The sequence below is a fragment of the Ambystoma mexicanum genome, chromosome 1p (genome assembly GCF_040938575.1).
Source record: "Ambystoma mexicanum isolate Mex_15411 chromosome 1p, UKY_AmexF1_1, whole genome shotgun sequence".
In the NCBI taxonomy this organism is placed as follows: Eukaryota; Metazoa; Chordata; class Amphibia; order Caudata; family Ambystomatidae; genus Ambystoma; species Ambystoma mexicanum.
In genome coordinates this window covers 995,685,364-995,757,452 of record NC_090921.1, presented here as the reverse complement: position 1 = coordinate 995,757,452, position 72,089 = coordinate 995,685,364, and the positions used below count along the sequence as shown (strand labels likewise).

At 45.3% G+C, this 72,089-nt stretch overlaps 1 long non-coding RNA gene across 1 annotated transcript; it reads left to right on the top strand.

Moving 5' to 3' along the window:
* Positions 1-34,668: 34,668 nt before the first annotated feature.
* LOC138582945 (uncharacterized) lies at positions 34,669-42,761 on the top strand. The gene is made up of 2 exons (XR_011305112.1): positions 34,669-34,840; positions 42,326-42,761. It is a non-coding gene; the product is annotated as an uncharacterized lncRNA (long non-coding RNA).
* Positions 42,762-72,089: the final 29,328 nt, after the last annotated feature.

The window sequence follows — 72,089 nt, the reverse complement described above, 5'->3', positions numbered from 1 at the left end:
AGGAAGCCTGGTGCACATTGAGTTCAGAGGGTAACCAGGCGACCAGCTAGCTTGTCAGACAGGTGGTCAGCAAGGGAGAGCAAGAGAGAAAGCAGAAGCGAAAACAAAGTTTTTGAGTTGCATCAGGAACCTGAGGTGGTCCTGCTCGAGTTTGAGAGGAGTAGGGAGACCATTCCAGAGGGAGGCCCCTGCAGAGGAGAGAGATCTACATCCAACTCTCTGCTTGGCGAAGCAACTGACTGTCAGAGAGTTAGAGGTAGCTGAGCGAAGGGCTAGAGAAGGAAGATTTTTAGGAAGAGAGAGATGGATTTAATGCGGGCCCCGGCCCCAGACAGCCTTGTGGACAATGCAGAGGGCGTGAACTTGATCCTTGTAGCCACTGGGAGCCAGTGAGAGATACGATCCCTGGGCTTGAGGCCAAGTACAAGTCTTGTTGTCCTGTTCTGGATTAGTTGCCGTGGGCGGAGAGTAGAGGAAGGCAGGTTGAGATAGAGGCTGTTGCAGTAGTCCAGCCTAGAGAGAACCAAGGCTCTGGAGATGTTGAGCTTCTGGGGGAAAATTAGAAAAGGAAGAATTTCTCTGAGGAGGTGCAGCTGATAGTGGGACTTCTTCGAGAGGTCTGTGATGTGAGCGGAGAAGGAGAGTGGAGCCGAAGATGACCCTAAGGTTTTTTGTCTCACAGGAAGGTGCGGGGGAGGGCCTAAGGAGGGGGGAAAATGGGTGCAGCAGTCCCAATGCGGACTATTTCTGTCTTGCTGGCATTGATGCAGAGATCGTTGCATGCGCATCATTCCTGAATTGTGGATACACAGTCAGGAATGAGCGAGAGAGGAGAGGAGGCAGAGGGGTGTCTAAAGGTCAGCTGAGTGTCATCCGCATAACACTGAAAGTTAGAGGAGGAGGTAGAGATGAGGTGGGGCAAAGGGGCCACGTAGAGGTTGAGAAGCCAGGGAGAGAGGTTGAAGCCCTGGGGAACACCACATGTGGAGAGAGAGGTGATGGAGAGAAAGTACCCCAGTTGTTCCTGAGAGGAACGGTCCAGGAGGAAGGAAGTCAACCAGTGGAGGGCCTGATCCGTGATTCCCAGGTTCTCACGGAGACGATTGAGCAGGATGGCATGGTTGGCCGTGTCGAAAGTGGAGGAAAGATCAAGGAGGATGAGGACAGAAGGAAGGCTAGATTCAAGATTGGTGAGCAGGTCTTCACCGGTGTTCAGGAGAGCAGTTTCCGTGCCTCTCGCTGCTCTGAATCCAGACTGATGGTCATGGAGACAGCCAACAGATTCAGTGTGGAGAGTGATCTGGGGGATGGCAAGCTTTTCCAAGAGTCTGCCCAAGAAAGGAGTGATAGAAATAGGGTGGTAGTTTGTCAGACAGGAAAGATCCGCGGACGGTTTCTTCAGGAGGGGATGCACAAGGGAGTGCTTAAGGGGAGAGGGGAAAACTCCAGTGGCAAAAGAATGATTGCAGGAATTGGCCAAGGCTGGTTTGAGGGTGTCAATGTGGTCCTTGATGGTTCTGGACGAGCAGGGGAGCACCTGCCTGGATGACACTTTTATAGATCAGACTTGTCATCAGGAGTGATCACAGAGAAAGAGGAAAAGAGAGAAGGGAGGAGGAGAGGGAGAGATAGCCAGAATAGGGCCAGGAGAGGTAGAGGGAGAGGAAGAGGAAAGAGAAGAGGGGAGAGGGGACTGGATGTCCTGGGTTTTAGTGGCGAAGTGAGAGGCCAGAGCCATGCAGAGCACCTGGGAGGAAACAAGCGAGGTGTAGACTGAAGCAGGATTGGCCAGCTCCTTGCAGATTTTGAACAGTTTGGCCGTGTTGTTAGAGGCCGTAGGGATGCAGGCTTGGATGTAGGCTCTCTTCTTGGAGAGTAAAGAGAGCCTGTATTGCCTTTGGAGCAAGTGATAGGCCAGTTTGTCAGAGGATGTGCCAGATACCCTCCACTTCCACTCGGCCACCCTACACCTGGGTTTAAGGGTGACCAGGTCAGAGTCATATCAAGATTTGCACTTGGAGGTAGGCTTCAGGCAGATTCTCATGACGGGCAAGGACATCGAGCGTGTTAGTGATAGAAAGATGGAGGCTAGTGGGGGGTTGTGTCAGAGTGTGAGTCAGCCACATGACTAGGAGGAGGAGAGAAAGTAGCAGCAAAGGCCTCCAATGACACATGCTTCATGGGCCGGATGACTGAGAAGGTTGGTGGCAATGCTGGGGTATGCTTCAATTGTGAGACAGAGAGTGTCAGGTGGGAGGAGAGCAGAAAGTGGTCAGTCCAAGATAGAGGAATGGCGAAAGCATAAGAGAGGGGAATGTCAGAGGAGATGAGAACATCCAAGGTGTGCCCCGCAGAGTTTGTCAGACTAGAAGGTAGAATAGAGAGAGAGAGTGTCACAGAGATTGCAGAAGAGCCCCGAGGAGGGATTGGAAGCATCCAGATGGATGTTGAGGTTTCCATGTAGGAGAAGTTGAGAGGTTAGAGGCAAGGAGAGAAGATGCAAGGTCAGCCCATTCAGAGAGGAAGGGGGCAACCTGGCCAGGTGGCCTGTAGATGGTGGCCCCAGTTAGAGTGAGGCCAGGAGAGATAGAGGTCCTGCAGATCAGGCATGCAAAGGAACAGGAGGCCTGCCTAGGGATGACGTAGGCAGGGATCCACTCTGGAAAGATCCGGGCTACCCCGCCTCCAGGACGGCTGGCTTTGGGTTTGTAGAGGATCTTGTAACCCTCAGGGTGTCAAAACTCCTGACAGAACTGGCTGTGAACCATGTCTTGGTGAGAACAAGGACATCGAGGTCGAGTTCTTCAAGGAGGTGACAGATGTCAGGAGTGTTTGACAGCAGAATGAGAGTCAAGAGTAGCGACGTTGAGCAGGTTTCCACATTTGAAAGACTTCTGTGGAGGGGTACAGGCTTGAAGTACACCCTGCAGAGGTGGCAGAGGGGCACAAGGGTGGGCAGGGGAGGAATCAGAGGGTTCCAGATAGGTGGTAGAAGGAGTAGCAAGAGAAGGGAGGAAGTTGATAAGACAGGGGAAACGCCCATCAAAAATGAGGAGATTGGGCTGAGGGCCCTCAACAAGGAAAGGCCGATCGACATTAACGATGGTCTTGGAGGGGTGGAAGGAGGCCAAGAGGACCCCCCACCATGTGCCACCATTAACGGGAGAGGGGGCAAATGGATGTTTTGTATAACAGGATTGCTACATCCTCCCAAAGACTTTTCCACATTTCTGCTACTTCAGACCTTCCCCCTCTTACTCAAATGCACAGTGAAAAGAATGTCAGCCTTAACATGTGCACCCTAATAAGCCAAGGCGAAAACAAACTACTTCTTCTTTTATTTTATTGTTCGTTTTTAATACCTTTTTTAAATAAAACATGAATCTGTTCCTCAAATTTGGCATGTATTTTTGGACGTGGCCAAAATATTTTTGCCACCTTAAGTGTGCCTGCATTGGCGAAGTCAAAACGACATAGGAAAATGTGCAAACCTTCTAATCTTAACTATACTGTTCTCCTGTAACTCAAATACATACGGGAGTCTGCAATAGTGACTCTATATTTGTGGTTAAATTGGAGTCCCATGGGCGGCTTGTTACTTCGTATCTGCAGAAATCTTTCCCAAAAAAAATGGCACACCCTGAATTTCTTGGGAACGTTTTGTGCAGTTTCAGAAAGGGGTGGGGGAGATTTTATAGTAATAGGGAGTGATGGGGGGGGTGTAAGTGTTCCCCTTCATTCTTCATAGACAAGTTTTTAATCACTCTCATTTGGAACCCCTTGATGGATTTCTGTCAAACCTTAACTACAAACTCGTGTCTGGATAGACTCAAGATATCCAACCAGCAGATTCATTTAAAAGTCTGTTATATCTAGGTTCCTCAGGTTACAGTCCATTAAGCCACATGTAGTGAATTGGCTGCTCAATGGCTACTTAAGGTTCATGCCTGTGGATACTCTTCCCTGGAATCCAAACATGGGCTCACAGACCTGTTAAGGGGCAACCAGATTAGCAGTCAGCCAGAGAGCCAATACGACTGGTGCTATAGAGGAAACGCTTTTGAGGGGCCTGTCATTTTTGGCAGGGTCCTGTGGATATCGTACAGCAAAACCTTTTAAGAGGTGCGTATTGCTGCTATCAATCAAAGGCAACATCTGGGAAAGTCACAGTATGAATGGGATAGCAGCCGGTTTAGTAGTATTGTGGAACTGAGCCCAAAAGGTAGATCTCCTATGCCTCCTTAAGTAGACAGTGTGAGCTAGCACAGAAGCAGTCCAACTAATAATAGTACTTTGGTACGAAATTAAAAGAATATCCAGCCAAGGATGAATTAAAACAGGATACTTGAAACTACAATTACAAACACACTAACCAAAAACACTGCAACCCACCACTTTGAGATGAGAGGGCAATTTGGGTTTTGAAGACTGGGGTAGACCTTAAATCGTTTTAGCCGCAATGTCAAGTTTACTAAAAAAGGGCTTTGAAAAATGTAGGGAGTGCGGTCTCTATAGCACTTAAATGCAGGCCAGGAGCACAACCACTTCAGACACATTTTAATGTTTGTTCCGAGGCTCAACAGCATTGACCAAGGTTTCGCAGTGCTTTCAATGTGTAGAGTCTTTTGAGAAATTTCGAGTCAGTTGATCCCAATGGATTGTAGGCATTTAATGTCCAGTCTGCTCGAGACTGTCCAGTGATATGAATCCCAGATCCGCGTTTAGAAACCAAACTCAGAAAAGGTATTAGGCGTGTTATAAAAAAACAATTACATAAATAAATAAACAATGGGTCTAGTCTGGAGTCTTGATTTGGTCGAGTATGCTCAAAAAGATCCTGTGATGCGGTTCTTCAGTGGTGATTGGCACGAACAAAAGGAGAACAGACAGATAATAGATTGACTCAGTGGATCAAAATGCGGTGAGTGTGAAAGGTAGCTCCAGATAGTTGCAGCGGCTCAAAGCAATTCGAGATAGTGGAGCAGGCTCAAATGGATCGAAGCTGAATAACAGGGTCCAGAGCAGTTTCTTGACTTCTGGTGGCTTGTGCGCGAAACTCAGTTCCAGACCGTGCCTACAGAGGAGCCGTTGACCAGGAAGGTTGCAATAATCAAGCTGATCATAAAATTATGTCAATAGGTTTTTGGCCAGTATCATTGTGGATTCACCAAGACCACCATGTCAAAACCAGACATGATACTGAGCAATTAACCAGAAGATGATGGAGAATGTGTGGCACAAAACCCAGCTCAGGATGTGACATAACACACAGTACTGCATAGGGACTGCCTATTTACAATGATTTGGTGCAGGCTAGTCCAGGGGAGTGATGTGAGAGTAAACAGGGGTTATCCTGTTAAGAAGAGAAGGAGTTTTAGTGCAGATTTAAATGAGTCATTGGTGGTCAGAGATTTTGACATGGGGAGTCCAAGGATGGAGAAGGAGCTGAAGTATGAAGAAGCCACAGGGTGGTAAGGTAATGTGGAAATTATAGTGTGAACCAGAGGAGAGTAGTGGGAGGTATGTGTCAGCTAGACAGGGTTGCAAGCTCATGCATGGATTTGAATCCAGGTACTAACGATCAGAAGGATTGTTTTTTCATGGATGGCCATCTCTGGATGAATCAGTGTTGGGAGGTGGTGAGACGAGCATGGATGTTTATAGAGGGTTACTCTTTCAGATAGGGTGAAGAGGGGCGGCCTAGATAATGAGCCAGTTTATCCTTACTGTTGGAGAGGTAGAAGTAATAAAGTAGTGGATGTTGAGATCGCTATCAAAAAGCACCCCACATAGTTACGTGCTTTAGGAGAGGGGGATAGCTAGTCTGGTGAAAATGTGAGGATTGAAAGGAAAAGGGGGTTATTGAATGCAGGAAGGTAGATCACTTTGCTCTTGGAGGAGTCAAATGTTAAACAAAGTGCCATTCAGCGAGACATTGCTGAGGGGTAGGCACCAATACGTTCAGAGAGGTCAGCAGTATAAGCAGAGAATGAGAAGATTTGTGCGTCTTCCACAAAGAGGTGACAGCAGGACCAAGAAAGGTGTTGGGGGTGAATAGAAAGGGCCCAAGCACAGACCTGTTGTCAGAGGCAGCAATGTTCTATTAGATGGCGAAGGACATATGAGAAAGGTAGGAGTCAAACTAGTACACAGCAATGTCCTGTATTCTTAGTTTGGCTATGGTTCGGAGAAGTGAGGGTGGTCAACTTTATCAAAGATGGTTGATAGTTCCAGGAAGATTAGGATAAGAGGGTGGGTTTACGATGGTGATCAGAGGTTAGAAAGTTGGAGACATGGGTGTATTATGGCTGTGGATGCTGTTAAATACTAATTTCTCAAGGATCGTGGCATAAAGAGGGAGGAGAGAAAGGGTGTGGCTAGAGCTCATGTAGAGAGGACGTGATCTGTCTGAGCTCTCACCCTGATCCTGCGAATGATCCTGCATGTGGGGGTGCTGAGGGGCTGCAGGGTGCTGGCCCATCAGCGTTCGCTATAGATATCTGCTGCTCTTTGCCTGGTCCAGCTCTAACTTGGCCAGGAGAGCTCAGAAAATCCTTTGGTGAAGAACAGGTGGTTGCTGCGTAAGATGGCAGCCGCGCTGGCGGTGAGGGAACTCCTGTGCCCGTTCGCTGCCTCGGACTGATGCTGCGGCCCTGGACTGAGCCTGCAAATTGCTGGGCTATGGTGGTGGGGGCTAGCCACACGGACCCTGTTTGCTTTGTGGGCCGGGATCCCTGGTAGGAGCCGGGGATCAGTGTGAGGGACGCTGGAGCTGGCACGGACGGGGTGGAAGAACACCAACACCTTGCTAATAAAGATTGCACTCTTGCGGCACAGTGTGCAACTTTGTGCACTTCTCCCCCTGGCCTGGCAAGGCTACCTGGGTGTCTGGAGAGCACCTCAGTCTGCCTACCCCTGTGATTGTTGCCTGGCAGCTCTGGTGCAGAGCTTGTTCCCCATGATGAGCCACGCAGGAGATGCAGGAGGGAGGGATACTGTGAATTAAAGGCTGGGCGCAGGGGCATATAGGTGGGCTCCAGGAGAGACGCACAGGACTTGCTGGAGACAATTCTGAAGATACGCTCATAGCTGTGTGCAACTCAGCTGGACAACCATTGGCTGGGGCATGAACTAAGTTAATGCATTAGCTTTGGCGGAATGGGAGAATCGAATTACTGTGACCTGTGAGTTACATGTTGGCCCACATGGACAGGCACCAAGAGGTCTATGTATACTGGAAGTTTTGCCACTGATTGACAGGGACTTTGGCATCACCTGCAGTGGTGCGAGGGAGTGGCCTGAAGGGCTTGCTGGCGGAATTGGAGCTGGGTTCATAACAAGAAACCCACTGTTTTGGGTACACTGATAAAATCAGTATTGGGCAATTGTCAACATGCCTACTCATTCTCGAGCCAGGGAAGTGTCTACACCAAGTTGAATAGATGGACACCGGGTGCAAACCTGGTAGGTGATATTCTGGAAGTGAACAACACTGGAGACTGCTGAAGCGCCACATTTACAACACATGTATGCTGCCATTCATAATTGCTGGGAAGTTACCTATTTAAGTGACTGGGGCAGAAATTGCTTTCGCCTCCTACCCTTGTGTGACCCTGGGGAACTGGAGTTTGTGTCGGTATATCATGCACCTTCTTGGCAGATTGCACTGGACTTTTTGCGGTTCCTGTGACATTACCACTTTATACGCTACTGTTTGGGAAGGAGCAGACATTTCTTTGTGACAGTCTTCATTAGAAATACACTTGCCCCATCTTCTACGACATTGATCTAGGAGTTGTGACCTATACCCCAGACACACTCGGCCATGCCGTCCACCAAACAGAAAAGCAAGGGCACGGTCATGGACTCCTTTACAAATCAGGGGAGGCTACGAGTCTCTACGCCAACTGTGTCCTCAGAGGGTGCAGTGGGCCCGGAGTTGCATCCAGATACTCAGGAGGGTAAAATCCTGACCGCCTTTGCTGCTTTACGGACCTCGCTGGAAAATAGTGTTTATGAAGTGAAGGTGGACGTACAACTCCTGCAGCAGGACGTACGCTCATTGGCGGAGAGTCCCGATCGTAGAGACACTGCTGAAGGAGACTGCTACAGCTACCGTGGATTTGGAAGTAAGGCTGAAGACTCTAGAGGCGATAAATGTCGCACTGGAACTGCGTGCTGAGGATGCAGAGGGCAGGTCATGCAGGAACAACATTTGCATACTTGGCCTGCCGGAAGGTATTGAGGGCGCGGACCCAACCATTTATATTGATGCCCTGATACTTTAGGAAGTGGGCCCTGGGAAACTATCTGAGGGTTCACGATTGAGAGAGCTCATTGATCCCTTCAGAGCAGACCCCCCCCTCCAGGGTCACATCCCCGTCCTGTTATTGCCAAGGTTTTGAACTTCAAGGACAGGGAGGTGGTACTAGAGTTCTCCAGGGATGGGGGGACAATGCCGACAGGTAGCTCAGAAATTACTGTGTATCCTGATCATACACCTATGGTCTAAAAGAAGAGGAATACTTCTGTCCCCACTAAGTCAAGGTTGCTTCAAATGGGTCTTAAATATATGCTCATGTACCCAGCTAGACTTAAAGTAATGCACAATGGTAAGACACACTTTTTGATAGCCCCGAGGCAGTGAACATGTGGATGGACCACAACGGAATGCTGGTTGAAGGAGCTAATATGCATCACACTGATAAAGATGCAACTTCTTAGTAGCTTAGGACGATGTAGGAATCATTCACCATTTTGAAGGAACAGCTCTTGCTTACAAATGGAACGATGATGACCTGCGATGCCCACTGCGGTTTGAATTGGCACTTTGATGTGATCCAGCTGTGTTTGTGGGCTGAGCTGACACATGGGGGAGATTGCTCTGCCCGGGAGATAAGAGTTTTTATTTTTGTCACACATTAACAGTTGCAGTTAAGGACACCACATATGGTATGGTTGCTTTGCTACCCGTAGACTATTGAAAGCAAGGAGGTGGGAGCTGGGCGTCGCTAACTGCTGGGTGGGACTCTGCGACCCCGATAAGATTGGAGTATTGGCACTGACCTGTTGCTGGTGCCCTGCTCCAGTGTTCAATGGCCCTGAAGGGTTTTGGAGGCACTGGTAGACCCGAATGGTGTACTACTGTTGGGTCTAGTTTTGGCCCCTGGTTTGAGGGCTGTTTGTTACGGTGTGGTTATATTTGTTCTATATGGCTTGAAATGTACTGTTGCTTGAAAACTGGGGGTGGCTTAGTGAGGGGAATGAAAGTACGACACAGGTTCATGCTAGGGGCGAATGTCTATGGGAGTGGGTGCGGATGGGGGGTGAGAGAACGGGGGGGTGGCGGCAAAGTGGGGAGCGTGCTGCAGAGGCTGGCAGGGATCACTGGAGGGGGTACTTTATCCCACTTACGGCACCACTTAGAATTCTGACTTGGAATGTAAGTGGCTTGGGTTCATACATGCGCAGAAATCGAATGCACTCTTACCTACGTCGAAAGAATGTGGCCATCGCTTTATTGCAGGAAACCCACTTGTTGCCTGCAGACCAGGAGATGGTAGCAGGTAGATTGTGGGGAGCAGCTCTACATATTCTAGGTTTGCTAGTGGAGTACTCATATGGATAAAGGGGTCACATTCCAATTATTAGAGTTAAAGGCGGACACAGAGGGAAGGTGCGTGATGGTGCACTGTTATGTGGGTCATCATGAGCTGTGTATTGTGAATTCTTACTTTCCTAATCATTCGACCCTGGTTCATGTGCGCTCCCTGTGTGGCCTGATGGCTTCAAGACGGGATGCATTATTCCTGGGCGGGGGAGAGTTTAATTGTGTTAGGGATCCAATACTAGATAGATCTGCCCGCCTCTCACCCTGCGAGGTTGGGCCTCGCCTGCTAATGGGGCACTAAATGTGGCACTGTCTGAACTAACTTTAGCAGACATTTGGAGGGAACTGCACCCCAACACCATGGGTTATTCCTTTTATTCGACTCCCCATGGGTTTCACACCAGAATAGATTATTTGTTTGTTGGGTTGAGCACCTTACAGAATGTATTGATGCAGAGTATACGGGCGATCATTATCTGACCATTCTCCTCTATTGGTTACATGAGGGACAGAGGGCTTATGTCACCTATACCGACGTCGCGCATGCATGCCGATGCACTGACTGATGTTTCCTTTAACAGATGCAGGAATCCTTGAATCAGTTTCTTCAACTTAATGTGGGAAACGTTGATGGCTGGGGGACAATCTGGGAAGCCCTGAACGTGGTTGTCAGAGGGGAAATGATAGCAGGTGTAGGGGGTATTAGGAAATAACTGCGAAATGAGTTGGGATCTATGGAGGACGAAATTTGCATAGTGGAATATATGCTCTCTGAGGGGCCTGGGACAGATGTGGACTTTATTGGGATGCGATTACAATGCATCCAAGCCTGGGGAAGACTGTGTAAATTTGACCACACAGCACTGGTGGCGAGGACACATGCTGAGGGCGATAAGTCAGGTTGTTGGCTTGGTTATGCAAGGAGGAGACACCTAGAACTACTATTGCACTAATGCACGATGAGTGTGGTGCCCCGTAGAGATCCCAGACGACAATACATTATATGTCTACTGCCTTCTACACCCAGCTGTACAGACATGACACGTTGGTTGACCCAGAGGAGATCTGTTCTGTGTTCTACTTGATCCGGCTCCCGAAGCTCGGACCAGATCTGGCCCTTTCTCTGGAGCAGCCCTTTACGGTAGAGAAGATGCGAGAAGCTGTTGTCTCCCTCACCTCTGGTAAAACACTGGGTAGTTATGGACTCCCGGCAGAGTTTTATAAAGAAAACGTTTCTACGTTTGCCCCATGTGTTTTTGAAGGTATTTGAAGTATCTTATGAGAAGGGCTTGCTCCCACCCAGGACGAGGGAAACAATGGTGATTCCCATTCCTCACTACATTGCTGGCTGGACGACTACATAAAGTAATAAACACTCTGATCCATGCTTACCAGACAGGTTTTGTGCCTGGTCGCAGCACTTCACTAAATTTACGTCGACTACAGTATATTATTGATAAAACTAACTCGAGGGATGTCCTACATGTTGTGGCTTCCCTTGACGCTATCAAGGCTTTCGACTGTGTCTTCTGGGAGTGTATGTGTGCAGCATTTCAGGGCTTCGGGTTTGGAGAGGGCTTTATCCGCTGATGCTGTACATATTAGCTTTGGAGCCCCTGGCAGTGTATTTATGACAGGAATACCTTGGGGCTGGCATAGAGGCTGTAGGGGTTATACACCTGGTGTCCCTCTATGCAGATGATGGGATTTTGTATATATGTGAGCCAGAGCACAATCCTCCCATTATCCTTGTCATGTTAGATGACTTGGCAAAACGTTCAGGGATTTCATTTAGCAAGCAAAAAACATGTCTTTTTCCTCTAGCAGGATATCGGGAATATGAGGCTGCAGATCTTCCTGATCCGGGAATGAAGTGGGAAATCCACTCCTTTAGATATTTGTCATGCATATAGTACACAGCCCCAGGGAAAGGCATGCTGGTAACACACTCAAGGTATTGGATGGTGTTAAGAGATCTATGAAGTTCTGGGCCAAGCTGTCACTCTGCCTGATGGGTCGGGTAGCCATAGTTAAGATGATCATCCTCCCAAGGCTGCTGCTAATGTGTATTACTATATAGAAGCCACATTTTTCCACGCCTTAGATGCTGTGATCAGAGACTTTCTATGGCACTTGACAACTTATGTTTACCCTATAGAGATGGGGGCATGCAGTTACCAAAAATGTAGCTTTATTATTTGGCTGCTCAGATGGACCACTTGGCATTGTGGCTATCTGATGACCTCACTCCGGGTGGTAGACTTCTCCAGTTGCTGGTGCACCCTGCATGGCTAAAAGAGGTACTGTGGATTTCGGAAAGTTGCATAGGTACCCAGGCCCTACTGGTAAAATTGGGTAGACAGGTCTGGACTAGAGTGCTGAAGTTACTATGTCTACAGAATCCTTACTCGCCACATGTTCCCATAGTACCGGATGTCTGTGAAAGCACGGCTGAATTGAGTGCTGCTAGGAGGTGGAGACTTGTCATGGGGAGATTTGTATGAAAATTGGGCTTTTACGAACTTGGAGACTCTGACACGGAGGGAAGGACTCCCTATGGGCCATTTCTCAGGTATCTGAGAATAACGAAGGTGGCTAAGAGAAAGTGGAAAGGGTGGCCTGCTAAGCCTGAGGCTTTGGCGCTTCTTTCTTTACTGTATGAGCTGGAAGACGGCTGGCACCCTGTGTGCAGGTTGTATGGATATTTGCAAGGTTTGACAAGCAACTGAAATGCACAATTGAAAGCGAGGTGGGAGATGGATGTTGGCCAGAACATCACTGATCAACAATGGGACTATGCACTTCTTTTTTATTAAAAATGTATCCAGAAATACATGCTTTTGATTAATCTAGCTAAACGTGCTCCACCGCACCTGCATGACCCTGCATAGAGTGGCCATATTCGATGTAAAGGCATCGTCAAATTGTCCCTTGGGCCACATGGACCTTGCGTGTGTTTTGGCAAGAAGGTGCATAAACATATCTTGGAAACTCAGGAGGGGCCCCCAATATACGGTACGGCGGAAGGAATTTGAGAAATGGTCCCTAGCTGAAACTACGACCAGGGTTTGATCTTTGAGCAATGACACCAGTGTGACTTCCGATAACTTTGAGGCCTGAAACGCCCTTGTTCTTTCAATGTTCCATCCATCGAATGATATGCCACCCTGAGCACTACAACCCACTGCTGTTTAAGCTGTAGTTTTACATTTGTAAAAGTATCTCGTCCTGACCTGAAGTTTCCGGCCAAATCCGGACACAAAAGGTTTATTTGATACCTGTTTATCACATTTCTGAATCACCTCCTAGCTATGGACCTGCCCTCAGAATATATGCAGTGTCCAGACATTGTTTTCTCCCTTTTGGAGTTATTAATGTTTTGTTTTCTCTATAATTTGTTGCTGATCTTGTGAAACTGATTCGACATCTGTGAAAATGGCAAATGTACTCAATTTGCTTGTACTGAACGGCTGATAAGATTTGCCTTATCTGGCATTATACTGTTCGTTACTGTGTCGATAAGGTCCTTAAAATCAATAAAAACATTTTAAAATAAATATGAGGGAGGAGAGAAACAGGCTGATAGTTTACTGGATCAGTCGAGGGCTACGTTAAAGCAACAGAAGACAAGTGGTGGTTTGTAAATGTTTTAATTGTAGGAGCATAAGGAGCGCAAATATTTCCCACAAATATGTAGGCGTGACCAAATGTAGCAAGGGATCCTGAACCAGCAATGGGGTTAAAATGGTGCATTTCTCTGTGAAAAATTGGGTAAAAAGCCACACAGTTTGCAATCTGTTCTGTGGGGTAACTCTTATGAGTAAATCCAGTAAATGCAAGTCACAAACAGTGCGTATAAGCATTTTCCAATGCATTTTCATGATGTCTTTTTATGCCAGTGGCATTATATACATGTATGCCACTGTAAAAACCATTTTCACACTGGCTGTGCCCAAACCTTTCCATGTCGGCTATACTGATATTTGTATTCCCATATAAGAGCAAACTCCTGTTTGTGCATAATGCCAGTAGTTATTTTATAAGGAAATATATCCATGCTGGCTCTGCCAATATATGCCAGTATTCCCATGTAAGAACATACCCTATTCCCTCGCCTTGGCTCTTTAACATCTACCATACTCATCTGGCACTCCTCATCCCCTCCTTCTCCCCAAACTTCCAGTGTTGTGCTGATGACACACAACTCTTCTTCAAACTTCCTGCTGACCCTCTTGCACCTTCCATCATCTCTGATTGCCTTTCTGCCATCCAGGCCTGGTGCACTGCTAATGATCTCTGCCTCAATGCCAGCAACATGGATATCCTTCCAATTGGGGCCCCTGCACCCGACTTCTTCCCTTCACTCTCGCTTTCTTCCATGGGCTCTCCCCCTGCTCCCTCTTCTGAAGCCAGAAACTTCAGAGTCATCTTCGACTCCTCTCTCCTTCCTCCCTCACACTCAGCACATTGCCAAGAAGTCCCACTATCAGCTCTTCCTTCTCAAAGGAATTCTACCTTTTCTCACCTTCCGCCAGAATTTCAATGTTACCCTGCCCTGGTTCTTTCTAGGCTTGACTATTTCAATAGCCTCCTCCTGAATCTACTGTCTTCCACTCTGCAACCCCTCTAGCTAATCCAGAAAAGGGCAGCACAACTTATCCTTGGCCTCAAGCCCTGGGGCCGCATCTCTCCTGCCCTAAAATGTCTTCACTGGCTCCCTGTTGCTTCTCTGATTAAATTCAAATCCCTCTGTGTCATCCACAAGGCTGTCTGGGGCCGGGGACCTCACTATCCACAACTCTCTTACTAAATAGTCCCCCTTTAGACATCTGTGCTCCTCTGGCACCAACTCCTTGTGTGTAAAGCGTTTCACTAAACAGAGGGCAGGAGGTTGATCGTTTTCCTCAGCTGGCTCCATTCTTTGGAACAGGCTCCCCCTCCCTCTTTGTCTTGAGCAGGACCTTCTTAAATTCCCGGGAGATCCTCAAGACCTTCCTCTTTACCACCTCCTTCCCTCCTTTTCTCCTCTGCTAATCTCACAGTTGCTTTTTTGGTGTTCAGGGCACGTATGCATCCTCGAGGCCCTAACCTCCCACACCAAATCACCCCAGCTTCTGTCTATCCTCAGCACTTCCCTTGGCTCACGCTCCACCCTTGGTGGCTCACACTTAACTTACATTGCACTTTACCTGTTGCTCACCCATGAGCACTCAGCACCTATCCCATTCCCTCTCCCTTCTGCACTTGCACGTTCTGAACACTCCCAAGGCATAGTAGATTAATTCCCCCTCCCACTGTATTTAATATTATTTATGTATTTTAATTGTTTCTCATTCCTTGTCCCCTCCCTGTTGCCCTGTGGGCACTTTGAAACAGTATTTACTTCCTGTATAAGTGCCTAACAAGCCAACAATAAATAAATAAACTCTTGTTGGCTTTGCTAGGAAAAATGCCATGATATGATATGGCATTTATAACGCACCTATAAACAAGTGTTTCAAGGCACAAACAGTAAGAGGCCATGCCACAGTAAGAATACATGGCCAGACTGGCTGCACCAAAGTAGGCCCATCTAGCTACATATTGAGCGCCTGGAGACTGCCCTTGGATGGTAGCGGTGCGTGGTATAAATCAACATAACATAATAACAATCATCATGTTTGCTTTACCTTGAAAATGGCTTCCCACTGTAAGAATATATGGCCAGACTGGCTGCATTATTGTAGGCCAGTCTAGCCCTATAAGAACACTTCTGTTTGAGTTATCATTAATGACGAGTAGAAAATAACATGCCACAGTAATAATTCAGGACCAAACTAACTACACAACAGTAGAGCAGTCTAGCCATATAATAACACTTACCATGTTTGCTTTATCATTTTCGCCCAACAGAAAATACCATGACCCACAGTGATAATGAATGGCCAGACTGGTTGTATGAAAGTAGGCTTACCTAAAAGTATAATGACATGTATGCTTTGACCTTCACTCACCTCAAATCTGCAATCTCTGGGCAGTACTAATTCAGGCACACCCAAATTCAGGCACAGCACTCACCAACCATACACTTGCTCATTCACACCTACATGCATACATATACACACATATTATTTCATGCTCGTGCAGCAAGAACAGGAATCCAGAAGCACTTCCTGGTTCCTGCACATACGTGGAGGAGCCGGACCACTCTGAGCACAATGCCCCAAACTGTCTGGATGTACAGGTAGTTGCGGTAGTATCCCCTACTCACAGTCAGACATGTAGGTCTCCAGCGTGCATTCCCAATGGGCAACACAAACAGGGGGTGGGGAGGTAGCAAAACGCCCCTGGCCTTGCATAGCTTATTAGGCATGTTTACTCAGAAACCAAAACTTTCAAAGGGAACCCATGTTTGGCTGTGTTAGTCCTTGGATGGATGTAAAGTGTTTATTGTACATAGAGGAAATGGCTAAAAAACAAAAGGGAACTACTGTGGAAAATATGTTGCGGATGGGCCAACATAAAGTGAGGGGGTCGAGGAGTTCCCCACCTGGAGGATGTAGTTTAATTTAAAAAGAATCCAAACCTTCTTTCAATCAGTCCTTGCCCCCCAAAGGATGTCCTAAACTATCCCAAACAAAAATCCCTATGGGATGTCCAATCAAAATGTTCCAAAACCTCATCTTAAGTAGTCCCGTTGGCTCCCAGGCTAACCAACACAAACTTCAATGTTCAGGACAACAGAAAGATCCACAATACTATAATGCCCAGCCCTATACTAAAAATAATCCAAAATTGCACAAGATTTCAGCCTCCCTTCTTGGGAGTACTCGCAACAATGAGAGGTATGCACAGGTTTCTGGTTCCGCCTCACCCAATGTCTCCCAGGTTTCTCTTGGTGTTCTCTCCACCAGTTCTTGCTGTTACAAGTTACAGATTTTCCAAACAGGTTTCCTCCAGTGTTATCTCAAGGCCAAGCTGGTGAATTTCACTCACACTGAACTCAGACTCCCAAAACAAATCTTCATTAGGGGTTTCCCTTCCTTTTTGTAGTTGCCAGAATCCTTGTCTCAAAATGTCCAACAATGATTCCACCTTCTCTGTGGTGGGTTCTTCCTCCTAGCTCAGGTTTGTAGTACAAAGACCTTCCAGCTGGTCCTGGCAATTACTTCTCCAGGGCTTCCTTGATACAGACAGGGAACAGTGGTAGATACGACTACATCGTCTGGGTCCAAGAAGCCAAATGGTGTCCTGCAGCCTCTTTTATACCCTTTCGGTTGTGGGCTTTCCTGCAAGCTGGCTCCTACTTCGCTCTTTTCCCAGCCTGGCTCTTTCCCCAGGCACCTGCGTTTGCTTGTTGTGATTGGTCTGGTTATACTGAGTTTTCAATGGCATCTCTTGTGGAATTAATAATTATTCTCTGAAATTGATTAATTGGGGAAGGGCCACTGGAGCCTGCATGTATTCTCTTATTACCTCTGTGTGAGGCTTTAAAAGTGTTTGTGTCCTCAGGTACATTATCTTTGGATACTGTTCGGTGGCTCTATGCTCTAGAAAACATGGATGGACTTTGCTTTTGTCACCACTCGTGAGGTAAGCGAGCCGCTGGCGCTCGTCTTTTCTACCAGGGCCTCTTGTCCGATTTCATGTTCATGTGCCGGCTTGCTCAAGCAGAACTGGCTCCATGATTCGGTATGCAGTGATAAAATCGCAGCAAAAATATCGCCTGTTGCAAAAAATCACAGCAAAAATGCTGTGGTTTGACCTGGTAAAGGTGTCCCCCGCTGCCCATAAATGGTAAAATGGGTCCAGGGGTTGCAGGGTGTCCCCCACCTCCTTTACATGGTCTGCGATGTCAAAACCACAGCCTTTTTGACGCTATATTTTGTGTCCACCGCCATTTTTGCTGTGATTTTAACACATGGAACCCATGATTCACAATCCTGCAAGTCCCCTGTAGCAGCTGGGGCTTGTACCTCTCCTTATGCCTTGAGTTTGATTGATAGGTGGTTACTGTGTCTCAGGGTTGGGGAAGAGTAGGGCCCAGGGACTCCTGCTCCTTCCACCCTCTGGGGCTCCTAACAAACAGTGGCTGGACCACCCCAGTCCCCTGTGACTCTGTTACCTCTAAATAAAGGATTGCGAGCTCCTCTGACTTGCCACACAAACTTATGCGATGTTCATGACATTGTGATGCTTATGTCAGGTGACGCTAGCTACTTTACTCTTTGACAAGTGTTTAACTTCCCACCTTGACACCCATATTACTACAAAAGCCCTCACCATCTTCTGCCTGGCTCCAACCATTGAAAATAACACATTCCAACCCACATCAGCACCCTCGTCTTCTCATTTTACATGCACACTAACCAACATTCCAAAGTGTCTTCTGGCACTGTCCAAGTCTTAACAATCCTGAGGTATAACCCTGCAATACACATATTACCATATGTTCCTTAGCACATACTCTTCTCAGCATCACAACAGTTTCTTTTGATTGGTCTCACATCCCCTCTTCAGTAATAAACATCACTGCACGTAGACTAACGTGTAGCCACTTACCCACTGCAGAAGACCATTTTTCCTATCTGCCTCGCATCACTGCTTTTGCTTGAGCGACCTTGCTTTCGTCTCTCTGTCTCACTAATCGGTATTCTATGACAAGGCAGGAGGCGAACATTATGCTTCAACTTCTTTTATTACTACTCCTCAGCAGTTCAACAAACTTACATGTAACAACTCTGAAAAGTGCTCACCAGTAACTTTTCCATCTTAAAACTACAATCCCCATAGTCTCTGTAGTCCATCTCCTTCCAGCCTAGCTATGACACACTTCCTGTCTCTGGGCTCCTCCTCTTCTTTTACTGCTCTTCAAGCAGATACGTACTATTTCTATTCCTCTCTCTGTGTCAGATGTTTGGGTTAATATAAAGCTGACTGAGGAGAGAGAGCGTTTGTGTGTGAAGTGTACAAGATACATGGATGAAAGATACGGCTTATCAAAGTACAAATGTATATTTTTAACATAGTAATATGGTACGTGTGTAAGCTTTAGGCAGCAATTGGCGCCAGGGATGCAGCACCGCCGGGAGATGTGGACAGCAGGTAAGCAACGTTTATATCCTTCGCGAGGCGAGCGGCCCGTGCCGTAATCTCGTCACTCCAGGGGCTCAGCTCGTCCTCGCATATTCGCACATTAAGTGCTACCGGGCCCCTCAGATGGGGAGAAAGAGCGTAATCGCTCGCAGCACTCGCAGCGCTCACATCACGCCAGCCCCCACTCTCGCGGGGGCGGGGCCAGAGCACTCGCGTATTAACGCGAAGGCGCATGCGCCACTATACAAGGCGACGAGAAGTAAAAAGAACACCGGGCCCGGCAGTGAATGCCTATAGGCTCTACATAGTTCCACAGATATACAGTTAAATTAAGCGATCTCAAGAATCGTGGGAGCAGCAGAGGACACGCGAGTAGCGGTACACCTCAGGAGCATCAGCTGAGCCACGAGCCAGCTACCAACACGGGAGATCTCTCCCCTCACGGCAACAGAGCTCCACGTGCTGCAGACAGCGAAAAACGCAGGAGAAAGCGAGTTTTCTCATAAACGGTCTCATTAAGCAAGAAAAGACCAGATTGACAGCCTGGTACAGCCACAAAAAGTAAAAAATAAAATGACAATTTTTTTTAAACAAATTAAAAAATATTTTTTAATACTGAGCATCACACTAGGAGCAGTGGGCGTGCTAAGACACCTGATCCAGGTAATCAGGCACACAGCACTGTTTAGGAAATTTCTGAATTTGAGTGGAGCGAGGAGGAACAGCCTCTGGACCTCGCGGCCAGCTTCAAAGAAGTGCTGGGGAGCTCCCTAGTCGATGCTGTGGCTCAAGGGGTGAGACCCCTACAAGAAAGACTGGAGACGCTAGAAGCTATGCTCACACAGCCCAGTGAATGCACCAGGGAGAAGGAGCGCACGCCAAAAGAACCCTCAAGAACAGAGTCGAAGGGGAGTATTCAGCACAACGCAGTGCCAGACCTTATGACCCCCACTCCAGGGAAAGAGAATGCATGAGATGACCCAGGCTCGGAAGAGGATCCAGCAGGAGACCTTTCCTCACAAGAGGGAGAGGAGGTTACAGAGGAAGATTGGGCGAAGCCCAGCAGAGGAAAAAGAGCCTGTAAGGAGAAGCATCTCCAGGAGGTGCAGGAGGACATGTTTGATCCAGATAGTATCCGGAACCCAAGGTCCACAGAGTGGCAACCATCCCCCAGGGTGGCCCAATACACGACGGTGAAACTACACAAGACCCTCGATAAAGAGGTGAGGCAACGCCTGCGAGCGGAATGCCCTCGCCCAGATCTCCCGGGGAAGGTGGCAGAGACCCCCGAGCTGAACCCCAAGATGCTGACATTCGTGTCAAAGACCAGCAAGGACCCCCGCAAGGGTATTGACAGGTCATGGAGGAGCTGCCAGGAGAAGGTACTGGACTTGGCAGGGCCCCTCGCGAAGATCATGGGTCTAGCGGAGAGGGCAAAAGACACAGGGGAAGAAGTAGACCCCGACGCACTGGCAACTGGGCACAAAGAGCGGTGTGCCTTCTAGGAAAAACAAACTGCGCGATCGCTTCAGAGTGAAGGAGAGGTCTGCTTATAAAGATTGACCCGAAACTGAGTGATCTGTCATCCTATGAGGCCAGAGAAGCAGCTCAAGGACTCCTTTTCGGAGAGACCTTTGGGAAAGAAATGGGCCAATTCGTCGGTACCTATACCTCCTTAGAAAAGGCTGAAGCATCCATTCGAAAAAAAAATTGGCGGGACTGGCCGCTTCAGGGGTCGTGCAGCCGGTTGAGGTCAGGGAGGAAGAAGACCCTCTAACCCCAGAGCACAATACTGGGAAAATAAACAGCAGGACACATTCTTCCCATCCAGAGGGCGTTTCCCCAGAGGTCGCAGGCCCACAGGATCAGGACGAGGTCAAGGATTCACCCCAGGTGAGAGCAATAGTATATCCTCCGGTAGGAGGGGGACGCGCATGTTTTGGGAGAATTAGCATGCTCTTTCCAACGACACTTGGATATTGCAAACTGTCCGAGGTTTGCAGCTGGATTTCTTAGAGACACCAGTCCAGCCGTACTGGCATGCCAGCAAAGCTTAGCACAAGCAGAACAGAAATGTTTAGACAGCGAGCTAGCACAGTTAGAATGAAAAGGAGCGATAGAGAGATGCTCAACGACCCCACTAGATTTCCTGGGATTTGTGCTAGACACAAGAAAGCTACATTAGAACTTCCTACTCGGAGGATAAAAGATATCAAAAGAGAGATAGAGCATGCTTAAGCAAACAGCGAGTCTCGCTCAGGGTACTGGCGAGAATAGTGGGATTATTGGCAGCATCCATTCAGGCCATATTCCCAGGCCCCTTACACTATCGAGCACGGCAGAGGCTGAAGATAAGCCATCTGCAACAAGGCTTGAGATATCATCAGCAAGTACCATTGGATCAAGAATCCATTACAGAGCTGGAAAGGTGGTTGAAGAATATGGTCACCTGGAATGGGCGCGCCGTCTTCGGAGACCGGCCAGACCTAATAATCGAATCAGACGCCAGCCAGGTGTGGGAATCTGGAGACCGGGGGAAAGTGGAGCGAAGAGGAGCTTCGCCTACATATAAATTGTCTGGAGCTCCTAGCAGGCTCTTTCGCGATCAAGGCATTTACAAAAGGAAAGGTGAAGTCATGCGTACTGCTAAAAATGGACAACATATCAGCAGTCCGATACATAAATCATCTAGGAGGGACGAAGTCCAAGTTGCTAGCAGAACTACCGAAGGACCTATGGCACTTCTGCCTACAGTCAGAGACATTGGTAACTGCAGAATACCTGCCAGGAACCTTGAACGTGGTGGCAGACTGGAACTCACGATACCTAACGGACTCCAGCGACTGGAAGCTAGAGCCAGCAGTGTTTCAGACTCTGAACACGAGATGGGGTCCAGTACACATGGACCTCTATACGTCGCGGCTCAATGCGCAGACAAGGGAATATTTCAGTTGGAGGCTAGACCCGGGTGCGCAGGGGACCAATGCTTTCCTACAGGATTGGACAGGCGGTCCTCACTATGCATTCCCCCCCTTTGTGATGTTGAGCAGAGTTCTAGCGAAATGTCGGAGGGAGAGAGCAGACTTAATTTTAGTAGCACCATTGTGGAAATCACAGGTGTGGTTCCCGACGTTGATGAAGCTGACGACAGACTTCCCCAGGGTCCTCCCCGTAGGAGACCAACTGCTCACAGACCCAGCTGGGTTGTGTCATCCTCTGAGAGTGAGAGGGACGCTCCCGCTCCTCACGTGCAGGATATCGGAAGACGATGGGCGCTGCTGGAATTTCGGCGCAAGCTGCAGAGTTTATTGCTGAATCCTGGGCTCCATCCACTAGGAGGAGCTACGACGCGGCGTGGGCCAAGTGGACAAGCTGGTGCAAAGGGAGAAGTTTTCATCCCGTTTCAGCTCCTGTAGTAGCGATATTACATTTCCTAGCGCAATTATTACAGAATGGGAAAGCGTTTCATTCAATAGGAGTATACATTTCAGCCATTTCGGCTGGACACCTGCCAATTGAGGGAGTCCCAGCGGGAGAGCACCCAGCAGTAGTCAGGCTCATCAAAGGGGCAAAGTACAAAGTACTCCCAGAACCTAAGTATAATACTGTGTGGGATGTGAAAGCAGTTCTCCGCTTGTTAGAGGATTGGCCAACAGATAGGTATCTGTCTCTGAAACAGCTGTCAGGCAAACTGGCAATGCTTTTATGCCTGATATCTTGTAAGAGAGTGCCGGACGTTAGAGCACTGGAGATTAACAGGCGATCATTTGGACCAGAAGCAGTAACCTTCTCAATTGCAAAGAGAAGACAGGGATGATGAAAGTCCATTGCCCCTACTTCCCGAGTAAGGCTAAATGGTGCGTAGTAAAATGTATTAAGAAGTATGAGACGAGAACAGCAGCAAGCAGGCCAGCTGGTACAACACTTGTTAATAGCGCGTAGAAGGCCTTTTCACACAGTTACGACAGCCACTATTACAAGGTGTCAAAGAAGTAATGCTTGCAGCAGGTGTGGATGTAGGAATGTATGGAGCGCATTCAGTGAGAGGAGCGATGACCTCCAGAGCCTTTATGGCGGGAGTATCACTAAGGGAGATCATGCTAGCAGCAGATTGGTCAAGTGATCGTACATTTAAAGAACTTTACTTTAAACCAACCGAAAGTTTGGCAGTAATGGTGTTGGGGAAGCTTTGAACAAGCATAATGCTTGCCTCCAGTCTCGTCATAGAATAGAGATTACCCCAGCTAACTGCGCAGGGAGTATTAAGTCTATTAAAGACTAGGAGGCAAGCATTAAATTCCCACCCGATTATGTATTGTCTAATAAGTGATATTAAAGTATGGATTATGACACTACATGGACACGACCCTGAATTTCTCTATTGTATATTCCATAGGGGAAGAGCGGAAGAATAGCTGAGTTCAAAGGTGAGGAGCACGTTAGCTCGAGAAACCGAGAGGTCAACGGCTGTTAAGTTGACAAGTTTCAGAGTCTTCGCATAGTTGGCGGGACAGTGTTATGGATTTAAAGTGACAGTTCAGAGCACGTAAAAGCAGAGGAGGAGCCCAGAGACCGGAAGTGTGTCATAGCTGGGCTGGAAGGAGATGGTCTACAGAGACTATGGGGATTTTAGTTTTAAGATGGAAAAGTTACTGTTGAGCACTTTTCAGAGTTGTTATATATATAAGTTTGTTGAACTTCTGAGGAGTAATAATAAAAGAAGTTGAAGCATAATGCTCGCCTCCTAGTCTTTAATAGAATTAATACTCCCTGCGCAGTTAACAAGGGTAATCTCTACTCTCCTCCCTCTTACAGGGCAAAAGGTGACAAACAGATGTGCACTTGCCAGAACTCGCGTGATTTAAGACCCCTTCACCTGCCCAAATAACATCCAGAATGAAGGTGAAAAAGTTGTTGCAAAAAGTATTTTCAAAATTCCTTGCTTTAAATCTGCCCATGATTGAGTGCCCTGCTCTGATTGTTTGAGGATGAACACGCCTTTAGCACTGCAACCTTCACTCATGGTAGCTAAGGGGCTCCAGACCCTGAGAATGTTCTTGTCAATGGGTTTCACGGGGCCAATTTGGTTTCAATTGACATTTTTTGGTGCAGAACTTACTCTCCCTGATTGGTGGGGAGGGCTGGGGGCTTAACCGCTGTGGTTTCCCACTTGCTCTGGCCTTTCTCGCAATATATCCACATTTAAAGCTCTTCTTTAACTGGTTCATCCGCTGGTGATGATTCAAGTATCCAGTGTGAGTGAGTGAAATAATTGTAAATCGTGCTCCATTCACTGTCGAATCTCATGATGCTGATTAGCCAATAACTGATGAGGGTGGCCTTTACTCCTCAAAAAGCCTTGCAAAACCAAATGTAGGTGGGTTTTGTCTTTCTCTGAGTTTACAGAGGACATTTCAAAGCTCGAATCCCCTTATGTGGGAAAACCTACCACCCAAGTTTGTGTCTGATCAGACTGGGATGTGTGAATGTTACCAGAGAGGGACCAAAGCATGATAGGGCAGTAGTGCAGGAATGTGTGTGCTCACGCAGCCGTGAGTTTCGATAACGATAATTATGTAAAAGGAACAGGACTTTGAACTGAACTCTCAGGTCCTGGCACTGGCAGCCACTGAGGGAATTGTCCAGAAGTGGAGTCATGGTCTCTGTATTCGCCCGTGGCACACAGTGGCCCTGAGCTCCTTCGACTGGAGATACTATTTTCCTGCTCTGTAGCAATGGCGTGTCCAGGGAGTGGCCTGGGGTGGCACGTGCTTCCCCTGGAATCTGATTGGCCGCCCCAGGTGCCAACCCATTATCCTAAACTATAATCATTATCTGGCAGGACTTTAATTTGAACTGTATGACCAACCAACCTTTTGTTGATATGGGTACTGGAGACAAATAGTAAATTAATGCTATTCATACGCGTGTGTGTCTGTGTGATCATATTTTATGCCACCCTGCATAAGGCAGTGCCCCACTTGGACCACGCCAGTCAAAAGAGTCTGGACACGCCACTGCTTTTAGAGAAAAGCGTGACCTTTTTGGCCATGCTTTCTACATGTTCTAACATTAGCCACTGCATTGGCTTTGTTCTGGAAAACTACCCAGTGTCTACTCCTTACAGGCTGTGCGGTACAGTGGTGTTGTGCCCCAAATTCCTGGAGCCCCCTCTCCTTCTTCCACCAATATTTGCAATTTGCAATATGGGTTACTATGATGTGCCATTACCCCCTGCCTTGGCGCCCTGTTTCAACAGCACAGCTTCCAAACCAACATCACCTGGGGGTGTTGTGTAAGTGGCGAGGATCACAAACTTTGGCTCAAATAATTGGATTTCAAGGTCTACACTAATAATGTCCTATAGACATAATACAGCCACAGGACAGCATGTAAATTCTTATAGCAGCATGTTAAGCCAAAAGAATATCACTGTGGCTTTATCCTCCACCTCCTGAATAGCAAACTATAATGCCAAGAATGCAAGATAATGCCATCCTGAGAAATCTTCTTAACCTCACAGTACCTTCGGCGATTTAAGACATGTAATAAAAGACGTTATAGATATGCAGATTATTTCTCACAAAACGCCAGCACAGTGCTATTCATGATGTTGAAAACATTTGATTAGTGACTTAAAACAACGTCACTGTTTTGCATATCAAGATAGTAGACACACCATGGATATAAACACATCTTTAAATGGGTGCTTTGTGTTGCTCACTTCCACTAGCACAGCTTTGCAAGGTAAGTGGTACTTTGCGAGCTCTTTCAGTCTTTCTTATGAACATGAAAGGCTCGGCCACTGACAAAAGATGTGTTCGCAACCTAAGCACTTTAAGGACCTGCAGAGCCAAGGACGCTGTGTGTGAGTCTGCCTCGCTGAGACTGGGGAAGCTGGCAGCGCTTGAATGTCCGGCCTGATTCGGCTCAGGAGAAAGACAAAGGGCCTCATTACACGGACGGCGGTAAGGGTTAACGGTCACCGTTAATGGTAATGGTGACCGTTAACCATTACCACCTTACTACGAGGTCCCTTTGCGGGTTGGAGACTTTAACGCCTGCTTTTTGCAGGCGTTAAAAACCAACCCGCAAAGGGACCAGGGAGCTAATTACGGTACCTCAATTTTCGGTGCCGTAATTAGCACCTTCCCCATTCCCATATGCCCTATGGGGCAAAAATGGGAATGGCGAAGGGCAATGGGGAATTACTGCCCCACCAACCCTGGAATAGGGCGGTAATTCCCCTTTCCTCCAAGGTGGTGCCGGTATTTTACCGGCATGGACCAAGGTGCTAATAGCACCTTGGTCCACCGCCATCCGTGTCAAGGACGAGTTTCTTGTGCCTTTGAACTAAATGTACGCTCTGTAAAAGTGAACAGAACTAGTGGTACAGCTACCAAAGATTTATATTGCACTTCCATCTCTGGGTACAGTCCAAAATGCATGCCCCAGCTTAAATTGGCAGAGACCGCTGATGGCACCCAGCCAGCCGCTGCTCCATGTGTAGCCAACATATCTGATTAAGGCGTTTACTTTGGCATGAAGCACACACCGAGTGTGGCAACAGCGCCTTTGGTACACTTAGACTACCTTCATCCCACTTCAAACCAAGACCCTGGTTTTTAGTCGAATGTCACAATAGAACAACATCTGGCTCTCTTGCATTGAAGGGGCATGGGCAGAGTGGCAATGTTTGTGGAACAGCAGAGGCGCACTTAGCGTTGGCAAGGCTTGATCGCCACGCCAAAAAATAAAATATGCTTGAAGATGATCTGATAAGCATTTGACAGGCCAGCACTTTGCCTGGTGCCCAGAATAGTAGCATCCATATTTCATGCAGATTGCAGTCGCTGGGAATGGCTCTATTTAATTTTGCATGACGGTGGATCTGGGAAGGTGCTGGTACATGGAACAGAATCTTTCAGCAGGCAGAAGGCAGGGTTAACGGGGGCCTAGACAATGTCACTTTGCATCCTTCCCAACCACGTACACATCCGATGGCTTTGTGGAGGTAGACAGACATTGTGGTTGACATCAAATGTTTATGGTGCTTCTTTGTATAAAGTGCAGGTGCTTGAAAGTTCGGTTTCTGCTGGTCACTGAGCAGCATGCAGTGCCACTCTAACTGCTCCTGCACCAATAGCCTGGAACTTTCTGCAATACCTGCATGCATCACCTCCAGGTGAGGAGGTGATTTACAACCAGATAGTCCCCAAATGTTTGTAAGTCTGCAGACGTAATGGCTGTAACCCTGTAAGAGTATTAGGGCAAGTCACTAGCTATTTTACTGAAAATGTACCTTGGTAACCAAGCAGCATTGCTTTCAATGGAGCACATGTGAAAAGCCTGCCCCGTCGAGCCGTAGGGAATACAGGTGGATGGAAAACCTTAAGTTAAGTTTGGCGTCCCTGGAGCCAGGCCAGAGGCACATGGTAATTACGTGTGATGCTAGTAAAATGTGTAGCAACATGTTTGAGAGCATGGGAAACTACTCATCCTAGGGGCTATAGTAGTAGGGTAGAATAATAAGCAGGGAAGTCAGAAGTTAGGGTCAATAACCCAGATGGTTCAGGAGCGGTATCTGGAGAAATATTGCAGGTCTCCAAGTGGAGGAGGCTGCCAGCTCCCTCGCTTCCGTATGGTCTCTTACCTGCTTTCATAGAGAGGCAGATGAAGGGACAATTCCTTTTGAGCGTGCCGTTCCACTGATCATTTGACTTATCACCTTGCCCGTATCGCAAGGTTGCGTGTGCCCCTTCCCGCAGAAGATTGTGACAGGGCCAGCAATCTGCCCCTGGTAGGTAGAGACCCCCTCAGCCTGTGGCAGGAGGCCTACCTGGGTTCACGCCAGAGCCATTTCTTCCACAGAGGTGGGGCGTGGGAGTTAATGGGCCCAGTTCCTTCTTATTTCCTTTGTGCTTGGTTGAAGGTCAGAGGTACCATTTTCTATCACCACATGACTACACAGCCCTGTTCTCACCAGTGTCTCTTTGCCTCCTAGGTCCAACTAACACAACACCCATGACAACAGAACCACCACCACAACCAGACCGCTTGGCACTAGAGGACAAGGTCGGACTGGCCCATAAAATTGTCTCGGGCACCAATGAGGAAGTGGCTATTCATTCCTTTTGTGACACTATTTGAATAGTACCCAAGGGGGAGTTGTTTGATAAAATGTGATGCACATTCTGCATTTTAAAGAATATTTATTCAGCAACACTGGTCACAACTATTAGCCACATAGTGAAGTAACTCATCAAACTGGCCCACATTGACCAAAGAAGTGGCCCACTTTGACCCAAAAAACTTGCCAACACCAACATTTTGGGTTTTTGGTTCGGCCATGGTCCTATTGCCCTTTAGGCCAGTCTGAGCCTGCTAGAGGAATCTGAGAACCCGCTCGGGAGCTGCCAGCTGCTACGCAATCAGATGTGGAGCAAGGTAGTGATGTCAGACAGCACACGGAGAACGCATTCACCATGCACCATGCTGGTGTCAGACCGGGTGCAGAGCGCCCAGCAGGTTCTGCCTGCTTCTCGATTTTTAACTCACCAATACAACCGTCATGGTGTGGCATCCTTGGCAAACAGGTATCTCCCTGCTGCGAGATCCTTACAGAAATTGAGACATTAAATATTGTGGGCCACCATGGTGGGAGACTGGCGGACCCGTGTACGATAATGGGCCAGGGCTTTAGCCCCCTTTTGAAGACTTTGATTTGGTAACACTCTCATGGGTGAAGAACAGCCAGCGGTTGGCCCAGGAACCACCAGAGGCAGCTAGCCAGTGGAGAGGATAAAAGGTAGGACAAGAAACAGGAAGTTGCGGGTTATTCGGGTGAGGTCAAGGGAGGAGCAGGAGGACCAAGACACCTGGTGAAGAAAGGGTGGAGCAAAGGAGTGTGGAGAAGACTTGCTGAAGGATTGAACAAGACGAGGTATTGGTTGGTGGGAGAGAGTGGCTTTGGAGATTAAGGGTGTGAAAGAGGTGAGTGAGAGATAATACTAGTAGGGGAGTAGATCGTGAAAGGTGAGTGACAGCGTAAATGGAAGGAGGGTGACAGGGAGATGGTGTGGGCAGTGAGTGAGAGTAGTAGTCCTGGAAGGGAGTGGTTGTGGTGTGGAGTACTGAGTGTAGTGGAGACAGAAAATACTAGTGAGTAATAGCAAAGAGTGCAGGCAGTTCCTAGAGAGAGGAACATTGGAGGGAAAAGGGGGGGAAGTGTGTGGGAGAGAGTACAGAGAGTGGACAAAGTAGGAGGGAGGAGGTAAGGAACGGTGATATCTAGATATAAGAAGAGGAATATATGGGCTAAAAGGATAAAACAGAGTGGGGCAGGAGTGTCTGAGAGCATTGATCACCTAGATTGTTCCCTGAGGAAGATTTAGACAGAGAAGGTGTTTGTCTTCAGGTGATCACCTTTATTTAGGCATGCTCTAGGAAGTAGGGGCTAGGGATACCTAGTGACCTACCTGGGGTTGAGGGATGCCTGGATTATGTTGAGGCTGCCGCTTCCTAGATTAAACAGAGAAGAATGCACTTCAGGGGCACCCCTTGACTACTTAACAAATAACCCTTTTACTGTCTTCGAGAGATAGTGTGTTCTTGAGGGCCTATGTAACAAGGTGAAATAAATTAGTGGCCTAACACCAGTACATTATCAGTGAACCTGGGTAGAGGAGCCCCATCCTGTGTTATATTCATGCGGTGGCCTAAGGCCAATATGTTATCAGTGAACCTGGGTACAGGAGCCCCATCTTCTTAGGGAAAAATCCCATAGCATTGCCACTCCTCTTACACCCCTCTAAGCATTGAAACTATCACGGTTCTATCCTACGACCAGGCTATTGCTTTTGGCAGTACTCACTAACCCAACAGACTGATGACTCGCAGATCACGCTGCCAGTTACTGCGGGCCACAGAGCACAGAGCCACTAGGAACTCAAGCTGAGGCCCAATAACCTTCAGGTCGCTGATGTTTTGTTCCTTGTTCCTAAGGGCATGTTAAATGTTATCCAAAGTTGAATGGGGAAGAAAACTGTCATGAAGAGGGAAAGGGAAGCCTCTCGTAATACAAGAAAGAAGATCAAGAAAAGTGTATTTTAGAACAAAAAGAAATGAATTAAGGTAATGGAAATTGACAAAACCAAAATGCTCTCTCTGGTAATGGTACATCAGAGTAACACAATATAGTCTCTCCTAGCCCCAATATCAGCAGGCCAGGCCCCTGCTCTTTCTTGAACCTCGTTCCTCTCACCTGGATCTCCCTGCCTCCTTTAATACCAGCGTGGCAAGGGAGATTGGAGCAATTAGGGAACTGAACGCAACTTGCGTTTCTGTTGCATCCCTTCTTCTCTGCCATGTAAATCCAGCAGCATTTGCACCAGTATGGATTTTCATGCTGGTGCAAATGCTGTGGATCCCCATGGGGTCCGCAGGCTTTATGCGCCAGCAGAAATCAGACGGACCCCATAGAAGTCCATTTTAAACGCTGCCTGCTACACGCACATGGTAGGCAGCTTTTACTCAAATGACACAGCGGAAGTGCAGGAGAAAAGGTGGCATAGATGCTTGTATGTCACCTTTTGCACTCTGCATGCAAATGACCAAAATGTGGTGGCATGGAGCCATTTAAGTTGCAGTGCTAACATAACAGCTCCCCGCCGCAAAATTACACGCTGGATATAATTTGAGCTCCAAACCAGAATGATCAGCCAAGTACAGAGGAATTCAACAAGGATCCCAGTTACTAAAGATAAAATTATCCACTTCAGGATGGGGCATCTTATAAACAGAGTAGCAGGCAGTAAACCCGGGATGGGTTCCTATGATTGGGCTGCACACAACGAGTGACAGACGGGGGTTACTTTCTATATCAGGCATGGCCTTCTGGAGAGGGGCTGGTGCTGAGTGTTGCATTGTGCCGTGGTCATCTGGCACTCCATGAGCCCCCAGCCAATAGAGCACACGGCACATGATGCTCTCTGTCTGGGCTCCACGGGCGCACTGGCGCTCACGTGGTCCGCCCCCTTTATTAACCCACACACGGAGGAGATGCATGCGTGTGTCTGATTTAAAGGTACAGACACCACACTCCTCCTTTTTCATAACAACAAACACAACATAAGGTACAAACAGGTATAGAACATGTAACCATAATAACATTTCACTGTAAACATCCCCCCCCCATTGCTTTATTCCAACAGGCACCCGTTGTCCCCCACTCGGTCCGATGGACAAGTTGCACAAGTTCAGGTGTTCAATATATAGTCATGGAGGTGTGCAGGCTTCCCCCTTCCCACTCTCTGGGATATCTCCTACCCCCGTTCCCAGCTCAGACTCTCCTCACCTGCGTCTCCTCGACCCAGGGAACTTGGCAGGTGGCCAGAGCCACCGCCCCCATCGGGCACCTTGTCACAGTCTCTCCTCAGTGTCACCACGGCCTGGCATTTACAGTCACCTCTGCTTGGCTGGTCTCCCCCACCATCTTGAAGAAGCTGGGGTTCCAGGTTACAGAAGCAGTTCCATCGGATGCCGTCACCATTGAGCGTTGACTGCAACAACGTCCAGGGGTTTGGGTTCATAAATCAGGGACAGCTTGCCTTGAGGGCAGCGGTTTCTCACCAGTAGCTCTTCTCCGGGACTTAGCTGATGCTGTCGGTAGCCCCTCCTTATGTTCTCGCCGTCTGTCCTTGTTCTTCTTTCCTGTTCGACATGAGTATCATCGATCACTGCTGGCTCCCGCACACCTGCATCAGGTATCAGCCCCCTCGAGCATCGCTGAAACATTGCCTCTGCCAGTGCCACTCTGGTCGACGCATTAGGGTTAGCTCTGTACTCCCTCAGGAATTGGTATAGTGCCAGCTGAAGGCATTGGCCCTGTCCATGGGCAATTCTGAAGACTTTGTTAAGGGTGCTCATAAATCGTTCCACCTCGCCGTTAGCACACGCCCAGAAGGGTGTGATCTTCTGGTGACAGATCCCATATTCATCCATGAGCTGTGCAAAACTGTCCCTTTAGAACAGTGGTCCGTTGTCCGAGCACAGAGTCTGCGGCAGCCCATGAGTGGCCAAGATCTTCTCGAGAGCCACCGTGACACTATCAAATGACACCAACTCAAGAAAATCAAATTCGGGGTACTGCGACCACTCGTCCATCACCACGAGGAAGTGAACGTCTCTGCCAGTGGACCCAAAGTCTGCATATACGATTTCCCAGGGCTGTGTTCCTCGGGGCATGGCTTCAATTATGGGCTCCGGCTGTACTGGGGAGGCTGCTTGGCACCACACAAAGGCAGAGACAAAGTCTTCCACTCGCTTCTCGAGATCTGGGAACCACACCTTCTGCCGCAGTCTTTCTTTTGTCTTGGACATGCCCTGGTGTCCCCGGTGTGCTAGCTTGCTGACTAGCTGAATTTTACTTGCCGGCACCACAATGCGGTCTCTGCGGAGAAGAAGCCCCAACTCCACAAACATTAGTTCATCCCTCACTCTCCATAGATGTATCAGTGTCATCTGTGCCTCTTGGGTTCTTCTCCCAAGGGTTTCCACCACGATCTCCATTTGCCCTTTTGAAGTGCTCCCTTGAGAACCTGGTAGCATTCCTCTGCCTCCGCAGCCCCCTCCAACTCTTGGCGGGGCAGGGAGTTCGGGGCGCCAATTCAACGAGCAACTGCACATGTTCCCCAGCCTCGTCCACACTGATGTTCTCCCCTTCTTCAGCCTCGCTCGGCAGATGTCTGGACTGGTAGTCGGCTGCATTATTGGTCCGAGGGCGATCACCAATGGCACACCGTATTCAAGGAGTGCCAGCATTCACCTTTCAATACATGCTGGGGGTTTCGAGGAGGATCCAGCCATGATCGGCAGCAGCAGCTTGTGGTCTGTCACAATAGTCACCGGCTGGCCCAACACATAGAGCCGGAAATGCTGACATCCCCATAGCACTGCTGGGGATACCTGTTCTATCTGGGAATAACGATGCTCTGTCTCCGACTGGGCTCTACTCGCATAGGCAATTGGCCTGACCTCCCCTGGACATCCGTTTGGGTAAGGACCACGCCTAGGCCTAATGGGATGGGTCCACTACCACCCCTGATGGGAGAGAGGGGTCAGAAAAAAGGTGTCCTCTGCCATGAGTGCCCCCTTCATGTCCTCAAATGTAGCCTGCTCCAGCGGGCCCCACTGCCACGTGACATCCTTTCTGCTGAGGCTCCGCAGGGGCTCCAACCTAGAAGCCAAATTACTGATGAACCGACCACAGTAGGTCACCATCCCTAAGAAGCTGCAGACCTCAGTCACATTTTCCAGTGGTCTCGCCTCCATATTATCTTTGACTGGGGACACCCCTCCTTCCTTAAATACGAACCCATAGAATTTGATGCTAGTCTTCAAGTATTTGCATTTGTCCTTGTGCAATGTGAGCCCCAGGTCCTGGAGTCGCTCAAGGGTCTTCACCAGGCATGCCATGTGTTCAATCTCCGTTCTGGCGAATACCAGGATGTCATTGCTGATATTCTGAACGCTGTCTAGATATGCCAGGGTTCCTCGGATGATGTTCTGAAAAACCTCTGTCGCTGAAGGCACACCAAAACTCAGCCGCTTGTACCGATACAACCCTCGGTGTGTAGTTAAGGTTGTAATGTACCTCGATTCAGTGTGCAACACGACCTGGTGGTACCCTGCCCTCAAGTCCAGTTTCGCAAAGAACTTGGCACCTTGCAACTTCTCAATGAGCACACGGAGCACAATGCTCTTTGTCCGGGCTCACAGGCGCAATGGCACTTGCGTGATCCACCCCCTATATTTACCCACACTCAGCGGAGTTGCGTCACTCTGCCGCGACTGTCTGATTTACAGGTGCAAACACCACACTGAGGGGTCTTCTCTGAACTGAACACCTGCTGTCCCCTGAATCGTCCAAGGGAGCATGAGTGGAGGAGCTCTAGGGCGATTTCCCATTTTCCACCTCCAGGGGTCAGATCATGGAGGCTCCTCCCCAAGTGACCCTGCCACAATACACAGGCATCACCGCTAATTCGTGTACGATGTTTTTTTCTGAGATGAATGATTACACATTTTCAGAGCAATGAGCATCACTCTCTTTTACTAAATGTATGTTAATGGGAATCAGCACCCTCAGCGGGGGATCCAGCCAATCAGGAGGCACGGAACACAGACTGAAACTGCGAGTGTAAACCCTCGTTCCAAGCCTCCTGATGGCCGGTTCCCCTGCCGGCCATCTTCCCCCCGCCGACCATGCATTTTATTCCCCCCCCGAATTCCCACTTACCTGATTGCTGCGGCGGCGGGTGATTTTTAGATCTCTTACTTGACATCCTGGACCATTACCGTTAACAGACACTTTCTCATTTCATTTTGTGAAGAAATTGCTTCCAGAATAAGGTAAATGACCAACTCATTTTCCCATATTGATATTTACAAGAATTCGTTTTATTTACCAAACTTATGGTCTTCAATTGTTATTATTCTGCAGATATATCTTACATATGTTCCTTAAGAAGGGATGAGTGTCCTGAAAAGCATTGAGCTGTATTCAAATTCTCTTTGGGAGAGGAAATTATGGACTGAGACTTTTTTTTAATAACATTTGTTTTTACATTTGTATCTGATAAATGCCATTTATGGAAATTTTGGCTTGAATTATCTCAACTGTTTGGCTTTTTGCCTTAATAGAGTGCAGGGGATGGAGGTATTGCTAACATTGGGATCCTAGTGTCTTGTATGAATTCACAAACTATGTGCCAGGATTGTTTTATTTCTCACCTGCACCTTAAGATGTTTCACTTTGACTGAACACACTCTTTGTTTAGTATCCTTAGTTAATATCAAAACAAGGAGTGCTGCGTGTTTCTTGCTCTTTTCCAATGCCTTGATATATCATAATAACACATTGCTTATGCTTCCTTACCCATTCTGGAAAAAATCTCTCTTGACCAATGCCTTTCAGCAAACTACGACCCATTTCTCTTCATCCGTTGTTCGAATTTTTTGAGCAATCTGCTTACAACTCCTGGCCTTGACCTTGTCAAAAATGGTAGCATAACCGATTAAGAGAAAGATGGGAAGAAAACGACAAGCTTTCCGAGGCTGTAAGGAAACAGAAAGGATACAAGGTGTATGTAACACGTGAGTTCAATGATGCACAAAAGCACTTGCCATAGATGTTTAAAATATTTAATGACACACCCTTCGCTTCCATGCAAGATCCATTGTCTCGGAAAGTGACCTTTTTAAAAAATGTTATTGCCGATTTGCCATAAGGAAGCTAATAACACCTCCCCACTCTCTGCAGGATGAGAGGAACGCACTGCTCATGTTCAAGGTTTTGGCTGAGTGCAAAGTGATACGAGAATGTGTTTAATGCTCTCTTAGACTCTACAGGTTTCATACCTACAGTGTTGGTTGTGAAGTGCTGAGGACAATGGCCTCCGAAGAGGGACAAATCATCAGATCTGGTTTTGAATACAAGTTCCACCAACGCTTTTCTGAATTGGCTTTTTTAAGAATGTTAGTTAATTTTCTATCATTTGTTTATGCGTTGCCTGTTTACAAGTAGTAGAAAACATAGCCAGTATGGGGATGAAGCTTGTGTAATGGGTGGCATTTAGCATTAACGCTTAGCGGTTAAGGTTAAGTGCTTCCGTCTGTGGAATGATGCTCGATGGTTTAGGTAATACATCCAGACATCAAATCTGTCTGTGAAACAAAGTGCACAGGTTTGGTGCACCTGGACACCCAAGACCCCTTTTTAGTTCCATCTCCACCAACAGTCATACCTTTTAATTACTACAGAATTAAAATACCATACTGCTTTATTAATTAATGTTACTGTTTTGAGCCACCTTTTTCATACTTGTCAGATGCACAGGCATAACCGACGCAGTGACTCCCCCCAAGTTGCTCAAGTCGTACTGGTCTTCAAGAGGATCATTTTACGTGTAACTGACTCTTCACCAGCCCATTTACTCTCACAGATACTGGATCCGTGGCAATCTTGGGATGTCGAAGAGCCCACCGTAGCTGTAATGTGAATTCTGGTTGGGTACTGTGGGTTCATGGCAAATCCCGTACAGCTTACTTCATACATTACAATGTGATCAGTTAGTGTGCCAAGGCTCTGTTTGATTGGAGGGATCTGCATATTCTATTCATCGAAAGATCTTTCATTTGAGTTTTGGTCTGGGTTTCTGTGAGTTGAGGATTCCCCACATGTATGTCGATTTTATCGCCTACATAGTGCCCAGTACAGCCTCTGAACGTTTGCTGGGCGGTCAAACCTTTTCACATGGGCTAATTGCTACATACCCAGGATAATCCATTAAAGACACCCAGCAATGGTTTGTCATCGTATGAATTTACCCCAAGTGGTCTTCCTTCTACTATCGGATCAATCGAAAAGCACACTGGACGAGGTTAATTAGCATCAAGAGGAGTGGTGTACTGTACACTGTAGCTGAAGGGGAGAGGGGCTTCTCTCACTGTATACTGTAGAAGGTGGGCACGCCAACCATCCCTATTTACAGTAGGAGGACAGACACCCAATTTCTGCTTTCAGCCTTCAGAAGTTCGCTCACACTAATTGGCACATTCAGTTTAGTTAAATCTCCCCAAGAAAGTCTGCATACTTCTGAACGCTAACATTTCCCCTATATTACTTTTCTGCCATAATTTTAGAGACTTATATCAGATCATCAACTCTCCGATTATGAAGGGTGACAAGCAAACCATGACCCAGCTCAAATGTCTGCTGTTGGCTCATCACACACTGAAAGTTATGGATGAAGTAATCTGCTGAGCTCGGCGAGCTCTTGGTTGGAAATGGCAGACTGAGATAGAAATTAGACTTTCCAGTTTTCCTAGATTTAGTGGTCGTCAGGGCTTGTTGTGATGGGTACATATAAAGTTTTTCTGGAGTACACCTACAGTAGTCTACTGTGTATGTGCCAACATAATCCTTTCAAGCCTGTTGCCACTTTTCCAGTTGCAGTATTTGCTTTACACTCTGGGACTTGGAGTCCTGATATTATAATGTGGAACATTGCAACCAGGGTTCCGAAGCTGTAACCTCAGGGCATAAAAAAGCAGCCTTAAAATCTATGCAGTGTTTAGAAATTCTGTGTGTAGACCGGTCCAATAATGGTGTGTCTGTCTAGCCTATCACCTATGGTCTGTAACATGAACAGCGGGACGTGGGTGCCCTATGCAAAACAGCGGATCAATACATGTGAGGACATCTATGACATGTTGTACATGGACCAGACATCCACACAACCGAAGTGTTCAGTGAAAATCCATATCTAGGGCCTGGGGTGTCACGGATGGTTTTAATAATTCCACAAACGCCTGTAAACACAGTTCAAGTGGTTGTATTTCGACTCTCAAGTTTTTGTTATGCCTGAAGACTGCAGGTTGATCCGGCTAATGGGGTGTCCCTGACTGGTTGCTCGACCTGCCATGGGCTCCCTTCACCCTAAACTAGACTGCCCTTTTCCCCCAGTGGTGTAACAAAACTAGCAATCGGTAACTCCTACTGTCTAAAATATTCTAATCTGATGGGAGGGCCTAAAGGCTGAGGCCTTGTCTATCTTGCTCCCACCCGGACTGTCTAAGAATTCCCTAATCTCCTGGGCCCCACAATGTGATCAGTGATGTTCAACATGGTGCCTGTCGCCTCACACACTCTTTCTTCCCTGGTTTATCTCTCTCCTTTCCCTTATCTGGTCCCTCCACATTGATTTGATTTGAGTCATTTGTATAGTTCACATTACAGAATCAACTGCATCTGGGCGCATATGGATGAACAAAGAGGAAACTTGTGTAAATCGACACATCAGTCACATGCAAAATTCAGACGGCCCTTGATACCAATTATTTGAACAAATACGTTTTTAAGGCTTTCAAGAAATTTTGGGAGCTTTGCAGCACTGCGGAGCTCCCAGGGCAGGGAGTTCCAGAGTCTGGGGCCATAAAACGCAAAGCACCTATCCCCTCGTGAGACGCATCTTGTGGCTGGCAAAATCAAAAGTAGGTTAGCTGAGGAACGAAGCAGGCGAGTTGGTTCGTAGTGAGTCAGTTTGTCAGCAAGGTATTTAGGGGAAAGAATTTTAAAATCGATAATTTCTTTAAAAGGCAACCAGTGGAGGGATCTATGCCGCAGCGAAATTGCAGTGCCTTTAGATACTTTAAAAAAACGTAAAACTGCTGCTTTCTGGGCCCTCTGCAGCCCTGACATTTGACCTTTGGGAATGCCTGCTAACATGATATTGCCATAGTCAAGTCATGAATTGATCAATGTCACCTCCAGGATTGAGTGGTCTTTTTTTTGGGAGGAGTGGGAGAGCATGGCACAACAGCCCCAGGGCATTAAACGCTGATTGCACCTTGGCTCCATGCCGAGATCCGATTGCCAGATGCAACCCAAATTCTTGATTTTGTATGCAAAAGCGAGTTTAGATCCCAATAAACAAGGTGGCAGGGGGCATTTGGAATCGTCTGCTACAAGGTCTTTGGGTCCAAGTAGAATTACCTCTGTTTTGCTTGGGATCAATTGGAGTGGTTTATGGGACATCCAGTCCCCCACCTCCTCTATGCATTGTATTAAATTGTATAAGGGCCAGGACGGTGAATGCCTTCAGGATTGTTGTTGGTTATTCCCTGCTTTCTGTGGCTGAAATGTATCTGTTGATATTGAATTGTGTGACCACCATATTTAAAACGAAATATATTTGAGGCCGACATTGAATTCTTTGACTTCTCGCTAGCTTCTTCAAAGAATGGCTTTTCTTCTGCTTTCCCCTCGCTCCCATTCCCATCGGCACAAACCAAAGAAACAGTGTACAATGTAAGACTAATACAGGATCACATGTTGTTTTACTCCATCAAAGTTAAGGGTTAGAAAAAAGAGCCTGTATTAAAAAATGGACAAACATTACATATTCGTCGCTATGCTATTCCTTTCGATGACCACTTCTCGCACCTTTATAATCAATGCGATTTTCAGGCAAGAAATGCTTTCTCTAAGTACTTGTCAAAACTTGTACATGACATCAAATAGCTTTGACTGGTTCAAGGGCCTATTTTAAATAGCCATTGAGGTTTTCCTGGCTCATTTTCATCAGATTTATGTCCAGCAGTTCCGGTGGTGGCCGCACCCAAATACAAAAAGAACTACCCCGCCAGGTAGACAAATAACTTGTTTCGAAATAAATTCTCAAAACATCTTGGTGAAGTGGTGACGGAACATTACATATGATTCCTCTCCAATCTTCCCGATACAATAAGCGGCAGAGACATGACCACTCAATGTGGGATAGACAAGTCGCAATGTAAGCTTTTTCCTTACAATTTGAAGGTTTTATTTAATCTCAACAGAATAATTACTCACTGTGTATGATTACAAACATATACCGCTCCGTTTCTTTAAGCATATAGAACAAACAATAAATATACAATAGGAATTAAACAAAAACACATGACTGGTTTCAAAGAAAAAGGAGGATAGTAGAAGCAAGTACTAGACACAAACCTGGGCAGGTTGGCATTCAAATTGACCACCTCAATCCTGTCACTAAAGCCCTGGCTAGTTTAACTAAACGTCTCAAATGATCATTATAGGGTCAAAAGACCTAATCAAGGGACAATGTGGTGGCTGCACCCAAACAGTACCCTGGCTCTTTGGAAATCCTGCAGCAGAGAAATGTTCGGGATCATTGGCCTATATTATTCAGAATTTCAGGTGTCCTGGAAAAAATACTTTTCCACATGTGGTGACAACAGACCACACACAATGTGCTCCTTGAAGAGGGTTATGTTCATTATGCTTTCAAAGATAACTAGAGGGCCTGGGCCATTATGGGAGATACCAGCCTGAGTCACAGAGTTGTTTGATGGAGTAAAACAACAGGTGATCCTGTATTAGTCTCACATTGTACACTGTCTCTTTGGTTTGTGCCAGATGGGAATGGGAGCGAGGGGAAAGCAGGAGAAAAGCCATTCTTTGAGGAAGCTAGCGAGAAGTCAAAGAATTCAATGTCGGCCTCAAATATATTTCGTTTTAAGTATGGTGGTCACACAATTCAATATCAACAGATCCATTTCTCCCAAAGAAAGCAGGGAATAACCAACAACAATCCTGAAGGCATTCGCCGTGTTCCCACACTTATTACCCACACCTGTGGTGCAAAATGGCACATGGAATCAAAGATTTTACATCACTCCAGCAATGTGAACCAAGGAATTGTCCTAATCTGCTATATCTCATAAAAGCGTGGAACGCAAAAAGAAACATTAACAGGGTTTTATATAAGTCAGGTTTGTGAACAAATAATGCTTTTTTGAGAAGCTCTGTCGAACTCAAGGTCCTGATTTTTTAGGGTGTTGGGTGAAACCTGTACACCTCAGCACTTAGGTGTGAACATGTTGGGTTGGCAAGAGCAGTGAGGGATGGACAGGTTCAGCACATTGAATGTTCTTCAAATTGACGCAATTAGGAATTTACATGATGGAACTCAGGCAGATGTGGCCATGGTCCTGGAAACAATTAAAACCGAGGTAGAGATTCCAAGCACTGCCCTTATTGCCAGTTCATGCCTTGGCACAGTACTTGACCTGAGCAGATCTGTTTACAGATCTGATCTCTGAGTGAAGACCAAACTGCTTAAGGAGAACACTCCCCTGATATTCAAAGGCTAAGCAGAAAAAACAGGTCTTCTTCATTCTATGTAAATCAATGACAAGCATTATACTTAAACTTCCTTTAATACTGTAGCTCACAGCATTTCACATTTTCATATTTTGAACTCAACATTTGGTTTTGTTTTGTTTCTCCAATCGAATCAAATGAAAGGTTAAAAGTTCTTTCAAAAACTACAAGTCCCCATAAGCATGGTGTAGTCTGAAACTCTCCCTGTCCACCTATCTGTGTCCAGGACCCTTCTATATCCTGCTTACTGTCCGGATCCCTTGCTCTTTCTTTTTGCTGCTCTCACAGATAAGTACATGAGATTCTCCTCTGTGTATAATTGCACTTTTACAGCATTAATCTGTTACCTCATTAAATTCTGTGATTTATGGCCTAAGCATTGTATTCTTGGGCTAACTTTCTGGCCTGGTCTAACTCGCCAGGTGTCTTCAAAAGCCAGTGGCTCCAGAGCCAGCCCACACGCACCCGTGTTTCAATACAGCTATGCAACACGTAGTATTGTTTCAGGGGGTCAGGACCAGAGCCGTGAGCGAATGTGCCCACATTGGCAACCGGTCCCGCCCTCTTACACTTAACAAATTGTTCACTCAAACGCAACACGTCACTCCCAGCATCCCCTGCTTTTTTCCCTCCCACTAACGCTCCAAACAAGCGTATCTTTATCCGACATGTTACAGTCAGCACGCCAGTCCACAGCCATCTATTCCCGACACAGGGAACACAGCAGGCAACAGGGGCTTGCAGCAGGCAAATAAACGCATTTTAAAAAATGAAGCGAATTATACAGTCAAAGTGCAGTCGCTGATGATTCCAATAACAGCTTGCAACAGTTCAAGCATACTAAGCATCAATTACTGACAATCAGTGCACAATGGCTTCAAGAAGCACCTCGCCAGAAAGGAGTGAGGAAGAGTGGGTAGAGGAGCCCACAGTGGATGACAAGGGTCTCTCCCTCAGCTTCAAGAGAGTCCTGGGAGACTCCCTGACAGTAGCTGTGTCACAGGGAGTACAGCCCCTCACAGAGCACCTGGAAGTTGTAGAAGCTATACTGGCTATAGTGGGACAGTCCAAGGGGCTCTCAGGAAAAGACAGGCTAATAGCCCAGGTGAGCCAGGTCCCAGCACAGTGGTACATGAAGGACGTTTTTCATCTTTTCCTGAACTGGCCCGGCAACGGGAGGCTTTCTTTGCCCCAGCTGTCCGGGAACCTTGCAGTGTTACACTGCCTAGTGGCTTGTAGGAGAGTATCAGACGTTAAAGCTCTAGAAGTAGATAAAACAAGTTTTCTACCCTGAAGGCGTAGCATTCACTATCACTAAGCGGAAGAAGTGTGATTGTAGAGCAATCCCGTACCCCTATTTCCCAAATAACACGAAGTTATGCGTAGCACAATGTATCAAGGATTACGAAGCAGCTACAGCAGATATTAGACCGTGCAGAGTATCCCAGCTGCACAAAGCACTTAGAACGCCATACCATGCGCTAGCCACAGCCACAATAGCCAGATGGGTCATAGTAGTTATGCATTGGGCAGGTATAGACCTAACTGTGTTTGGCGCACATTCTGTGAGAGGAGCGATGGCATCTAGAGCGTTTTCCGCAGGGTGTCACTACAGGACAATATGAAGTCAACTGGTCTTCAGAGTCTACATTCAAGACGTTGTCACAAATGGCTAATGTTGTGTTAGATAGCTTTAAACAAGCATAATGCTTGCCTCCGGTCTTGACATATAATGAAGTTTGCCCAGGCTTACAGCGCAGGATAGTCTTGATTCTATTAAAGACATGGAGGTGAGCATTATATCCTGCCCAGAATATGCGGGATGAATTTATGATTGAATAATATGTTCTACTGTGTAGTGCGCACAAGCGTATTCCCACCCTCACAGTGTCGTTTTCATTGCTTTATAGGGGACAAGCAGAAGACGCCATGAGAAATAAGGAGAGAAGGGCCTTGACAGGCTATGTTACTTCAGGACCAGCTTACAGCGCTGGAAGTTTCTTTACAGGGCCGTTGCCCTCCCAAGAAAGGAAAATTAAGTTTGTGTTACGGAAAAGTGTTTGAACTTTAAAGTGTTTCGTTACAGGATTCGGGCAGGGGCCAAAAGAAAGAGGAAGAGACCCGGACAGGAAGCAGAATATACAGGGGTCCCGGACACTCATAGGTGGACAGGGAGAGCCTCATGACTACACCAAGCTAGAGGCTTATGGGGACTTGTAGTTTTTGAACAAACTCTTAACATTTCATTTGATTTTATTGGAGAAACAAAAAAAAACAAATGTTGAGTTCAAAATATGAAAATGTGAAATGCTGTGAGTTGCAGTATTAAAGGAAGTTTAAGCATAATGCTTGCCTCCGTGTCTTTAATAGAATCAAGACTACCTACGCTGTAAGTACGGGCAAATTCCGTTGTGGAGGGTAAGTCACTGTGATGTAGAGTGCATTTATTTCTCACATTTTTTACATTATTAGCTAGCGTATTTTCCATACCTTACCTGCAATATAGGGCCTGCAAGGGTTTGATAATTCGGGGGCGAGGGGGCGGGCACGGGTGTGCAGTATTGAATGCGAGTGCTTCCAATTTGCCAGGGTGTCATTCTTTTTCTGCTGGCATTGGAAGACTTTGATATGGGGCTTTCACAACGGTTACTTCTGTAATCTTCCCATTTGTGAAGGGCCATGACATTACCATACTGCATGTTTGATTTCTTTAGCAGCAAGACTTTACCTACCAGGACATATCTGTGCCCATAAATGAACCCGGCACCTGCAGTACCCCATGCTCCAGGATGATGGACTGTGGAACAAGAAACAGGATTTCTGCTTCCTAACAATGTGCACCTTTTAGGAGAGACTGCCCAAAAACAGCATGGAGAGCTGGCTGCAGAGCTCAAGTGGCTGGTCAAGAATGAATTAGAGGAGGATGAACCCACAACTTCACACCTAGACTTCTGCGCCTTCAACACCAGCACCCTCAAATATGAATGCCAGTGCGCCTCACATTGCCCTCACCTGCACCCCTTGAGCCAACCTCCCAGTGCCCCTTGCTCCTGTTTGACACCCTGCGCATGACTTCTATCTCCAAATTCCCTACCTTCAACACAGCACCCTCCAGTGTCAGTGCTCCTCACTCTGTTCTCACCTAAACAGCTTTAGCCAGTGTCCCAGTACATCGAGATTCAAGTGTACTCCTTCATTGATGCAATATGTGCTATATATGAGCTCCTAATACCTTTAAAGACATCTGGTCCCCTGTAAAAAAACAACAGGAAGAATAAATACTCCACAAATGGACGTGGCACCAATTACTGTATGATTGATGGGCCCACAACTATAGGCCTCCACACTGTGGTGTAAATTGGTGAAGGAGAGGCAGCTTTGGATTAATGCTTTTGGGCATGCTGTGGCGGAGGGTAGATTGATTAAGACATGAGTTTCTGTGTACAGTACAAGAGGCATCTGCACGCTCCGAATGTGTGTGTTGTGTTAAGGACATAAAGGTATGCCCCATGCATTCTGGGACATGTCCTCTAGTGGTCAAAACTGAAATTTGGCTATGAAACGCTGTATCTCATAACAAAGAAAAATAGCACACCAAAGAATAACAATGTGTGCAGGTATATTATTGCAGGGGATAAATAAAAATAAAAATAATACATTATAAACAAGCAATGATAAATACTGTATACATTCACTAGACTCCTACATTTGGGTCCCACACACGTAAAAACAGTATATAAAAAAAAACACAGAGAATAAAAATCCTGGGACAAATCAAAACAACAATAAATCTAATATTGGACCAACGGAACAGGGAATAGCTAATCACAACATTTATTTATTTATCAATATCAATACATGTACTGTTTGTTGATTTCTAAAAACCTTTATTTTCATATCAAAATTTCATAAAATATAAAATCGAACATTTTATCAAAAACAACTATCTGCATCACACATTCATACTGATTCACTCCTACCACTCTTTCAACTTCCTACTTTGTTATCACAACACATAAGTCTTGTTGTCTCATGGCCACCTTCCTGGATGGCCTCCAATTACTTGTTTTACACAGTGATCAACAAAAGTCCTCTATCAAATTCTGTGATGGTTCTGCCTGCGTGTTCTTAATCATACAGACTTATGTCTAAACGTGTTTTGGTTGTCTTTTCGGGACATCCCCATTCATGTCCCTTGGATCTTGCAACCTTCTTCAGGACAGAAAATCGGGAGTTGCCTTATTCCCGTAAACATCAAGTAGGGTGAGTATCACCACCTAAAATACAATACAGAATATCAACATATCTAGCTAAAATATCAATTCATCAGTCATCTATTCCAATTCATTAGCAAGCTATTCCCTCTTATTTAAATCTCAGTAAATGTGTAGAGAAATGATTCTAATCAGTAATCATTATATCAATATATATGAATGATAAGCTTGATGACACCCATTTTATTGATAATCGGATAAATCCTATCTACATCTCATCATGATGGCCACTCTACTTTGTCCACATTAAAGATGCAAATAAGCCCAACCATTAACATGATTTTGTTCATGTACTTACTCGAATTAGTTATGTTGCTATATTCACAAATCAGATGTATTCATGAATTAATGTACTTTCTGCGGGCTTATACACGAGGGGTTCTTCGTATTTGGATCCGGCAAGAGAGATGCTCCTGTAGGGCAGGGAAAACAGGAGTGGAAAAGTGTAAACGTGGCGGTGCCCTCAGGAATCATAGGGCTATTAATTACTAAATGGGCAAAGTACTTACAACTGTTGGAGCGTTTGGTGTACAGAGAATTATTTCTATCTGCGGCCACCAGATATAACTCTGATACTGATCTTACAGCGGGATCTGCAAAATAAATTGCGGAAAAAATTCGAAAAAAAGTCCAGTGCTTCAAGTTATCCAGTACAGGCCCCCCTCCCTCTCTTTATTATTTCCCTTGTTTCTACCTGGGCTGCCGTCAGGCCATTCCACTTACCTTTTCCCTTCTCTCTCACAAGCCCGTCTGCAATGCCGTATCGCGTCTGTCTTCCAGTGCTAATTCCTTGGGTCTCGCGCGCGTTTAAATACTTGTACATGCATCGTGCAAGAAAGAGGACTAATTCTCTACTGACGAGTGTGAACACTAAAAAAGGACTGTTTGACGTTTGCAACGGATCACCCATTAGTGTGTGATAAGAGCTCCCCATTCAACTGAAAGATTGAGGCCATTCCTTACCATATCTAAACGGTATATCCAACGTTGTTCCAGTTTATGAAGCTGGGTGGATATATCTCCTCCTCTTTTTTGGATTTTTAAAGTTTGTAACACAAACCACCTCAGATCCGTGTCTTTATGTTGTTTGAGGTTAAAATGATCCACCAGAGGTTTTTCCGCTACCTTATTTCGAATGCAACAGCGGTGTTCTCCTATGCGCTGTCTGATCTCTCTTGTGGTTTTACCCACATAGAGGAGATTGCAGGGACATCTAATAATGTAAATCACATTTTTGGTGCGACAATTCGTATGTGTATTCATCTTCCATTTAATCGCCCCATGGTTGAACTCCTCTCTTGTCTCTGATAAGGGGCAAGACACACAATTTCCACATTTATGGTGGCCTCTAACAGGGGGAAGACCCCATTGATTCAATATAGTTTGTTCCACACTTGAGTCTCTATATGTGTGTACCAGTCGTTGTCTCAGATTTTGATTCTTTTTAAAGGCAAAGATGGGTTTCTTTGACAAACTTCCTGGTTGTTTTATTATATCCCAATTCCTATTCACAATTCTTTTAATCTCGTTACTTACTGGATTAAACGTTGTGACACAGACTAGTCTCTCCTGTTTCTTTTTCTCTTTGGGAACCAGACATTCATCTCTGTTGCTATTCAGTGCTCTTTTCAAGTTATCCTTCACTAGTTTTTTTGGATATCCTCTATTCAGTAACCTACCTTTTAGATCTTCTGCATGTTTTTTATATTCAGTTATTTCGGTGCAGTTTCGCCGTATCCGTAGAAACTGCCCGTAGGGTAAATTCTGACGGAGGCCTGCCGGATGAAAACTAGAATAATGCAGCAGCGTATTCTTATCCGTATTTTTCCGGAAAAGAGTTGTCACCAAACGCTGGTCTAATTTTTTAATGAGTAGATCTAAAAAGCTTACCTGAGTGATATGCCACTCCATGGTGAATTTGATGTTATTATCACATGTATTTAGCCATTGGTGAAATTGATTTAATGTTTCGCTTGTTCCCCTCCATATCATGAATACGTCATCAATGTATCTGTACCAGGCCCGAAGGCCCAGATACAGATTCCCTTGTTGTTTAAGCAGGCTCTGTTCGCCTAAAATATATTTGTCTTCGTACTCGGCCATAAATAAATTCGCTACATCTGGGGCGAATGTTGCCCCCATGCTGACTCCCTTTCTCTGCTTAAAGAGATTTTGTTTAAACAGAAAGAAATTTTCAGTCATTGCGATACGTGCACATTCTTGTATAAACTCTGTAGGTGGAGTATGTGGTTCTGTTCTTTTGTTCAGGATTGTACCCAACACCTCCAGACATTCTGTCTGATGAATGGAGGTATAAAGGGACTCTACGTCCATTGTGACCAGAATATCACTGGCCTCTATAGTCTGATTTTGGGTTATTCTGATCATATCACCTGAATCTTTCACGTATGATGGCATTTGTGCCACAAAAGGTTTAAGAAAGAATTCTACGTACACCGAGAGTGGTTCTAGGAGAGAATCTATGGCCGCCACTATGGGTCTGCCCGGCGGATTGATCATCCTTTTGTGAATTTTGGGGAGAGTGTAAAAAGCCGCCTTTCTAGGGTGACTTTTTCTCAGGAAGCAACCTTCTTGGCTACCTATCCACTTTTCCCTTTCTGCATGGTTTGTCAGACTTTTTATTTCTTCTTCTAGTCTTGGAGTTGGATCTAGCAAATGTTTTTGATAAGAATCCTCATCGCTTAATAAGCGGATACATTCTTTTTCATAATCTTCTGTTGACATAATTACAATCCCACCCCCCTTATCCGCGGGTTTAATTGTGATATCTCTTCGGTCACATAAAACTTTCAAAGCCTCTCTCTCATTGGAACTCAAATTATCTGGAGTATATTCCCTAGTTTTGATGGCTTTTAAAACTTCTTTTGTTACCCGATTCTCAAAGGTAACAATCTCGGGAGGACAGGCATATATGGGGGGATTGAAAGTTGACTTAGTTTTCAATCCCGTCATGTTGGGCACACTTTCCACCTGATTGGAGGATTGATTATCTTTCTTTTGGCTTGGCAGAAAGATCTCAAAGTAGTGTTTTAATCGTATGTTACGGAAGAATTTATGTAATTCCACTTCCGTATCAAAACTGTCTGCTCTTGTGGCAGGCACACACGAGAGACCTCTGGACAGCAAGCTAAGTTCTATCCCACTCAGTAACCTACCTTTTAGATCTTCTGCATGTTTTTTATATTCAGTTATTTCGGTGCAGTTTCGCCGTATCCGTAAGCTTGGAATGGCATATCACTCAGGTAAGCTTTTTAGATCTACTCATTAAAAAATGAGACCAGCGGTTGGTGACGACTCTTTTCCGGAAAAATACGGATAAGAATACGCTGCTGCATTATTCTAGTTTTCATCCGGCAGGCCTCCGTCAGAATTTACCCTACGGGCAGTTTCCACGGATACGGCGAAACTGCACCGAAATAACTGAATATAAAAAACATGCAGAAGATCTAAAAGGTAGAGGATATCCAAAAAAACTAGTGAAGGATAACTTGAAAAGAGCACTGAATAGCAACAGAGATGAATGTCTGGTTCCCAAAGAGAAAAAGAAACAGGAGAGACTAGTCTGTGTCACAACGTTTAATCCAGTAAGTAACGAGATTAAAAGAATTGTGAATAGGAATTGGGATATAATAAAACAACCAGGAAGTTTGTCAAAGAAACCCATCTTTGCCTTTAAAAAGAATCAAAATCTGAGACAACGACTGGTACACACATATAGAGACTCAAGTGTGGAACAAACTATATTAAATCAATGGGATCTTCCCCCTGTTAGAGGCCACCATAAATGTGGAAATTGTGTGTCTTGCCCCTTATCAGAGACAAGAAAGGAGTTCAACCATGGGGCGATTAAATGGAAGATGAATACACATACGAATTGTCGCACCAAAAATGTGATTTACATTATTAGATGTCCTTGCAATCTCCTCTATGTGGGTAAAACCACAAGAGAGATCAGACAGCGCATAGGAGAACACCGCAGTTGCATTCGAAATAAGGTAGCGGAAAAACCTCTGGTGGATCATTTTAACCTCAAACAACATAAAGACACGGATCTGAGGTGGTTCGTGTTACAAACTTTAAAAATCCAAAAAAGAGGAGGAGATATATCCACCCAGCTTCATAAAATGGAACAACGTTGGATATACCGTTTAGATACGGTAAGGAATGGCCTCAATCTTTCAGTTGAATGGGGAGCTCTTATCACACACTAATGGGTGATCCGTTGCAAACGTCAAACAGTCCTTTTTAAGTGATCACACTCGTCAGTAGAGAGTTAGTCCTCTTTCTTGCTCGATGCATGGACGAGTATTTAAACGCGCGCGAGACCCAAGGAATTAGCACTGGAAGACAGACGCGATACGGCATTGCAGACGGGCTTGAGAGAGAGAAGGGAAAAGGTAAGTGGAATGGCCTGACGGCAGCCCAGGTAGAAACAAGGAAAATAATAAAGAGAGGGAGGGGGCCGTGTACTGGATAACTTGAAGCACTGGACTTTGGCTTTTAAATACTGTAACTGCAAGCTAATAGGAGGGCTTTTGAAAAATGAGAGGGAGTGGGCTAAAACAGCGAAATGTTGAAAGGGTGTAACAAAAAAGGTCAATTTCTAGTTTTTTCGAGTTTTTTCCACAATTTATTTTGCAGATCCCGCTGTAAGATCAGTATCAGAGTTATATCTGGTGGCCGCAGATAGAAATAATTCTCTGTACACCAAACGCTCCAACAGTTGTAAGTACTTTGCCCATTTAGTAATTAATAGCCCTATGATTCCTGAGGGCACCGCCACGTTTACACTTTTCCACTCCTGTTTTCCCTGCCCTACAGGAGCATCTCTCTTGCCGGATCCAAATACGAAGAACCCCTCGTGTATAAGCCCGCAGAAAGTACATTAATTCATGAATACATCTGATTTGTGAATATAGCAACATAACTAATTTGAGTAAGTACATGAACAAAATCATGTTAATGGTTGGGTTTATTTGCATCTTTAATGTGGACAAAGTAGAGTGGCCATCATGCTGAGATGTAGATAGGATTTATCCGATTATCAATAAAATGGGTGTCATCAAGCTTATCATTCATATATATTGATATAATGATTACTGATTAGAATCATTTCTCTACACATTTACTGAGATTTAAATAAGAGGGAATAGCTTGCTAATTAATTGGAATAGATGACTGATGAATTGATATTTTAGCTAGATATGTTGATATTCTGTATTGTATTTTAGGTGGTGATACTCACCCTACTTGATGTTTACGGGAATAAGGCAACTCCCGATTTTCTGTCCTGAAGAAGGTTGCAAGATCCAAGGGGCCATGAATGGGGATGTCCCGAAAAGACAACCGAAACATGTGTAGACATAAGTCTGTGTGATTAAGAACACGCAGGCAGAACCATCACAGAATTTGATAGAGGACTTTTGTTGATCACTGTGTAAAACAAGTAATTGGAGGCCATCCAGGAAGGTGGCCATGAGACAAAAAGACTTATGTGTTGTGATAACAAAGTAGGAAGTTGAAAGAGTGGTAGGAGTGAATCAGTATGAATGTGTGATGCAGATAGTTGTTTTTGATAAAATGTTCGATTTTATATTTTATGAAATTTTGATATGAAAATAAAGGTTTTTAGAAATCAACAAACAGTACATTTATTGATATTGATAAATAAATAAATGTTGTGATTAGCTATTCCCTGTTCCGTTGGTCCAATATTAGATTTATTGTTATATTACGCCTGGAGGACCAGGGACTTTAATCAGGCACCCCTTTTTGTGTTTAACAAATCAAAACAATATAGATATTTTTTATTTTTTATTTTATTTGTTTTGGTTTATTATTAACCTTTACAAAAGTGAAATGCTTAAAAGAACAGTTATCTTAATTCGAAGGTATATACAAAAAAGCAAACAGAGAAACAGCACAAGATCAATAATGCAGATATTGCTAAAACAGCACAGAAATGTTCAGAACCAGACTAAAATGAAATTAGTAATTCGAATATTACTAGAACGGCACATAAATTGTTCAAAACCAGACTAAGAAAAAATCAGTAGTATCGAATACAACCAATACATAACAAAAAAGGAAAAAAATATTAAAATTGGTCACTCTCACAAGGATCTTACCGAGTCTACTTTTCTTTCCATTACACATACAATTGAATCTAGAAACCACATACCTATACATTATGAGTGCTTCAAAGAGGCCCTTGCCTTAAGAGTCATGCCTTAAGAGTCATACCATACAACTGGGAGGGTAATGCAGACATATTGTCTACTAAACTAACACTATCCCCCAAAGACACCATAAACATGCACCTCGTCTACAGGCCACCAGGTCCTTCAGCAGACTTCTCACACCACATCACTCACTCACTCAGTGGAAACATTAAAAAAAACACCAAAGCCCTACTCCTAGGTGACATTAACCTAGATTAGATCTGGGGTTCACCCGGAAAATCACCTCCCCCACCCACCCCAAAGGCCGTACCCTTGACTGGGTGGTTGACCACAATTGTGACTCCGCCATCACTTCTAACACAGCTCACCCGTGGACTGACCACACATGTATACAATTCACACAATTCACTATCCCCACAGCTCCAAGTACCAAAACCGTCACACCTGCTCCTGCTACTTTAGCAAGAAGTGCAAAAAAACGTACAGCGTCTCACAAGACCCAAATGTCTTAGCTGACCTATTCAAGGATATTATCACTTGGGTAGTCAACGCCATTGCCCCACTAGAAGAAAAAAAGGAAAAAAAGTCCCTACACTCAAACTCCTGGTTCACGCAAGAGCTCCAAAACATACCCAACAACAAACGCAAGGCGCTAAAAAACTGGAAGGCCAACCCCTGTGACGCCACTAAAGAAAGTTTCAAAACTATTGCCACAAAATACAAAGATGCCATTTTTACTGCCAAATTGGAAGCCAATGATAGCCGAATTTCCAAAGCCAGTTCCCAATCCAAAGAACTCTTCAATATCTTTAATTAACTCACAGACCCTCCTATGTGCACAGACAAAATCATGAAAGATGAAGCGTGGTGCAACAGCATACAAGCCGCTATGCTAAACAAAATAGACATGCTACAAAGTAAAATTCTAAATCATTACCAAACCCTTCTTGATCTCAACAAAAGTCAACCAGTACAGTCGCTATCCAACAGCAAAACCACCAATTTCCCTAAATTTGCTTTCAAAGACATCACTGAAATAGAATTCATTGACATCACGAAACACCTCAAACCGTCTAAATGTAAGGGCGATGCATGCCCGCCGATGATCATTAAAGACTGTGCCGAGTCACTTGCCCCTCTCCTCACTGCCTTCATCAACTCTTCATTTAAAACAGGCACCATCCCTGACAGCCTCAAGGAGGCCTGGGTACGTCCTCTCCTAAAAAAGCCCACACTAGATCCTTCCCAACCCAATAACTACCGCCCCATAACAACTGTACCATTCTTGCTCAAACTACAAGACAAAGCCGCTCACATACAGATCCAACTCTATCTAGAATCCAACTCCATTCTAGGAAAAAGGCAGTCTGGATTTCGCAAAGGGCACGGAACTGAAACCGCCTTGCTAGATTTAAAAAATCAAATAACACAGATCCTAGACAACGGTAAGCCTGCCCTCCTCCTTCTCCTAGATCTATCTGCAGCGTTCAATCTAGTGCATCATAAAACCCTCACCTCACACCTCACTCACGAAGCACACTTCTCTGAGCATGCGGCTACCTGCATCACCTCTTTCCTAGAAGGCTGAGGGATGAAAGTCTTTTCCAAAATAGCTAATGCTGCTCCCACCATTATTGAGTGTGGCGTTCCGCAGGGATCCTGCACTGCCCACACGCTATATAATCTTTTTACTAAGCCTCTTTTTGACAAACTGGATGCACTTGGGATTGCATCCACCAATTATGCTGACGACACCCAAGTGCTCCTTCCCCTAACTGGCTCTTACCTTCAAGACACCACCACACTACAATACATTTATGCCATTATACAAGCATGGATGGCCACCAACGGACTTTGTCTCAATGGAGACAAGACAGAGATTCTCATTCTTGGCCAAAAATCCACCCTTGCTAACCTAGACACTCTACTCCAACTTCAATATCAACAACTGCATCATCCCAGTGCTTTCTTCTGTAAAGACATTAGGGGTCCATATAGATGCCACATTGTCCATGAACAAACAGGTCAGTGCTATTGCCTCTGCATCCGCCCTCAGCACCAAACCCATTAACGCCATCAAACACTTCTTAACTAAGGACAATTATCTCTCTATAGCCAGAGCCACCATAGGAGCAAAGATTGATTATTGCAATGCACTACTTGCCGGTACCTCCACAAAAAACCTAAACAGACTCCAAATTACCCAAAACAATGCACTAAGAGCAGCCTTAAGTATACCGAAAAGAGATCATATCTCTCAAGCAAGAAAAGCTGTACACTGGCTCCCAGTCAAAGACTGCATCATATTTAAAATCCTCACAATCACACACAAATGCATCAACTGCACTACACCCACCTACCTCATAGACACCCTATCTAGATCCACTTCTACTAGACCCACAAGAACTTTTTACATCAATAAACTCCCCATCCCACGCATCCTCAGAGCCAAAGCGGGAGGAACTGGCTTCCCATACCTAGCCCCCAAGCTCTGGAATGTGCTCCCCACTTCACTCAGAGCAGAAACTTCTCTCCATGCATTTCGAAAAAAGCTGAAAACGGCACTCTTTAACTAGACACCTGCATATCCATCACAGTCTTCCTCCTAACCTCCCTTACTTCCTGCTGCTTACAACCAACTACTCCACCATGAGCACTCTATGTTGACTGTTTTTTCTAACTATGCAACTAATATTTGACCTTTCACGTACTGTTATCTGTGTAACTATACTGCTATCTCTGTAACTGCACTGATATACCCGCTGTACTGCTACCCTGTAACTAAGACTGACTTCTTTGCCATGCTAAGTATGTAACTAAGTTGTCACCCTTCACTGTAACAAGTGCCACGATGCTCACAAGCTGTTGCGCGCTATACAATTCTGAGTGAATAAATAAATAAATAAAGGTTCGGCCTCTATTAGAAGATTATCTTATTGTTTTACACAAACCAATTTCTTTCCCTAGTTATTTATGACTTCAAGTACAATTCGGTGGATAGAACATAGTTAGCACAAGTTGCAAACGTTTCTCAAAAAGGAGGCTATTCGAATGTTTCGACATGTATTGTTATCGTGTAACATTCTGTTCCAAATAAATTCTCTATTAACATTTGTAGTGGATTGTACAAATTTCGCAAAATACAAAATCCTTTGACTCTTGAGTGCTGGGCATATGAGAATTATGTGGTGCAATGATTCAACCACACCCTCAGATTTACAGAATCGGCACCATTTCCAATCATCCGAACTACATTTTCTAATGCACTTGATTTGGTTGGTTAATAGCACATTAAATCTATAGCGCATAAAATCATTGTGTAGCATCTTACAAAATATTTCAGTAGATATCCTTCCATAGCCGGATAACATTTCCATGTGGAGCAATCCTGTTTGTACATCTTGGTCGCTAAAATTCTATTCTTTTTGTTCTGCCAATCAAAGCCTATGAGGCTTTCTTTGATTTTGCTAGGTTTATTAAGCATTAATATGACAGACATTCCTAGATTACTAAGAGACTGCATCGTCTCTAGGTGAAGAGTGTTAATAAAAGGATTAGTATGCTCCTTATCGGCACACATATATAGTTCACCTTCACAAGACATTTTGCATTTTCTCCACAAACACATCCTTTTCCAAGCTCTGTAGGTTGAGAGAGATTGTAAACCAAGTTCATATTTAATTAGTTCAATCGGAATGCATTTAGGCAAAAAGAATAACACTGACCTCCAAATTCTACTCTCCAAGTATGCAAAGTATTCCTTCCATTCGTTAGAGAACAATTCCATGCCATACACCAATCTTGGTACAACTTTCATAATATAGAATTGCCTCAGAGGTACCATGGAAAATTTGCCAAATTTCCTTTCAATGCATCGCATTTGCATTATAGCGACTACCGCCTTAAGTTTTAGTTGGCTTTTTATTAGGGCAGTCAAACCCACCCCAGAAAAGTAATAGCCCAGATATTTAAAGGCCACCTGAGATCTAATTAGTTTGCCTTCACATGACCAAGTGAAAGCACTTTCCTTTTTATCAGGTCGCCCGAAACGTACAATGATGGTTTTATCGGGATTGATTTTGAGAGATAGGTCAGATGCAAACTTTTCAAAAGCTTTAATTAGTCGTTGGAGACCCACCTTAGTATTGTCCATCAATAAAAAATCATCAGCATAAACCATCCAAGAGAAGCTAACGTTGTTCAATATTGGCGAAACCAGACCTTTATTAGTCAAAGCAGTTTCTGCCCCACTAACATATAGGTTAAATATAGTGGGGGCCAACATGCAACCCTGGCGAAGGCCATTAGGAATTATAATTTCTTTGGAAAGATGACCTTCAGAATTCAGGCGGACCCTCAGGCTGGTATCAGAGTAGAGTGCTATTACAATATCCAAAAGATGTCTTGGCATGTCAAGATCTCTCAATATTAGCCATAAGGTGTTTCTATCTACGAGGTCAAAGGCCATACTTAGGTCCATAGACGCAACAAAAGTAGGCCTTGTACCTATTTTCGTTGATTTGGCAATTATACATTTCAGGATTAGACCTCCACAATCAGTACCAATTTTCTTTTTGAACCCGATGTGTTCAATCAAAACAATATATGCCTCCAGTACCAAATGTGCTATTTACTGAACGCATTCAAAACCTCAGTGGAGTGGAATTGAAACGGGCACCCAGTTGATTTAGAGGTCACCTACTTGGTGCAGCCTGTGCCCAGTTGATGAGGTGAACACCAAGTTCAAAGCCTTCCCCCGCCTCCTATCAAGGGTACTCCAGTTTGGCGCTCAACTCGTAAACTCTACTGTTACAGAGAAAGACCGGTGCCTGAAGGCCTGTGTGCTTGAATAGACAGGCTACATTGCACAGTTTGTTTGTTGTCAGGTCCTGTGCATGAGCGTGTAGGTGTTTCAACCCCATTGAATTTCAAGGAGCCACCTAATTCTGAAATGATAAACAGCATCTTGGAAAGCTGTGTCGAACGCGTTTAGTTGATCAAGTTGGCCCAAAATAGTGTTGGATGTGTTGGATAAATGACAATATCAGTAAAGATGTTGATGTCAAGTAAAGTCGATACACACATGACAATAAACCTAACTGCAAATACCTTTGAGAAAGTATTTATCAATGAGAAACCGAAGTGTAATCCCAAACTCTCCATTGCAGCTTGAGTCCACAATTGACAGATGACCACACTGCTGGGAGCATTAGTGGGATGGATTGGGCCTACCACCTGGCACATAAACCAATCTACAGGACTGAAGCGGATGTTGATCAGATTTAAGGACATGGTGAAGCAGCTAGCACAGGAACCCCCAGAGCCCATTAGAAATCAACCTGCAGGAAAGAGCAGGGACTAGCATGGGAACAATATCAGGAGCAGAGTAGACAAAAGAGATGTACGACGTTTTCCAGCGCCAAAGGGAATCTGAAAAGCAGCTCAGGCAAACCAACGTGCGATCCAAACGGCAGGGTCGTGCAATTACGTTCAATTCGGAAACAAGAAAGAAGCACAAGATGCACTGAACCAGAGGAGCAATGAAGTCTGAGCGGGTGTCCATTTCACGCCTGGGCTGCAGCATTGCACCTGTGCCCCAGGGTCCCGGTAACACAAGCCTCACCCTGAGGAGCTTATGTTCTAATGAGCTGTAACATAAATTGAAGGTGTACAAGCCTTGAGTAAGGATTTAAAGCCTTCCATTCATGCCACAGCTCCTTTTTCCATCATTTGTATCGTGGAGAGGAGAGGCACAACGCAACTTGCATTTCTGCTGCTTCCCTTCCTCTTCACCATACAAATTCTCCAGCATTTGTGCTGGCACTGCGCAATTGCCACTATCCCCACCCTGAGCGACACCCTTCACATTCCTGACGATCTGTACATATCATATGTTTTTGTGGGATCTGAAACAAAGGCAACAATTGATCCATTGGCACCCCAGCCAGTGGATTAGGAAGTGTGCTTCCAAGTCCTCTCAGACATCTGTAAACATTATGGACAGTCAGGAAGGGTGTAGATGCCATCTATGTAATTCAGTCCCACATGTTTCAAGCCAGCTTATATTTTTGTCTTTCGTTCTGCGTGTCTAGCCAATCCTGGACTTGCAGCTTCAGCTTGATTTTTTTCAGGATTATTTATTAGTGTATCAATGGAATCTTCCAGCATGCGTAGCAAATGTTCTCATTTTTCCTTCCATTTTTACAGAGCGTGTTCGTTGTTATTGCTTTTTTACCTTCTTAACACTTCAAAGGGCGTTAGACATTCCGACAGCTCCCATTTCCTTTGTAATTGCAACAATTTCCATAGTACTGTCGGACTCAGAGATTGCAGTCCAAGTTCATATCTCAGTAGACTTAAGGGGAGTCTTAATACCCCCTTCCAAAAACAGACCTTCTAATCTATTCCATGATTCCCAGGGTAGATTTGGGATGGATATGGCTCTGTAAGTTAGCACAGGTGTTACCTTCTGTTCATAAAATGTAATCAGAGGGGTTAGTGTGAATTTTCCATATCTTTTGTGAATGATTTTGGCTTTTGCTCTTAGATTTATCATCTTTTCCATTAAAATGTCGAGCCACGGTTTGTCTTTTTTACTTTTGTTATCAATACTCCTAAATATCTTATTGTATTGACTTTTCCGATGTTGATATTTCCTATATACCATTTGAATTTTATTTTTGGTTTGTATATGAGAAGCACCGAATATCAGAATTTTTGATTTTTTTGCATTAATTTGCAAATTGTTTTTTTGGGTGTAGTTCCAGAAACCCTTTAGGCTTCTCTGAAATCCTATTCGGTTCTGGTCTATGATGACCAAATAATCCGTGTATATAATCCTTGGGATCTGGACTGGACTCCCTGAATTCTTGGGGGGAATGCCACAACCATGGATTGTCATTTTTTCAGGTCCGATAGATATAGATTGAATAGGAACGATGCCAGAGTGCATCCCTGTTTTAGTCCCCTGAATGTGTATATTTCTCATGAATAGATTCCTTGGTCTGTTAAGCAAATTCTCACTGATGTTCCTGTGCACAGTGTTTTTATCGCCTCCAGGACATCTTGAGGGCAGTTCCAATTTCAACGTTTTTCCCACAGGCATTCTCTGCTTACGCTATTGAACACCTGTTCCAGATCTCTGAAGGCCGTATAGATTTGTCTTTTTGTTTCTATCGCTTTTGCTTACAACAGGTGCAAGAGGAAAATATTCAGACTTGTCCCCACACCCTTTAGAAAACCTGTCTGTCCCCCTGCTTGTACATTGGAACAATAAGGGCAAATCTCCATGAGACTGGTACGTCTCTATCTCTTATAACTTGCTTGAATAGAATATCAGCAAACTCTGGCCAGAGTTCGGGAGCCTCTTTTAGGATGTATTTGGTAAGTCCATCTGGACCAGGTGCCCCTGAAAGGCTCAGTTTGTTTATTATGGAGATTAGGTCCTTCTTGTCCCATTTTATTTGCCAAATATCATTGTTAGTTTTGGTTTCCATTATTTGTTCTGGTTCAGTCTGGGCAAACATGGTTGAATAATGAGTAACCCAAGATATTTCAGAGACTTAGTTGGTCATGACTACTGGTTGGAAATTTCCATTGTCGTTTAGTCAGTCCCACAGGCCTCAAGTGTTTTTTTTTTTTACATATCATTTTCAGCATGGTTTCCACATCATGTTGGGCTCGCAAGGCCCTGGAGGCTTTTAGCCAATTTCTGTATCTTCATTTTCATTTATTTATTTTGTTGTCTTCTCTACCGTCGTTTTTTATACTTCTTACGTCTGATTTTAGGGCTTTCTTTGCCACGCTCACTTCTAAGTTGTACTTGTGTTTAGGTTTGAACCTTCCTTTTTCAAACCTTGACTTAGTCTGTTCAAGGTCAGTTAGGAGCACCCATATTCTTGACCTTTTTGGGGTTGATATAGATGGTGATTGAACTGTTTAATAATATTAGGCACATCTCGTGGTTTGATACTCAATTGGTTACTTCCCTGAGCTAGTTGAAGTTCATCCCCAATTTTCGTCATTTGGGTAGTTTAATTACATACCCATTTCATTGTCAATAGATCATGGTCACTTGCATTCATTGCAATTACTTCAAAAGTAGCTACTCGTTCCCAAGCATTTACAGAGACAAATCAATAGTACAATGTTGTTTTTTGTGATCCCCTTCTCCATGTTGGGTGAGCCGAGACATCCCCTCTGGTCTGTCCATTTAACATCCTTACATTTCTGTCTTTCACCACTCTTATCCATGCAGCGGCATGACTTGACACTTTAAGATTTGATGTACAAGTCCCCAAGGCATGTAGGAAAGTAATATTGAAATCTCCACAGATGAATAAAAGAGGATTGTCGATTTTCAAGGACATTTCATCAATCATCGTCATTACCACATTTATAAATCAACGTCCTCCGCATTTCAGGGGGTTACAATATAAATTGAATATGATGATTGTGTCTTTGGTTCCAGTTTCAATTGTCAGCAGAATTGAGATTTTGTACCTCCCTTACTGTCAGCCCTGACCCCACCTTTATTAGTGTAAGTAGCCCACAGTATGGGCGACTTGTCGAGCCTTTCATAGCCGGGTTCAGATGGCAGGTACAGCTCTCACACTGGGGTGTAGTTCTTATCCAGGTTTCTTGAAGGCATAAGATTTTGTAAGCAATTAATTCCATGTTTTCGTCGTTGAATAGATGAATAAATCCCCTAATATTCCAAGAGCCTATTAATAATAGGCTCCATTATCCATAGTTTGGCATGAATTCTTTGTGGGGGTTCCAAATGTGCCTGCTAACTATGACCAATCTCCTGACGTGGTCGGTCTGGTTCTATCTTGCTGTGACAATATTAACACATCCCGTTGTGCAGTCGAACAATCAACCACAATTCTCAAGGGCTTGAAACTGTGCAGCTCCTTTTTTGATGGATTGGTCTTGAGTCACAGCTCGCTGAGTTTGGCTCAATAGTGCTCCTTTGTGATTTTGGCATTTTGTCTGGATTTCAGCACAATCTTTACTTTGGCAGAGTCTTTTCACAGTTCAAAGCACAGGGGCAGAAAATCATCCGCCGCCTTCAATAATACATTTTTGACCAGGTCAGATGTTAGATGTAGGAGGACCCGGTCCATCCGTTGTTCATTAACGAATTGAACCGCCTGGATATCCTCTCAATTTATAAATCTTAGCTGAGGAGCATGATGGAGTAGTTTTACTACATTTATTCTGTTTAGAATTAAGTTATCATTGGCTGTCGAAGTCTTTCTAAGCTGACCGTAACCGCATCCTTCACCATTTTGTGCTCCTCTGACCGTTTGGAGATGCTTGATTGGATCGCCTTGGATCTAATTTTTTCAATCTTAGGTTTCTCCTCTTCTTGTCATTTTTGTTCCCTCCTATTCCGTTTTTTTGCTCCAAGGTCTGAAAGGAGCACTCATGATTTGAGTTTGGTGTGTTTGATATAATTATGTTTTCATCTGTTTGAATTATGCTGGTCTATACAATGCTAAGATTTTGAAGGCTAGAGAAGTAATTATGACTACACATGTCTCTGTGCCCCACCAGCAAAATCCATCGACTAAATTGCTGGAGCAAGGGGAGGCAGAGAGATTTGATTTCCTAACTGTTACAATAGAGGACATAAGGTCTCTTCTAGCCTCAATGAGACCCACGCCCTGCGCTGAGAATATTTTACCTCCAAGGATTATATTAGAACATAGGGACATCTTCATACCTTTTTTCACACGTCTGGTAAATGCATCATTTTGTGATAGCCATATACCAGAAGCTATCAAAATAGTTACAGTAACCCCCTAGTAAAAAAGGGTTCCATGTGATAATTTCTCTGCAAAAATATCGCCATACAAATATATCGCCATATTTTTGCGGCAAAATTCACAATGGACCTTTCGGGGGACACACCCGCAACCCCCGCATCACTTTTTAATGTTCGGGGGACACCCCCGCAAACCCCGCTCCCACATAATATCCCCAATAAAAATATTGCCTATGGCAAACCAAACAGCCATATTTACGGCGATATTTTTGTTGGGGATATTATTACCTGATACCCAAAAAAGCTAGGTTTGGATCAAAGGGATCATAGTAACTTACGGCCTATCACTAATTACAACTTCCTATTGAAGATCTTGGATAAAGCAGCTACGCTGTAGTTGCAAGCCTTTGTGGAAGCTAATAACATCTTGCACATGCAACAATCAGGTTTCAGACCTATCCATAGCACTGAAACAGCCATGGTCGATCTCCAAACCCATATGCTTAGCATTATGGATAAAGGCAGGTCGGGTATGCTGCTCGACCTGTCCATGGCTTTTGACCTGCTAGACCATGATCAACACCTCTGGTCCTTGGAACACATGGGTGGCTGCTCTGTAAAGGCAATCAGATGGGTAATATCCTTTCTGGCCAATCAAAGATCAAAAATTCATTGGGGGTTTTTTTGGCCATCAGGGGGCGCACGGATGAGTCTTAACTCCGTGTGAGCTCCGTGACTCTGGGTCCTTGAGGTGAATTGAGCCCCCATCTTGTGACCCCCCAGAAACCCACAATTGCTGTGGAGTTTGCTGAAGATCCCCCCCCCCCAAGTTGGCAAAACATCTGTACGAAATCAGATCCTGGAAACCCGAGAAACTTGCCTCTCAAAGAGACACTGCGTGCGACAGCTCCGCGGCTCTTCCATATCCGGTGAAGCCGGCGCATCAGTTGGAGGAGGACCCCCAGGCCTGCAGAACAAAGTGAGGCCGAGAATATCCTTCTTGCCGTGTAGGTACCCTCATCTCCCACAGAGCCTTGCCGCACCTATTGAAACAGTGCCCAGCGCCGTGTCATCTGCGCCCGCGATGGATGGCACATCGGATTAAAGCACAAACTCAGCCGGCCACAAGACAAAGGTAAGCAGACGCCCCCCTCTCGCTGCCCGCGAAGCCACGCTCGACGGGTGATCGCCCCGCACTACGGCTTGATTTCCGGCGCCCTTTCGTGTGGATCACTCTGCGGCACGCTGCAGCTTCCCACCCCTGCCAGGGGCCGTGTGAGGTGCGGGCGGCCGTGTTGGCACTCGGCCGGCGGCCCATGCTTGGAGGAGAGCGCACGCCCTGGGGACCCTGATGCCCATAAACACTCGGATGTAGAGTGATAGGGGTGAAAAGCACCCGAACTAAGGGAAAAAGAAGGAAACAGAAGACGGAAGAAGGAAAGATCCATACAGCCCCGTACCTGGCTACATCATAACTAAGGCCTAAAGTGTATCCGTCAGCCAGCCAAGAAGCCCCCCGAATCACTTAGCCATGACTACACACACCCCCAACCCCAGGGGTACTGCATGCCTATGCTGGAGTAATTGCCATACCCACCGAATACAGGACACTGAAGCCATCTCCAAGTGGTAACACGTGCCAAATAAACCACCGGCCCAAAGGAAAACTGAGGGTCACCCCCCCCACGACCCACATATCCGGACAGGTGATCACATTAAGGACATGTAACAATCGCGGAGGAGAGTGCCTCATCTCACTGCTGCACTCCTTAATTGCCAAGCGGCTCAGGCAAGATGCAAGGCCATAACCAACGAAAGACACGAGGTCACTGGCCACGAGCACTGACCCCCAAACCCGCCAAAACAAACAAAGAAGCTTACCCAAGACCTCTGCAGGCCTGAAAACCAACTCCCCACAATCAAAGGAACGGTTGGTGACCCTACTACACAAGTGCACTCTTCGCATTTCCTGTCCACTACCAAGAGATACAGAGACCCTGGACCCCATTCCTTAACTGGAAACAAATCAAAGACGTCTGCGAACACCGCAGTGCAGAGGGTTGGGCCCCCGACTCAGGGGCGTGTGCCTCCTCTGCCTCAGTCCCCACCTTGTTGTCAGACAATATCAACACTACCCCAGAGGCCCGAAAGACCCCATGAACATAAAAGAGAAATTAGCCCCATTCGCCTACGCCTCGCCGCTCTCGGAGAACTGTAACCTCAACATGGCAAATAAAGACAATATGGCAAGTGAAACAGCGGCCACCAAAGGGGACATTGCTGCCTTACTGGGTGAAATCAAGAATATGGGCGCCAACATTGGCTGCAAAATAGACAAAATTACACTCGCTTGGATAGCATGGAAGAAAGGCTAGAAGACGTAGAGAATAACCAAGCCTCCATAGATACCCTGGAGGCACAGCTCTACCAACGGATGACGGAACTGGAACAGCAGGAAGAGAACTTCAAACTCAAGCTCAACGACTTGGAAAACCGGGAAAGACGGAACAACCTGAGAATTTTCGGTATCCCGGAACGAGAAGGGGAGACTGAGAGCGATCTGAGGAATACTCTACACGACATCATCAAACTTCTAGTTGCTGATGATGAAATTGATGAGCCCAAAACAGAGAGTATACACAGAGCCGGAGGTCCCCCGGGTGGGCCAAGATCTGTACTTGCACGATTCCATCATTTTCAGGGCAAGACCAGGATCCTCGAAAGGGCAAGGGGTGGTGAATCGATCACTCTGGGGGGTGCCCAGATCTCAATATATCAGGATCTATTGCCCATGGTGCTGGCACTCCGGCGGCTGTGCGGACCCCTAACCAAACACCTGAAGGAAAAGAATATAAGATACAGGTGGGGCTATCCCTTCTCCCTTTCCTTCAAATACAATGGCAGCAAAATCAAGCTAAGCTCGGAAAAATAAATCAAGGCTTGCATCTCCGACCTGCTCGGACCACGCACTGAAGAAAACGACCGGGAAGGACCAAGAAGAGAGGAAAGATGATGGCGAATACAAGGCTCCAGGAGGAAACGAGTGAAGGGCTCGAGGAAATACCGAAGAGGTAACACCCCCCGGGGGAGACAACTAACAATCCACAGCTATGGCAAGATGATATTTACTCCATTACATTGGATAATGACTTCAATAGAGAAAGATATATGGGCTTAAAACAAAGTCAGGACAAGGACATGAAGGGGGAGATTAAATGGGGCTCAACCAAGATTGAGATGATACATTAACCAATGGGACGTGAAGTAATGGTCCCCACAGGTGGTTCGATGCAGGACCAGAGTTCTTATCTGGGTTCGATCGAACGCCAGCAAATTGAGAAGGGAATGGGGTGGGGGGGTGGGCCGACAGGAAACGCGCAAAGGTTGTAGCAACATCAGTGATAATTCAGAACATTCAGGACAATGTGGGACTCAATGAAAAATCAATCTACTGGGCGGGGGTCACAAACATCTACCTAACAAGCACTAACAATGGCTCCAAATGAAGAGCATAAGGGAAAGGACTCCCTTAGGATGGGAACACTTAACGTGAAAGGACTAAACTCGCCAACCAAGAGGTCATTGGTAGCTAGGGAATTTCGAAGATCTCAAATTGATATTCTTCTCCTACAGGAGACAAAGTTTGCCAAAGGCGAAGAACGATGTATTATTGGGAAACGAGGGGCAATGGAGTTTTGGGGCTCTGACCCACTCAGGAAAGGAGGCGTGGGCATCCTGATTAAGAAGGGAATCAACTTCGAGGTAGACAAGACATGGTGCGATGTAAGTGGGCGAGCCCTTTTGATAACCAGGAAAATCGCAAAGGTAAATGTAACGATTGCGACGATATATTCCCCCAACACTGGACAGGTCAAATTCCTAGAGAAAACAATTCCCAAAATAATGTTGGAAGCCTCAGGTCATATTATTCTGGGAGGGGACTTTAATCAATGGGCTGACCCGACCAAAGCCTGGAAACCACGCAATCCCGAAACGAGAAACCAGAATAGAGGTGAACGCACTGAATTATCTGACATAATGAACATGTAAGTTCTGAAAGATGTGTGGAGAACCATGCACCCCAATGATAGAGATTACACTTTTTATTCTAACCCGCACAAAACATGTACCCAAATTGACTACATATACCTCACAAAGGATATCCTAGATACCACAACACACTCAGAAATTGTCCCGATAACATGGTCGAACCATGATATGGTCTTGGTAGACATACAATGGGTAGACCTACCTGTCTCGGGAGGGAAATGGAGGTGTAACAAGAGTCTATGGAAGGATGCAGTGTTCAAGACAGAGATGGAGACTGAAATCAATGAATACTTCAAACTGAACAATAATGATGAAGTATCCAAACAAACAATTTGGGAAGCGGGTAAAGCCACCTGGAGGGGTATCCTAATATGTGAAGGGTCCTCTAAGAAGAGAGAGCGGAAAATCATGGAACATAGACTCTGAACTTAAATATGCCATTTGGAGGGCGATATAAGGAGAAACCCAGGCGTAGATCAGGATAAAATAAACATAGCGCAGTGCAAAAGGGAGGAATTACGACTATTGGAGCACGAACAGGTAGTGCGCAAACTTATATTCCTCAAACAGAAATTTTATGAAAAAGGGGACAAAGCTGACGCGCTACTAGCTGCCAGACTCAGAGAGCAAAGGGCAGAGCGAAAAGTAAAAGAGATAATCAAAGAAAACTCCTTCACAGCACATACCCCCCACACCATCCCTGAGAGTTTCGCCAGCTTCTTCGAGACGCTATACACCTCGGAAGTGAGTCCCGATCAATCAAATACAGAACATTACCTATCTTCAATCGACATGCCCAAAATATCACACCCAGAATCCGAGCTTTTAGACTCCACAATATCTGAACTAGAGGTCCAAGATGCAATAAAAAGGCTAACCATAGGTAAATCCCCCAGGGAAGATGGCTACACCGCTGGCTTTTATAAAACCTTTAGTGCGCAGCTAACACCATTCTTGACAGAATTATTCAATGAGATAATAGTGACAGGAGAAGCCCCGGACTCTTTCACAAGAGCATTGATAACGATGATTCCCAAAGAAGGGAGAAATCCTAAATACTGTGGATCATACCACCGCATCTCCCTACTCAACCTAGATGCTAAAATCTATACCAGGGTATTAGCCGCCAGATTGGAAGTACTGATGCCTCATCTTATACACAATGATCAGGTTGGATTTATACTGGGTAGGCAGGGGGTGGACACTATGCGTAAAACACTCCATCTAATCCACGCATCACACACCCTACCCGGTGACTCTGCCCTATTATCGATAGATGCAGAGAAGGCCTTCGACAGAGTAGAGTGGGAATTTCTGAGGGCGGTCCTGCAAAAAGTGGGAATAGGACCGAAATTTAGAAAGGGAATCATAGCGGTATGCACATCCCCTAAGGCATCAATATTCGTAAATGGGGAATACTCCAGATGGTTCGAACTGGAACGCGGAACACGACAGGGATGTGCCCTCTCTGCAATCCTCTTTGCGCTCTCCCTGGAACCCCTGGCCCAAAACATGAGATCTGACCCCAGAATAGAAGGTACGCGGTTGGGAACAATATAATACAAAATAGCACTTTACGCAGATGACATACTGTTACACATAACTAACCCTTCGATATCTGTCCCCCGTGCCCTCCATCTCCTAGAAGAATATGGACAACTTTCTGGGTTCAAAGTGAACAAGACCAAATCGATACTATTTCCTTTACAAGGAACGAAAGAAGAAAATGAAACTAAATCCCTCCCGTTAGGTCTCAAGATTGAGCACTCCACATTGAAATACTTAGGTATACAGATCGCCAAAACTCTGACAGATCTATATGAAGCTAATTTCTCTCCCCTTCTCCAGCGTTTCTCATCTGATCTAAAAAGGTGGAACAATCTTACGGTTTCGTGGTTAGGATGAGTTAACGCCATTAAGATGGTATGTCTCCCCCGGTTCCTGTACCCCTTCCAGATGTTACCGGTTAAGATACCAAATAGGTTTTTCCTAGAAGCCAAAAAAATTATGGTTAGGTTCTTCTGGCAGGGGATGCGAGTGAGGATCGCAAATAACACTCTAACACTCCCCAAAGACAAAGGAGGAGTTGGTTTCCCTGACCTAAAAACATACTATAAAGCTACCCAATTACGCATCCTCATCCTTCACTTACGCGACCACAAACACCCTCAATGGATTCACATGGACAACCACTACCTCTCACCAGCTACAGTATCAGAATGGCTATGGACCCCACACAAAAGGTTGCAACGTAGAATCAAAGGCCACTCAATATTGAGTACCATTTGGAGCATATGGCCGTCAGGTAAAGAGATGCGCAGAATGACCACTTGGCCATCCCCGCTCAGCCATTTATGGTCTCCTGGCATAAATGACCACATGTGGGTATATTCCAATCCTGGTACGAGGCAGGCCTGAAGAGGGTGGGGAAACTGCAGAAAAAAGACACTTTCATCCCACTTCCAGAACTTACTGAAGCCCTAGAAATAGGCCCATTATCCACCTTCCAATACATCCAGATAAAAGGTGTCCTAACAAAACCCGAGTGGAAGGATAAACTGAAAAGGGATCTCACCCCATTTGAAAAACTCCTAGACTCTAGGTCTGAAAAGAAAGGCCTGATATCCGCAATGTATAAAGAACTAATTGAAGCAGGAGACAGATCCACGGAAGTACTCAGAAGCAGATGGGAAAGAGACATAGGAGATGAGATTAGCCCCGACCAGTGGGAAACAATGTGTAAGGCTGCATCCAAAACATCCATATCCTGCCAATATAATTTACACGCCTTTAAGCTGCTACATAGATGGCAATATGACCCACTCAGGTTCTCCAAAATGTTCCAAACAACAAGCCCCAGATGCTGGAGGGAATGTCGTGAGGTAGCCGACTACTGGCACATGTGGTGGAGCTGCCCATACATAAAGGTATTTTGGGAGGAAGTCCTAGGGCGGATTAAAGAAGTAGATGGTATACAGAGAGACACAGACCCTCACTTAATCCTGTTCGGTCTAGAGAAGGACCAAGAGGACTGGATCAGAATGAAAGGACTGGCCCCACAGCTACTGCTAGCAGCCCGTGCCCTACTGGTAACGAAATGGAAATCCAGAACAGTCCCAAGAAAAAACAAATGGAAAAACGTGGCAACCAACATCTACACAATGGAAATGATCACAGCCTCCCTGCACAACAAAGCGTCGCAATGTGAGGCCCTATGGTCAGACTTTAAAAATGAACACCTCCAAACGAAAACAGACTCCCAACCTGAGGAACTTCCAAGGACCTAATGTAAGCCAGAAAACTTACAAGATGACCTAGTGAGACAGCTCAGACCCAGCAGTCCAGAAAACCCCACAACTGTAGAACTATGACAATTTTTTGCCCACACACAAAAAACATGTCTTTAAGATGTTCGCTCAACCACCGGGGGGGGGGTATGTTTTGTTTATTGTTACAACCAAAGAATGGAGATGCATATAACAGTGTTTCAAAGTATAAAACGAATCAAAATGCTGTTCTATTAATGTAACCAAGAGCTGGTAATTACGTATTATGAAATGTGAATTACTTTTGTTTGAAATTAATAAAACCAAATTAAAAAGAAAAATTCATTGGGGGGATGCCTTTTCAACCCTAACACTCATCAGTTGCGGAGTTCCACAGGGGGCTAGTCTGTCTCCCTCACTATTTAATCTCTATCTCAGATTACTTTTCACAGCTCTTGAGGACCCTGGAGTGTTTTTCACAAACTACGCTGATGATACTCAGCTGGTGATGGAGCTGAGCTGCAACTATGAGATAGATTCCCGTAATCTAGAGACAATTTGCAACACTATAGAGGCGTGGATGACATCCAACTGGATGTGTTTGAACGGGAACAAAACAGACTTACTGATTTTTGGTTCATGACAGGGACGTGCCAAACTAGGCAAGGAGTATGAGACTTTTCAGATCAGGAATTCTGCCATCCAAGTCCACGAAAAGGTGAAGACTCTGGGTGTGAGCAATATGAACAGAAGTTGTCAATACCGTCTACGTCTGCTCAATCATATCAGACAATTCTTGAGTGAGAAGAGCACTGCTACGATAGCCAGGGCTACTATTCTATCTAGGTTGGACTTTGGAAATGTACTAATGTTAGGAGCAAACAAAGGGTGCATTGCAGGATATCAGATTATTCAGAACAGTTCAGTGAGAACCGTCAGGAAGAAAACCAGAAGGGAGCATATTACCTCAGATAGAAGAGCCCTACACTGACTGACAATCAAGGAGCTGATTACGTTCAAGGCTATGACCATAGTCCACCGATATCTCCATGGTCAGTCCCCTACCTAACTAATGGGCTTGGCAAATGATTCCTAGTAAAAGCTGCCCAAGCATGGAACGGACTGCAGAGGGCAATCAGATTAGAGAGTAACTAATTAGATTTTAGGAAAGGTCCAAAGCCAGCTATCTTAGATAGCAGTTGCAGTTTTACAGGCAGATCGAATAGTACCCAGCTATCTCGTTTCTATTATGTGGTTCCTTGCCTAAATGTATGTGCCCTGATGCATGCGGGCTTCGGTGCAATATAAATGCATAAATAAATAAATACATCCTAGGACGGTTGTTCGTTCATTGAGTTTATTGTTGTACAGTTCTTGTCCTCTTCTTGTAAGCATTCTAATAGATCTGTGAGGTCAAGATCACTGTCAATGTTTTCATCACTAAGATCTCTGAGGTCCACTTAGGTGTCGATTGGTTCATTTTAGTGCCTTTGTTGACATTTTTTGTTTTTTGAAAGAGTGGTTAGATTGCACATTAAAGCTCTTGAGCTGTTTGATTTAATTTTCGAAGCCGTTTGAATATTCTTGGACTTTTTCTGTGGTTATGTTTGCGAGCTGATGTCGAGATTATGTTTCCGTGATTGGTCTTTTTTGGAAGTGACTATAGAGAAGATCTCCTGGGACACTTTAGAATCGGCTGGTTTTGTTGTCCTGTTCTCCCTATCTAGCGGTGCTGTGACAGATCTTATTGCTGTTGTCTCGATGGATCTTCTAGTTTCATCTTGAGTGTGAGGTATTTGTTGAATGGTCAGTGCATTCCCTCCAGTTTCAGACTCAGGTTGGTTCTTCACCTCTGTGATGTTAACTTGATATCTTGCCTCTAATGCATTTGGGATGATTTGCAGGGGAGTTTGTTTGTCCCTCTTTTCTAGTTTCTTTGAGGCTTCTCTTCATTTTTGGTTTGGCAGGGGCTAATCCCCCATCAGCATGTTTGTCTCAATTTTCACTGATGTGACTTCTTTAAAGTGTTTTCGCATCCACTTGCAATCAGCTAAAAGCGCTTCCATCATAGTGCTTTTATCCGTAATCTCTCCTTTAGCCAGATCACTTAGCCTACTTTGCCATTGTGCTGATACATCAGCCTCTTGGTTTAATCTGGCTTGAACCATAGTTGTAAATGATTCTAAAAAATCATTTTGGAGTGTAGCATTGCTGTTAGGGTGGACTGATCTCATAGTGTCTCATTTAGGGTTTCATACAATTTGGTAAATGGTGCTAAGGAAATTGAAAGGGCTGCCATTATGTTATTTTGGATGTTGGTCATCGCTTCTGGGGTTAGACTACCTTTCACATTTGTTCCTGTGGATTTAAGCATAAATTCAACATTAGATCTCTCCATGGAATCCCTTGATTGGTCAGACATTTGAAAATCTGTCGCACTACGCTCCATTGTGTTTTGATGTTAATGCTGTTCACAACTTTTCCATCCGTTGCCTGTTATAATTGGTGGGATGAGGTGGAGGGCTGTGAGCGTATTCTTCATGCCTGTTCTTTTATGTGCTGTGTTGGAGGTGTTCCGCTCTACTGTAGTTAAGTTCTCCAAATAAATTGAGATCATGCTCTATAATTTCAGAAGAGGTCACTCTCCTCATCTTTTTTTTTATCTCTGTTTAACTTCGCTTTTAGTCAGTCATATTGTTTTGAATGGTGGCAATGTTCTGTTTCAGTGCCGCAATGTCCCGATTTAGTCTCTCCGTTTGGGACATCTGTGAGATCAAATTGTGGTTTGTCATTGATTGTGAATTGTGTGCCTCCATGGAAAGAGAGACATTGCTCTCTACGTACTGATTTTTTGTTGTCACCTCCGAGATCAGTGTGCTTGACGCTGATCTGCTGTGTTGTATTAGCAGCTCACCGTCAAGCACTGCCATCAAATCCTGCCATCAAATCCTCTTCCTCCAGATTTTGATCTACCGACTTAGGGTTTTTTCGCCTTTGTCCCACTTTTCTGTCTTTTGTTTTGTGCACATTGGATTCACTTAAGGACATTGCCACTTCTTGTAGCACAATTGCTTCACCATTATTCTGGGTAATTGTTGAGTTACAAATGTGGACAGAATGCAAAACTGAGAAGTATTAGCGATCATCAGTGTTTCCTTCCCCATAAATAGCAGTCCTCTTGGAGGAGAGATTGTTGGAGGGGAGTAGGAGGAGAGGGAGTTATGTGAGGTTATTGCAATGTCATTTTCAGGTTTTGGTGCCGCCGTGTCTAGAAGTCTTTTGGTGCCTTGTCCGTGGGCGTGCACTTGGCATGGTGTAGTCAGATGTTATTCAAAGATTATTTTGGTGTCGTTTCCAATCATACCTCACCTCACAGCAGCGCAGTTAAACTAAACAACACACTCCTCAACCACTCAACTCTCAGTGGAGTATCTAATGAGTGTTAATTATAGTTCAACTCAGAGAGCTAATACTCAAAGCCATTGGATAAAAAGCAGAAACTACACTGGTACGGTTCAAAGAGAAAGCGCTCTGCAGTCATCGTGCAAAGTCTACTCTAGCACGGCTTAAAGAGCAGAGAGCTCAGCAGTCACTGTGCAAAGAGTCAGCACTGGCACGGCTCAAAGAGCGAGCACTCCCGTGTTAAATACAGAACAGAGGAATCTAATGTAAAGAGCCTCTTCTTGATTTCATCCGGAGTGCAATATCGCAGTAGGGTATGCATGTGTAGAAGTTCAGCCAAATAGGGAATGCCGGGAATAAGTATGAGGAATTTGTTCCGTCCCACAGTTGCCCATGAGTCTTACCAGTATAGCTTGGTGCTGCACTCTGTCTTACTGTGAGACCATATTTTTAATTTCTTCAATGTGCCGCTCGATCACTACTCCCTGCTGACCACCGTCAGACCACTTCTCACACCACTTGTCCGCTCCGTGTTCCCGCGGGTGTATGAGGTCTTAAGGGCTCTGCAAACAGTCAGGAGAGCAGCACTCCGCCTCCAAAAAGTAAACACTGAAAAAAGCATTCGATTTGCTCGATGTTGTTGCAGGTATTTATGAAATGCCGTAGAGGATTCCCGCAAAATCCACCAGGGCCATCGGATATGTCTG